Source organism: Ursus arctos, unplaced genomic scaffold, assembly GCF_023065955.2.
Source record: "Ursus arctos isolate Adak ecotype North America unplaced genomic scaffold, UrsArc2.0 scaffold_6, whole genome shotgun sequence".
Taxonomy (NCBI): domain Eukaryota; kingdom Metazoa; phylum Chordata; class Mammalia; order Carnivora; family Ursidae; genus Ursus; species Ursus arctos.
In genome coordinates this window covers 85,525,639-85,594,499 of record NW_026623078.1, presented here as the reverse complement: position 1 = coordinate 85,594,499, position 68,861 = coordinate 85,525,639, and the positions used below count along the sequence as shown (strand labels likewise).

The 68,861-nt window shown below is 56.2% G+C and overlaps 2 protein-coding genes across 4 annotated transcripts; both read right to left on the bottom strand.

Annotated features, from left to right (window-relative positions):
• Positions 1-28,749: 28,749 nt before the first annotated feature.
• On the bottom strand, positions 28,750-32,284 carry LY6E (lymphocyte antigen 6 family member E). Of its 3 annotated transcripts, none has more exons than XM_048212532.2 (5): positions 32,142-32,284; positions 31,267-31,379; positions 30,172-30,809; positions 29,690-29,809; positions 28,750-29,607 (listed from the first exon to the last, which is right to left on the bottom strand). In XM_048212532.2, exons 3-5 carry the CDS (start codon positions 30,221-30,223, stop codon positions 29,387-29,389), a joined length of 393 nt encoding a protein of 130 aa, XP_048068489.1. In that variant the 5' UTR covers positions 30,224-30,809; positions 31,267-31,379; positions 32,142-32,284; the 3' UTR covers positions 28,750-29,386. The 3 variants fall into 3 exon arrangements, with proteins under 3 accessions (XP_048068489.1, XP_026344579.1, XP_026344578.1); XM_026488794.4 differs by having other exon boundaries at positions 30,172-30,290; positions 32,142-32,278; XM_026488793.4 differs by lacking the exon at positions 31,267-31,379 and having other exon boundaries at positions 30,172-30,290; positions 32,142-32,278.
• Positions 32,285-54,847: 22,563 nt separating this feature from the next.
• LOC113247696 (lymphocyte antigen 6H-like) lies at positions 54,848-56,463 on the bottom strand. The gene is made up of 4 exons (XM_057307834.1): positions 56,286-56,463; positions 56,099-56,155; positions 55,805-55,924; positions 54,848-55,508 (listed from the first exon to the last, which is right to left on the bottom strand). The coding sequence occupies exons 2-4, from the start codon at positions 56,148-56,150 to the stop codon at positions 55,264-55,266; spliced, it is 417 nt and encodes a 138-aa protein (XP_057163817.1). The 5' UTR covers positions 56,151-56,155; positions 56,286-56,463; the 3' UTR covers positions 54,848-55,263.
• Positions 56,464-68,861: the final 12,398 nt, after the last annotated feature.

The window sequence follows — 68,861 nt, the reverse complement described above, 5'->3', positions numbered from 1 at the left end:
TGGACCGGTGGCGGTCAGGACGCCCCGCACCCTCCCGGGCCCGCCGCCGGACTCACTGCGTAGAAGGACCACAGTGTTGGACACGCAGACCCGGTCGCTGGGGTCGCACACGGTGGGCGTGCACAGCGCCTGGCTGGCCGCTTTGAAACACTGGTAACAGCTCAAGTTGACACCTGCGGGGCAGCCAGGGGGCGGCGGTGGAGAGGGCTGCTCACGCGGCCTGCGAGCCCCGCGCCGCCCGCGCCCGCCCCTACCTGGCTCTTTCTTGCCGCCAGCAAACTCCGCAGACATCAGCAAAGCGCACAGGACTGGAACCAGCCCCTCCATGGCGCCAGAGCTCAGCCTGAGGGTGGGGTGGAGCAGAGAAGGAGGAGTGCCGGAGTGCCCCATGCCCCCGGCGGCAGGCTCCCTCCCCTCCCCTCGACCCCATCTCCCCCAACCCGCGTCCGCGGTGCCCCACGATCCCGGTTCTCTCCGGATGCTACTAGCTCAGCACCCCCCCACCCCGCCCTGCGCTCTCCCTCCACCGTGCTGCAGAACCCTGGCCTTTTGAGGAGGGTCGCCTGAGGAGGCCCGTGGGGGCCTGCCAGCCCCTCTTCGGCAGCTCCTTCCCTGGGAAGGGCTTCCTGGGGTCCCTGAGGACGGCAGCCTCAGCCACCAGCCACCTCCGCCGCTGAGCAGGAGGACGGACTGCGTCTCCGTCCTGGGTCCCTCCCCTGGGTGGCTCAGCCCCAGCCTCTGCTTGCTTCCTTCTAGTCCTGTAACAGAGGGCGCCGAGCAGGGCCCCATTCTCACCGCAGGACCCTTCCAACGGGTCGGGTGTCAGAGGTCGAGGAGAGAGGTGGAGGCTGGGGGTGGGGAGGGGAGCGGGAGGAGGGATGCTCGGCCCTGGAGAACAGACTTGGACACCGCCGTCCAGGGGAAACACTGACAACCAGGCTGGGAGCGGGAATCCAGGAGTGGAGGGAAGGGAGGAGGGGAAGGGGAGGGGTGATCAGATCACAGGCTCCGAATCTTTACAATCTTCTCATTCTTCATAGAGTGCTGTGAAGGCTGGTCTGGAAGGCAGAGAAGGGAGGACGGCCTGTGAGTTCCTGGAGCATCCTGGAGCCCGGATGGCCTGCAGGGCTGCTGTGTCTGCTGACCGCTGGGCCCCATCCCCCCAGGGCCAGGGACCGTGCTGTCCTCAGGACCCTGGAAAGCCCTGGGGCCCTGCAGACGTTCTGGAGCCTGTGAGAGCCCAGCGGGGTGGACAGGCTCTTCCCTGGTGTCACACATGTGTGCCCCGGGCCGAGCGGGGGCTTTGGGGACTGAGGTCTTCGGCCTAGGACAGGCTGTCTCGCACAGGTGTCCTTCTCCCAGCTGACTCTCATTGAGACGCCCCCTCCTTGGGGACGATCTGGACCCAGTGCGGAGGGTGGCTCTTCCCATTGCCCGCACAGCCCCAGAGCCTGCCCACCCAGCGCATCTTCCCAGGCCCCAACACTCCTGCTCCCTTTGTTCCGGCCGGTTATCCTTGTTTTCAAGAGCCTTTGACCCGAACTGTGTTCTCCATGGGTCCTGGGTTCCCCGGGACCTGTTCTTCCTGGAGCCAGCTTTAAAGAAACAAAATTCACTGCCACTTGAGAAAGCCTGCTAACACTGACTCGCAGGGGTGGGTCTGGACCAGGCACAAGGACCCGCGTTCCAGAAGGCCCGGGAGGGGGAGATGGCCTCCACTCTGAATGCGGGGGGGCGGGGGCGGTTTACAGGCCTGGAGCAGCTGCAGGTCAGTGGAGGGACAGTGACCAAGAGGAGCCAGCAGGGGTGGGGGCGGTCAGGCTGAACCCCCCTCCCAGGATTCCTGCTGAAGGCAGGCCAGGTGGTCAGACCTCGCCTGGGGGGAGGGGATAAGGAAACCAATCAGACGTGGAGGGCTTCAGGGGTGGAGGGTGGGGGCTTTTGCTAAAACGATGTCACAGGAGGGTGCAGGTGGGCCCCTGGGAAGTTTCCGGAGCCTGACTAGAATTTGGTCAAGCAGGGAATCTGTCACCATACAGTCTGGCGCTGAGGAAGCTGCATGGAGGAATGCTGCCCTCTCCTCTGAGCCCCTCCCACCCTGTCTCCCCAGGCTGCCCCCCAAAGGCACAGCACCCCCTGCCCAGGGGCCCCCCGCTGGGTGTCAGGTGGTCACAGCTTTTCACACCTTGTCCTGTCAGTAAAGTCTTTCCCAGGTGGTTTTCTTCCTCTTTTCCTCCTGGCCCTTTATCCCCTGAACGCCACCCTTCTGAGCGCCCGCCAAGTAGGGCGGGTGTGGGCTTGGGTCAGAGTCTGCCTGGACCATGCAAGCCCAACTCCCTGCCCTCGGGAGTCCAGCAGGAGGCGAGGGGGCAGAAAGAGAAGGGGTGTCTGCGAGGTGGAAAGTGCTGGGGAAGGGCCGCCCCTGGCCCCCACAGTGACTGCTGTCCTCCCCTGCCCCCACCAGTGGCCACTGGGCTCTTGGGGCCTCCGTGCCCGCCCCAGACCGCCACGCAGCCCCCTCCCCACCGCGGCCCAGCCTCTCAGTAATGGCTGCCAGCAGAGAATATACCAGTCATGAGTGACATCTCCCCTCCGGTCCACTCAGGGGACCAACCAGGGCCGTCCTCCTCCCTGCCTTGTGGGGGGCAAGTCCTAGGGACTCCACCTGGCCAGGTGCAGCCCCAGTGAGCCTCAGGTCCTGCCCTCCTTCTGTTCAGCCTCTCCCGGCCTAGAGGGGCCTCGAGGCGATGGAAGAAGTCTTGGGGCCGGGGAGTCCATTCATTGTATTATATGTTTATTCATTTGTCCGTTCATGCTGCGATCGAGTTGGATGTGAATTTGGGACTGTGAAATCCATAAAGCCAAGACGGGAGGACCGAGGTGCGGGGGGGGGGGGTAGGTGTGAAAAAGGAGCCTGGGGTGGGGGCGGGTGGGTCTCTCCAGGGAGGAGTGAGGCAAGTTCCCCGGAGCAGGGCTGACTGCCTGGTGTCCTGGCCACAGCAGACAGGGATGTTCTTGGGCCACACCGTCGTCAGCACCTGTGAGCAGGGAGTGGCCAAGTCGAGGGCGGCCACCGCTTCTTGGTTGCTGGGCAAGACACCTCTGCGGGCACGGTGGACACAATTGCTGAATGTCCAGCTGCCCTCCTGGCCTCCTTTCTGATCTCATCGGGAAAGAGTTTCTGGGAAGCCGCAGTCGGTGGGGTACGTGAGGAGGGAGAAGGCTCCGAAGGGTCAGGGAAGAGCCAGATGGCCAGCCTGTGGTCAGCAGGACCTTTTAGGGGACCTCAGTTACTAGTCCCCTTGCTTCCCCGCAGGGATGTAGGGAGCACAGGGAGCCCTGTTGGGAGGGAGGGCGGGGGAGGGCCCCGTTGCCCAGACCTCTTGGCTTTCAGAAATCAAGAGCTAGAGTGAAGCCTATGTCCCTTGGGTATCCACAGGATCCGTTCGATCCTGGCTGCCTTGGCGCTCTCTCCAGGTTCACCCCCGTGTGTTCCGCTGGCCGGGCCACAGCCCCTGGGCCCTCCACGACTCTGCTTGGTTCCTGTTCAGGTTCCAGTCACAGCCGTGGGGTGCAGCCAAGCCATGCATCCAGCCCAGTCCCAGGGCAGGCGAGGGGCTTCCCGGGTCCGTTCTCCCCCAGGCCACAGTGGTGAGTGCGCGTGCTAATGGACACGTAGGGGGCAGGCTGAGGCAGCTGACAGGAGGGGGCAAGATAACCCTAGTGGGACCCCATGTCTGGAGCAGCGGTTGGGGTCAACGCACCAGGCCCCTGAAAAGGGCTTCCCAGCTGACCCTTCGTTCAGCTGTGTGCACTGCTTTCCAGTGACGGACGCTGCAGTCTGCACGCGGAGGCCCCTTCGCTGCTGTCTGAAGACGCCAGTAGACCGGCCACCAGGCACTTCCCTAAACCCATTTTAAACCATGAAGCAGTTCAGGGCCTTGGGCTAACCAACTCCTGAACGTCTTTCCCTAATAATACTTTTGTCCCCCTTGTATCCAACCTTGCCAGACTAAAGTTCTGGATGAAAATGGGGAATAATTTTTTTTAGTGCGAAGTTTTGACTACCCAACAGGATACGCAGATGCCAGCAGCCAACAGAGACCCTGAGACCAGGGGAGGCGTGGGCCCAGGGGATGCTTGCCATCTTGGTTCTCCAGACTGGTTCCGGAAAGCTTTCTCCACCCCCTAAACAAAACAAAGTAAAGCAAAACAAAGATAGAGTCTTCTGGGTGCTGCATTTCAAGTGATAGTGAGTGGACAGTGATCCTTGGGTTCACCGACAGGGCAGAGGGAGCCTGAGCTCCTGGCCGTCGTGCACAAAAACCCTCCCGATGCCGCCCAGCCCTGTGTGTGGGGGGTGTCTGATGTCATGGACGCACAACCGCTCACAGCTGGCCACCCTGAAGTACCGAGACCCAGGGCTGCACGTAACCCACCGAACTGGACGGGAGACCCCAGGACAGGAGGCCACGTCGGGGTCCTGTTATCCTCATGGAGGTCCTGACGTCACAAACTGCCTCCAGGGGGAGCTTGGGTGCCACATGGGATTGTGTGTCTTACACGTGCCCTGACTGTTGAGACGCTGCCCCAACCCCGCCAGCCTCCAGGTGAGCTTCGGGGTACCCGCTGGGGCTGTGCTGGGCCGGACCTGCCACCAGGTAAAGAAGACTCCGCCAACATTGGGAGGAAGCTCCAGGAGCAGGCCCTCTGGGCCGTGAGGATGTCTCCCTGGCTTGGAGACGGTTGGGACTCACAGTCACATCCTCGTGGCCTGGGCCCACTGCCGCCTCAGACTCCGTGCTGGCTGTGATCACAGCCCCTCAAGCCCCATCCAGTCGGGTCCACGACGGGAGAGCCTGGGATGCACACTCAGGTCCTCGAAGACCAAGGTGTGCGGCTGAGCACTCGAGCTCCTGGTCAAACCCCATGTGCGCGTGGAGCCCGACCACAGGCAGTTACGAGGGCTCCCGGCGCGGGCCTCTCGGGGCTCAGCCTGTGTGCCCCGCAGCCCTGGGGTTCGCGCTCCCGCACACTCATTCACACACCCAGCCCAGGCGCACTCTGATTCCTCACGGCAGGGCCAGGGGCACCTGGAAGACAGCTCCACCATGACCCCGCACTTTTCCACCCCCCGCCCCGCCCTGACCCCCAGGGCCTCAAAACCCGCCAGAGCCTCATCAAGGAGGCTGGCCCACAGAGGACACCGGGACAGGGCGGTCGGCAGCTTCTCTGTTTTAGCCGCAGCTCATGCCGTCCAGCAGGAGGGAAGGAGGCCCCACGCCTTGCAGTGTGGCTCTTGCTTCCATCAGCTCCGTGGGCCGCGCCACACTCTCCGCCGCTCGGCTGGGCTCCCGGCAGCTCCCGCGCGCTCCGCTCTAACGGGGGCTAGGGTGATGCTTCAGGGCTCTGGGCAGGAAGGTCACCTCAGTCCTGCACCCCGGCCTTCTTGAAATGTCTGGGGACCCCCTTGGCCCCCTCACACCTTGCTCGAGGGAATGGAAATGGTACAGCCACTCCGGAAATAGTTTGGAAGTAAAGCCAGATAGGAAAGTGCCGCATGGTCTGGCAACTGCCCTCAGAGCCGTGGGAACGTGCGTGCTCACAGCAGGTCTGTGTGTGAGCAAGAACCGGAACAGCCCAGATGTCCCCCAGCAGGTGAGCGGTTAAACCGTGGCCGTCCACACCTGGAACCCTCCTTGACGGTCAAACGGAACCAACCACTGAGACGCAGAACGTAGGGAGGTAAGGTGAGAAGGAAGCCACAACCAAAAAGATACACAGTGTACGACTCCACTTCCATCAAAGGTTTGAAATGACGAACTCTCAGAATGGAGAGCAGATTTGTGACTGGCAGAGTTGGGGAGGCAGGGGTGAGAGGCAGGGAGGTGGTGTTTGTGCTGGTGGAGATGTGCAGTATCGTGACCGCGGGGCCGGACGCAGGAGCCCGCCCCGGGGATCAGACCACAGGGCTCAACACGCACACACAAGGGAGCGCGTGGGGGGTGTGACCGGTGGGCTGTGTTGCGCCGGCGCCTTCGCTGTGCTATTAGTCTCCAGTTTTGCAAACGTAACCATTAGCAGACTCTGGGGAAAGTGTACGCAGACCACTCTGGTATTTCTCAAAACTCCGTGTGAATCTACAGTTATCTCAACAAAAAATTTTAAAATTAAATTACAAAAGGGGCGCCTGGGTGGCTCAGTCGGTTGAGCTAGCGATCTTGATTTCGGCTCAGGTCATGACCTCAGGGTCGTGGGATCCAGTCCCGCATCAGGCTCTGTGATGAGCATGGAACCGGCTCAAATTCTCTCTCTCCTGCTCCCCCTGCTTCTGCCCCCCTCCCTCTCGCACTTGCTCTCTCTCAAAAACAAACAAATAAATAAAATACTTTAAAAATCAATGTCACTCAGGATACCATCAAAACATGACATACTTAGCAATAAATTCAACAAATATGGCAAAAGAAATTCAACAAGACTTGAATGTAGGGAGAGAGGTATTTTGTTCACAGGTTGGAGGACCCAGTGTTGCTGAGGCCCCTGTATCCCAGGGGGATACAATGTTACCTGGTTTTAAGTCTGGCTGTAAGACTACAGTAATTAAGACAGTTTTCCAAAAATACATTATATGTTAATTAACTGAATTTAAATAAAAAAATTTTTAAATTTTTTAAATAAAAAAAGAAAAAAAAGAGTTTAGTTGTGGGCATCAGGACAGACACTTGGGTCAGTGGAACACAACAGCCGGCTCAGAAATAAACCCACACATGAATGGTCAGTTGATTTTTATAAAGTCATCAAGGTAATTCAATGGCGAAAGGATCGTCTTTCCAGTAAGTGGTGCTGGAATAATTGGACTTTCATATGAGAAAAGTAAGTCTCAAGCCAGATGTCTAACCATACACGTGGTTCCCTGTGCCCTGGGTGTAATTACCCGTCGTTTAACCGTGGGATGGGTCTAACTTGTAAACAGAAGAGCTTACACTTCTAGAAACAAGTACAGGAGATCATTCGTATGACTTTGCCTGGATAACGGTTTCTTAGGACACAAACAGCATGATCTGTGATGGGAAAAACATAGATTACACTGCATCAGAATAAAAACTTGTGCTTTTCGAAAGACGCTTTAAGGAAATAAAACTGAAATCCAAAGCCAGGAGGAAATATTTCTGTATGTAAAATAGTGCTTACGATTAAATAATAGGAAATCAACCCTATGATACATGGGCACAAAGTCCGAATCGACCCTTCAAAGCGTAGCCGGCACAGAGCTCAGGACAGGGTGCTGGGCGGCTCCAGCCGTAGGCAAACGTTCACTGAAAGCACGAGCAGATGCCCCACACCGTGTGCGGACAGACAGACAGCCGAGTCAGAGACAGGCCGAGCTCAGCGCTGGCGCCCAGGGGAAGGAGCTGGGATCCCGCGCATGGCCAGAGCAGGCGTGTGAAGGGGCAGCAGTCTGGGAAGATGTTTGACGGTTTCTTATAAAGTTAAACATAGTCTTAGCACGTGACCCAGTGGTCCCCTTCCTGGGTTTTTACCCTAAAGGACGGAAACAGACGTCCGAACAGACCGGGATGCGTGTGTTCACCCATGTGGTCTTCCTACACCTGCATCTCCACTGAGCTGTGTGTTAAATACAAGACGACAGCCCCCACGGAGTCTCTGAGCACCAAACCATCCGAGACTTAAGCACAGTCTCAGCTCACGGGGCAAGGGAACCTTGAGCCAGTCAATCTGGAATTTCCGGCTGGGCACCAGGGAGGTGATGTGCCTGACGGACCTGGGACCCGCCGTCCCCTAAAGGAATGCAACTTCCTGCCCTGTAACTTGTGGTTCCGGCGCACTTCTGCACAGAGAGGTCTTCCATCTCATGAAGCTCCACAGGGCTCTTCTCTGTCAGCTAGGGGGCATGCTGCCCGGTTTGTGACTTGGTGAATAAACCCAATAACATCTTTCAGATTTAGTCTGTTGAATTTTGTGCTCAAACAAACGTAAAGCAATACACTACAGATGAATGCACAGGCGTGAGTGAGTCTCAGAAGCGTCACCAGGGATGGTGGGGGGACGGAGAAAAATCCGACATACGGTGTGATTCTGATGAGGGAGCAGAAGGCAAGCTGAGGACCGAGCCCAAGCTGACAGCCCGCAACGCCCCCGCTCCCTGGTGCGGTGTGTGTTGACCTTCCTTGGGCAGTCCTGGCTGCCCCAACCTCAAAGCTAAGGGAAGGGAAAACAAGTGGTTAACCTAGATCACAGTCCTGCAAGATGTGAGTCCCCCTCAGTTTGCAAATGTCTTTGTGATTTGCAAGAAAAAAACATTGTTAGCAATAACCTCACTTTCAGAAGGCAATGTCCATCAGACTAAATGTCCTTATAAGCTGCAGTCCACTGACAGACACTTGAGGCCACAGAGTGTAAGCTTCCTCCAGGAAGCCCCCGGCTGTCTTCCTGTCAAGGCCTTGCTACTTGGTTTGACGAAAGCAAGTCCTCAGGTTTCCAGTGAGTCTCTTTTAGCAGATGAAATCCTTTAGAAGTTTCCCTCATCTTTACCTCCCTCAGCTCCCAGGTATAGAATCAGCCTCCCCCGCACAACCCCGGCGGCAGCTCCTCCTGCCCGCTGGCCCTGTCCCCGTGCTTTAATAAAACCACCATTTTGGACCAAAGACGTCTCAAGAATCCTTTCTTGGTCGTGGGCTCCGGGCCCCACCCCACCAAACCTCACCTATATTCCAAAACTCCATCTCTAGGGACCTCTTTGGGTGTGAGGATAGGCTCGTGTGTTGACTGTGGTGGTGGTTATAGGAATGTCCTTGCGGAGGGACAGACGCACAGTCTGGCACAGCTGTCTGGACCTGGGCACCTGCAGACAGGGGTGTCACCGGAGAGACGGGGAGGAAAGGGCAGAAAGGAAGGCAGAGTCCGAGGGTGGCAGAACCAGAAGGGGAGGAGGGTCTGGCGCCTCGGTGGCTCCGGTGGAAGCTGGACTTAGATCTGGTGGCCAGAGGACTGGCCCAGGCGACGGGGACGCGGGGCAGCCAAATGCATCCCTTCCCGGGCGCAGACCCTTGGAGGCTTGGTGGCAAATGGAAAGAAGGAAGTAAGAGAGGAGAGTACTTGCCGCCCCGGGGTGGGGATGGGGGACACAGACTCGGAGGCGCGGGCCCCTCCCACCGCCCGACCCACGACGGACTGCCGGACGGACCGACAGACGGACCGCGCCGCCGGGAGAGGGCAGCCTTGTTAGCAGACGTCCGGGAAAACCAACCAGGAAGCAGGATAAATATGTAACACTCGAGGGGGAAGCCGGGAGACAGGAGATGACACCTCGCATGGGACATTCGGAACCTCAAGACATAAGTCACGACAGAAAAGGCGCCACAAGTGAGGACTGATGGAACCAAGCGAGGAGAAGGAAGCGGAAGAGCAGCTTAGAGACCCGCCTGCGGGGGGGGGGGGGGGGGGGGGCGGTGCAGGTGCAAGTGGTGGGGGCGGGGCAGCGGGGGGTGTTGCTGAGGGCAGCTGGGGGCAGGGAGGGGCCCGGCACAGGTGCGGGGGAGGGGCAGCTGGGGCCCGGGAGGCGGGGGTGGGGGGTGGGGGGTGGAGGGGGGAGGCGGGGGTGGGGGTGGAGGAGGCGGGGGGGGGGGTGGAGGGGGCGGGGCGCAGGGCATCTGGGGGCGCCACGGGTTCCGGACACGGCCTGGGCAGCCGACAAGCACCCGCTCAGTGGGAATGGTGGTTTAGAGGATCCAGAAATAGTCCTTCGGCCCTTCGGCCCCCAAATCCATGTAAGAAAAAGATAGTTTGATACCAGACTTCTCAACAGCAAGCAAGACACACTGAAGCAGAAATGATGAAAAGACAAAGTCGAGAAAATAAAGTTCGAAGCAAGTATTTCCTCGTTTGTAATCAAGGACTCCTTCAAGTGTCAGTGCTATAGAAAAAGGCTTTAAAGCCTGAATTTTGGTTTCATTGAAAAGAAAAAGAAGTGGCAATACAGAAATCAGATCTCGGCTCAGACTGGAGGAGAAACAAGGCGGCAGGAGAAAGCAGAGGGAAGGAAGTTGTGAGGGTAACAGCGAAGGGTTAGCAAACCAGACCAGGACAGTAGCACCTTGCTTCTCTGAAAAACTAAAGCGAGACAAGCAAGTAACGTAATCAGCGAGAGGCGGTAGAAATACACGAAATAATAAATACCGAGAGCAAAGTGATTACTGAAACAGGAAAATCTTATAGACCGCAAGAGACTATGTCATATACCCGTAGACGAGTAAGTCCCGAGGAAAATACACAACCCAAATGTACCCAGTAGAGACAGAAGGCTTGAAGACCTCAACAGAAAATAAAAACAGGAAGAAATTACCCCAGAAAAGAAGGCTGGGCGTGGACGATTTCACCCAAAAATTCTACAAAATCTTCAAAGACCAGATGTTCCCAATGATGCATAGATGGTTTGAGAACATAATTAGAAACACAAATTATTTTAATGAAGCAAGCATAATATTGGTAACTAACCTAATAAAAATTGTAAAAAGAGAGAAAAATCACAGACTAATATCTCTTAGATATATCAGTGCAAAAATCTTAAATAAATAACTTTATCCAACAGCACGTTAAGAAAGTAATACACTATGACAAAGCTGGGTATATTCCAGGGATTCAATGATGGTCAAACATTAGGGAATTTGTTACTGTAGTTCCTCATATTAATAGATATGAAAATAAATATCATAGGAGTAACTCTACAGACTTGGCAAATACCTCTGATAAGTTAAATATCCTTTCTTGATTAAAAATATTCAAGAAAAATATAATCTCCTAAAGTCATCATCTTACATTATAAGAAGACCAGAAGCGTTCCCATCACAATGTGGCCTTCAATCAGAAGTACTCACCAAGGCATTTAGAAGCGAGGGAACAATGACAGGCATTAGAATGGAAAGATGGGGTGCCTGGGTGGCTCCCCTGGTTGAGCAGGGGGCTCTTGATTTCAGCTCAGGTCACTGGGGTCATGAGATCAAGCCCCATGTCAGGCTCCGTGTTGGGCATGGAGCCTGCTTGAGATTCTCACTCTCCTTCTGCTTCTCCCACCCTCCCCCCACCGCACCATACTCTGTCTGTCTCTCTCTCTTAAATAAATAAATAAATAAATCTGAAAAATAAAAGAAGGGTGGAAAGAAGTGAAATCAGCTCCGTCTGTAGATGGTGTGATAGTGTGCCTGGGAATGCTAGAGAATAAGTAATAAAAACAGCAAACTTGGGAAACAATCCGGATGAATCAGGGCACAGAGCAAACATACAGCTCCATAGCTATCAGAGGGCTCCCACTGTGTGAGAGGAGGAAGTAGACCGTGCAGTCAAATACTTCCCCTGGACCAGGGAGAAAAAGCCAGGCAGATCGCAATCGTTGAATTTATTTATTTAAAAGATTTTATTTATTTATTTAAAAGATTTTATTTATTTATTTGACAGAGAGACAGCCAGCGAGAGAGGGAACACAAGCAGGGGGAGTGGGAGAGGAAGAAACAGGCTCATAGCGGAGGAGCCTGATGTGGGGCTCGATCCCAGGACCCTGGGACCATGCCCTGAGCCGAAGGCAGACGCTTAACGACTGAGCCACCCAGGCGCCCCTGCAGTCGTTGTATTTAAACTATGCTGGAGAGCTGTGATTGGAGCAAGGGCTGAGTGACCCGGGAAGCAGAGGTGGGAAGCCCTCCCAGGTGGGCCGATGCACGGGCCCTTCCCTTCCCGTGGCCATTTGCCACCTCCAGGCACCGAGGGGCGGGTGTGACCCACACAGACTCGGCTCCAGGCAAAGGAAATCAGGGAGGATCTTACCACCAGTTAGAGACCTGCAAAGCTGTAAACACATTCTCCCACATGGAGTGCATGCAGAGCGGTGGGTGCAGGAGACCGTGCCCTACAAGGGACAGCTGCAAGGAAGGGTGACCCCTCCCACAGTCCTGGTTCTTAGGCAGCAAATCCCCGCAGAGGAAGAGGCCTGCTTCAAATGCACGTCTGAACTTGCTCTGAAGACAGTTGTCAGATTGGGAAGCAGCACCGGAACGTGGGAGCGGGAGGCTCACAGGCAGAGCATAAAGACACCAGTGAGTGGGCAGAATGGAATCTCCCACGTGCTCCGGGGCTAAGGAGACAGGCCCGCCAGAATGTCAGCCAGACGCCGGGGCGGGGGACAGAGACAGACAGGAGGTGCCATGCATCTTTCTCAAACTGCAGTCCAGACCCAACCAAGCTCAACTTCTGGCGGAGCTGATGTGATTAGTACTTCCCACCCGCCGACCTGGCCCAGGAGGACGTGAGGGACCCCGGCCCGTAGATGTGTGTATGTATGTAGCCTCTGCTGTTCTTCCTCATACAAAGCCCAGCACACAATAAAACGTTCGTAGAGCTCGAGAGGCAGGGAAACGTGACCAATCACAATAGGGGGGAAAGCCATACACACAGACCAACAGATGGTCCATGTAATGGAGTTAGCAGGAAAGGATTTTAAAATAGCAATGACAACTGTGTTCAATAAAATAGAGGAAAAGACGAACAGAAGAGATTTAAAGACTGGAGTTTTGACAGAGAAGGGGGCTCTAGAAAACAAATCACATGGATCTTCTGTGTGTTAGTCAGGATTCCTGAGAGAAATAGAACCAATAGAATGTTTCTATATACAGAACAAGATTTCTTGGACTGGACCGGCTTGTCTGACTATGGAGGCCGTCAAGTCCAGAGTCTTCAGGGTGGTCTGACAGACTGGAGGCTGGGAAGACCCAAGATCGCAAGTTAAGTCTGAAGACTGTTTGCAGCAGAGCTGCCTCTTGCTTGCGGGGGGGCAGGGGGGGCGGGTGTCAGTTTTCTGTGCCATCCAGATCTTCAACTGATTAGAAGAGGCCCACCCACATTACAGAGGGCAATCTGCTTTATTCGAATTTCACCCACTGAAATGTTAATCTTATCTACAAACACCCTCCCAGAAACATCCAGAATCGTGTGGGGCCACGTGTCAGGGTACTGTGGCCCGGTGAATGTGATACATAATATTAACCACTCTATTCTGGAATTGATAAATACAATCTCTGAAGAACTCATTTGGGTTCATTCGAGAGCAGAAGACAATATGAAAGGAGGTAGAGGCAGGCACAGACAGCCTGCGTGAACCTGCGGAGAGCAAAACGCTAGAAAGAACAGCTCAGAGCAGGAGCGCCTGAGCGCCTAGAGCCGAAGGGTCTAGCTCACACGAGCCTGCAGTGGCAGGAGGAGAGCGGGTCAATAAATGCTTGAAGAGACAGTGTTTTCCCGAAGTGGTGAAAGGTAAACCACAGATTCATGAAACCCAGAAAACTCCAAGCAGAATAAATGCAAAGGGTGTCACTGCCGCTAGCTGGCCGCACTCCCCAGGCTGAAGACAAACGACGCTTCTACGAGTAGCCGGGGGGAAAGAGAAACCTTACTGACCCCGGAAAAACGATGAAGACCTACAGCCGACGTTTCGCCACAACCGTGGCAGCCCGAAGAGAATGAACTGCATCTTTGGTGATGGATGACAAGATCTGGCGACCCCGAGTTCCCCCGAATTCCGCACCAACCAGAAATAGTATTCAGAGATGTAGAGAACAAAAGGTTTTTATACGCAAGCGGAGATGATTCACTGCCAGCAGACTCTGACCTCAAGAAACAAAAAAGGGAGTTTGTCAAGGTAAATAGAATGACCACACATGGGAGTATGAAGCTTCAGGAAGAAGGTCAGAGAAGCAGAAATGAGAGCTATTGGGATACGTACGAAAGGGTGTTTACGGTGTGGAACACAAGAGCAAGACACTGTGGGGCTTATAACACGTGTCGGTGAGTATTAAGGTAGTGACGTGGCGTAGACGAAGTCATCCCGTGTAAGTCCCTGAGCTCTTCCAGTGTGGTGGCCGACAAAGTCAAGGTCGACTATGGTAGGGCAAGGACGCGCACTGTCACCTCTAAGATAACCTCTGAAGAATCATATAAGAAATATATCTATGAAAGAGAAAAGGAAATATGGAAGCTATTTCATAAACCCCAAAAGAATGAAGGACAAAGAAAAGAAACACTTGGGAGGAATAAAGCTTGAGGCTGGTCTTCAGGCCGACAACACCGTGTGTGTGGACTGACCATCCCCGTGTAGACTGACCATCCCCGTGTGGACTGACCATCCCCGTGTAGAGGCAAAGACGTTCAGACCAGATAAAAAAGAATCAACTGGTTACAACCCTCTTTTAAAAGATAAGGGCAGGGGCGCCTGGGTGGCTCAGTCAGTTGAGCGGCTGACTCTTGGATTTGGCTCAGGTTGTGATTTCAAGACCGCAAGATCAAGCCCCGCGTCAGGTTCGAGATTCTCTCTCTCCCTCTGCCCCCCACCCCCACAAAAGAAGAAAAGTAGGACACAGAACAGTCAAAGGACAAAGAATGCGAACAGACGCCCCACGCGGGGAGTAACCGGAGCTGCTGTGGCAGCCACAGAAAGTGCAGGTTAAGGCGAGCGACGGGACTGGTACACGGGAGACACATCACGGTGGTACATCTAACCCTGCTCCGAAATGTTCAAGGACACTGCGGCGGCGCTGAGAGTTGGGGCGATCTGCAGTCCCACTTAGACATTTTATATAAATCTTTAAGTAACTAACAGAACTAGTGAACAAAAAACAATTAGAATACGTGAATTTGTAAAAGATGGTAAAAACTTAACATAACGGACACGTATAGAACATACCAAACTTCAGCGTCCACATTTCTTTACGTGCTGTAGAAAATCACCAAATATGTCATTCGCTCAGCTGTGCCATTAATCAAAAAAATTAAAAAAAAATATTAAAAGTATATACAAGTAAAGAAAGCATATCAGAGAGGAAGAAATGCAAACCAGAACGGCCGCTGTTAAAGGCACCGAAGATTCCAGGTGCTGTGAGGACAGGGGGCAACCTGGCTGCACACTTACTGGTGTGAGTGTAAATTGTGACGACTCCAGCAATTGGAAAAGATGTTTGGCAGAATCTTAAAGATACACACGCCCTGTGAGCCATCATTCCACTCGCAGGTGTGTATCAAACAGAAGCAAGTCCACCAAGATAAACGCCCAAGATGTTCAGCTGTATTTTCCATGAACTACCTGCCCTCCCTTAGAGCCGAATATGTAAATACACGTTGGCATAGACAGCAGAATACGACGTGGAAGTGACAGGAGTTATGGCTGCTTCACTCAAGAGCACGGCAACCTCAGCAACGGCGCGAAGCTGTGTGACCGCTTCATCTCGTCCCTGACCTGCCCCCAGCCCCCTGAAGAGTGTGGCACTGTTTGCTTTCTTTTGTTTTGTTTTTGAGAGACACTGAGTGAGCGCGAAAGCAGGGGGACAGGGAGACAGAACCTCGGGCAGACTCCCCGGTCAGCGTGGAGCCCAACATGGGGCTCGATCCCACGACCTGACATCAGGGCCTGAGCAGAAATCAAGAGTTGGATGCTCAACCCCTGGGCCACCAGCGTCCCCAGGAGTGATCTTGAGGACGGGAGCTTACTTCCCTTTCCTGCCGTGAGTCCCTGGTTCTGGGAGGAGCAGAGAGACCCTGTTCTCAAAGAATGGTGTTTGTTTTAATTTCCTGAGCGGCTCCCCAAAGTATGAGCACAAAGCGGTCGCCTTTATTCTGGCCAACTCGGGACCCTCTGTCCAAAGCAAGAAAGGGCCTGGGTCTTCAGGGGGTCCTACAGGCTGGTATTTGGGCATGAGCAGCCCTCCTGTCACCGAGTACAAAGGGTCTACCCCTTGGGCGGTGCGTCAGCCCAAGTCTCTTGGTTTGTGCAAAAAGTCTAGTGCTTGGAGCAGGTAAGGAGCCAGGGAGAGCGCGCTCAGAGCACGGTCTCCTCTTGGGGTAAGCGCAGGAAACTCTTGCGGTGCGAGGGGCAGGGAGCTGGCCCCGAGTTTGTAGCCTAGCCTACTGATGTAGGCAAGACTTTAGGGTTCGAAGCCCCCGGCCAAGAAAGAATTCTTGAGACATCTTTGGTGCAAAACGGTGGTTTATTAAAGCAGGGGGACAAGACCCGTGGGCAGAAAGAGCTGCTGCCCCGGGTTGTGAGGAGTGGCCCATTCTATACCCTCAAGTTGGGAGGGGCTTAGGGATAGCCTAAGTCTCTAAGGAATTTTGGAAGCAAGGTTTCCAGGACCTTGAGGGGGCTAGCTACTGCTGGGAAAAGGTCATTTATTATCATCTAATAAAACCTGAGTCATGAGACCCTTCATGTATATTAGTGGGCCGTGTGCTTGGGGAGGGGTGATTGCCAGCATGTATCTTGGGGGTTTAGAGATCAAGGAAATTTCTTTCTTTCTTTCTTTCTTTCTTTCTTTCTTTCTTTCTTTCTTTCTTTCTTTCTTTCTTCCTTCCTTCCTTCCTTCCTTCCCTCCTTCCTTCCTTCCTTCCTTTTTTCTTTCTTTCTTTTTTTTAAGATTTTATTTATTTATTTGACAGAGAGAGAGACAGCTAGCGAGAGAGGGAACACAAGCAGGGGGAGTGGGAGAGGAAGAAGCAGGCTCCCAGGGGAGCAGGGAGCCTGATGCAGGGCTCGATCCCAGGACCCTGGGATCACGCCCTGAGCCGAAGGCAGACGCGTAATGACTGAGCCACCCAGGTGCCCCGATAAAGGAAATTTCTAAAGGAATTTTTATATGTAAAATAGACTTACAGGATGGGGGGGGCGGGGAGGTCTGGCTTAGCAAAGGGTCAGCATCCAGGCAGCTGATCTCCTGGAGGAGGGTCACTCTGCTTGTTTCAAGGACTTGTCAGTGCCTGTAGGAAGTAAGGACAATTAATAAGTTCTCTTCTGCCTGTTTCCCGCATCACCGACCATGCCTGGTATGTCAGCGCTTCTGTGTGGGTTCAAAACAATGGTGGAACCCCGCCCAGAGCCGGAGGCCTCAGTACTACCCCCAGTGCAGGGCACCGGCCCTCCCCTGCCCCGCGACCCTCCCCACCACACAACAGGGCAGGTGGGGCTTCAGTCTGTGTAACATGAAGCAGACATCCTGTCACCTCCGCCTCGTTTACGGCAAGACGGCTAGACTTAGGTCTCAGGTCCCCCCTGCTGTCACCTGGAAGGGACCACAGCAGCAGGTGCAGGACCACGGGCCGCCTCGGAGTCTGTCCCGCATGAGGGCACTGCCACTTCCTCTCTGCGGAAGTCAGCTGTCCCCATCCTACGAAGAGCCCCAAGTGGCTGCATGCCAGGGCCAGGCGTTTGAGAGACTGCAGTGCTGGGGAGCAGCCCAGGGCAGCCCAGGCTGAGCGTGGAGAGCTAACCAACCTCCAGTCCCCAGCCTCCAGGGGGCCTCTGGCTGCCCTACGGGCAATATTAGTCATGGCGTGGGGATGGACGGCAGCCTGCGTCCTGGTCAAACTAACCTCTCTGGGCCAACCTCTGACCTCTCTGCTTCCAGAACCCCAGACGGTGATGATGTAAGAAATATTGGGGTTCAGGAGTGAACAGTCAAGAAAGAATTCTGGAGACATCTTTGGTGCAAAAAAGTGGTTTTATTAAAGCACAGGGGCAGTACCCGTGGGCAGAAAGAGAAGCGCTGGGGACATGAGGAGTGGCCCATTATATACTCTCAAGTTGGGAGGGGGTTAGGGACAGCACAAGCCTCCCAGGTATTCTGCAAGCAGGGTTTCCAGGACCCGGAGGGGGCAGCTATTGTCAGGAGAAGGTCGTGTATTACTGTTTCATAAAAACTCGGTCATGAGACCCCTCAGATGTATATCGGTGGGTCCCATGCGTGGGGGTGATTGCCAACATGTACCTTGGGGGGCAGAGATGAAGGAAGTTTTCGAAGGAATTTTTATATGTTAAAGTAGACTTAAGGGTCCTGGGGGTCGGGCTAAGATTGCCTCTTGCCCTTTACGAAGTGTCAACATCGAGAGAGCTGAGCTCCTGGAGGAAGGTCACTCTGCCTGTTTCAAGGACCTGTCGGTGGGCTGTAGGGAGTAAGGACGTTTAATTTTTCTTCCGCCTTTGTCTCCCACATCACTCCGCCTTGAACAACTGTGACCCTTAAATCTTTAAGGTTGTCGAAGGTGGAAGGTCTCATCCTCTGTAACTTCTTCCTGCTGAGTAGGGACGTAGAGAGCTCCCTACCCGTGGGTCAGCACTGGTCAGTTGGGGCTTATATACATATCGGAGTCATGAAAGGCAGAGGCAGCTGAATCCGAGGGAGACTGCGTGTGGGCACCCTCCCCAGTGGAAAGGGTCATCTGTGGGCTGAAGTTATGGCTGGGAAGGAGTCTCAGCACCAGGTGGACAGATGTGGGAGAAGACAGCAGAACACAGTTCGAATAACAAAAACAAAAAGAAACCCAAGTAAGAGTCCTTTTTTTTTTTTTTTTTAAGATTTTGTTTATTTATTTGGGAGAGACAGCAGAGGGAGCATGAGCAGGGGGAGAGGGAGAGGGAGAAGCAGACTCCGCGCTGAGCAGGGAGCCCGACAAGGGACTCCTTCCCGGGACCCTGAGATCATGGCCTGAGCCAAAGGCAGACGCTCAACGGACCCAGCCACCCAGGCGCCCCGAGAGTCCTTGGATAGTTGACAAAAATCCTTCTCCGGTCCAGGAGTTTAACCAATCGTTAAAGGAAAGACGGGGGTCTTCTAAAGTGCCAGCTGAGTATTGACGTCAGGGAGAAACGCAGAAATAATGTAGTGCGAATCCGGGACGTACGTGGCGCTGTTTTTATGACGGTGCCGGTTCCGCCTTGGGCTGCACTTGAAGCGTCTGAAGTCTTTCTATTTTGTCAACTGCTGTAGCCGTCTGTGTTATTTCAGTACTTAGCAGGGAAGTGCTACCCTGAGTGTCACTCAGGGCTTCGACCGGGTACTTCCACAGAGCTTCCACGTGCCAGACAACGTCCCCGGTCCCAAAGAGGAACAGAGATGGATGCTGGGTGGTCGTACCAGTGAGACACAGAACGTGCCCACTCTTGTTTTCAGTTGGGCAGGTTGGCTGGTTGGTAATGGTTTTAATAATGGGTCCGAGCGTCCAGGCAACATCCAGCGTCCAGCGGCCTATCCGGCCTGGGAAACCGCGGCCCCAAGTTAGAGCCGCACAACCCCTGGTCCCGTGAGGAGCCGGTCTTCTGCCTCTTCTCTCAGGAGAAGGGCGTCCCCCGGGTCGTCCTCCAGCGCAATCACAAAGAAAGGGGGGTCATCCGTTATGGCCACAAGTCTGCCGTTAACCCCACGGACCGGGGTATACGCTGGCTTTTAAGCAGCCATTTTGTCATCCCAGCCACACAAAATTGGTCAAGGTGATCGCTGGGTTATACAATTGTTGGGAATCAATCCCGTTTCTTTTAGTTGTTCAAATAATCACGTGTCCATGGGGTCTTGTTATTATCCCCATAGACTCACAGGCAAGACTGTCCGTACCTGAATGTGGTAATTTCTCGGAAGTTTCTCAAGTTGTCTAGCTTAAGCAAACAGCAAATATTCAAAGACAGCCAGAACGAGGAGCTAATATCTGCAAAGGTCTGTTACTGAAACCTTATTTTTCTCACTAAAATCACTGTTATTCCCAGAGATGGCCAAATAAGACGAATCCGTTTGTAAAACAAGTTCAGTTTTCACAAACTTGGCCTGGTTATTTACATAAGCTCGGCAGGAATAGTGATCGATCTATAGATCTTTCATAATCTGCTTTGCTGGAACTTTGATAAGGAATCTCCAGGTTGAGCTTTTAGTAGCCTCTCCAGGCCAGAAGCCAAGCCAGTACTCGCCAGCAGACATGCCTGTGATCCCTGTAGATTCCTCTCTACCAGGTCCCCAAAGTAGCCTGAGGTTCCTGCACCTGCCAAGAAGTGACATTCTTTACTCACCTGGGGAGGCTGCTGGAACTCCTTAACAGGTATCAGGCCAACATTTCCAAGGGGCTTTATGGCTCCAGGTTTCATCAAGTCAACCTTAGGTCCTTAAAGCTGTCTGGTCATATCTGAGTCTATGCGTGTCTCTCTCCAATACGACATTCCAGGCCAAGCCTTGGTAAAATGACCACTATTCCCAATGGTGTCCTGTTACAGGAGAACAGATTCTTAGTGAACTTATGCAAAGGACTATGATTGCCAGGGAAGAAAGAATACTCACTGAGACCTTTTGAATTTCAGAGGGTTCAGACAGAGAGAAAAATTAAATGCATGAATTTTTTTTAAAGATTTTATTTATTTGAGAGAGAGAGAGAGTCCAAGCAGTGGGGAGGGGCAGAGAGAGAGAGAGAGAGAGAGAGAAGCAGACTCCCTGCTGAGCAGGGAGCCCGATGCGGGGCTCGATCCCAGGACCCTGGAGTCATGACCTGAGCCCCGAGGGTAGATGCTCGACTGACTGAGCCCCCCAGGCGCCCCTAAATGCATGGATTTGTTCACAAACACATATTTATCATGTCTCGGCAAGTCACAGATGGCTTAGGAGAAAGTTTCCTTAATCTGGGAGAGCAAACCCTGGCGAACGCAGTGCTTCTCGGATGCGTGACCTCACAGCACAACACAGCGTGCCATGCAAACGCGCCTAACTAGTCAGAGACTGTTTACAGTTTTAAATCTCAGGGAAGTTCGGTAAAACCTTAGAAAGTTTTAAAGCACGTGCCTAAATAGGGTTACGGATATTAAAGAGATAAAGACAAACCACGGAAACTGGTTTTTCTGGGCAAAGAAGAGAGGAAACAACTTTGTTTATGTTTTCTTACCAAGAGCAGACCAACAGTCCAAGAAAACTGTCTCTTGAACACAGAGAAAACAGACCTTCAGTCTTATAGCAGCGTACTTTAAAGGCCGTTCATTTCAACCTTAGTCCGTCCTGACCACGCATACAATTCCTTTCCAAAGATTGCCCTTCACAAACCTTCTACCACTTTCCTTCAACACGAATGTACTCCGTTCCTTAGATCTTTCTTACGCGAACCAGTTTCCTCCCTTATTCCCATCAGTTTTAATTACGTTTGGCAGGATTTTAACTCTTGGAAACCTTAGTGTCCAGTGAAGACTAAGTACTAACCAATTGTGAACTGTCGCACCAGAATTCTTTAGACAGCAATTTTATGAATCTATTGCTTAATAGATGCACTTACAAAGCATGCTTTCCAACAGACCCAAATATCCTTAGTTTCTTCGCAATAAGAAGTCGAAAGTGCAAACCCAGGCTCAGAAGCACTTTGTCTTATTTGGGAAAGACCTAGATGTCCAATGAATTCAATCCCAATTTATCATCAAGTAAAACTTCAAAGCTTCAGGTTACCAAAGACTTTGAAAGCTATCTTAACAATTACCCATGAAAACCTTGAGACGGACAAAATTAACGATGATTTTAAGTCATCTTTTTGCGAACAAGTTGCAACAGAGATCAAGAGCTTATCTGACCTTGAGCAGACCTTGGTAGAATAACAGTGAAGGAGAGCCAGAAGAAAGGCAGGCAGGGACAAGGGCCCCTGTCCCAAGTGGAAAACTACCCTTAAAGGGAAAAACACCCCATCCTGGTATTCTAGGCTTTACTCAGTTTACTCAGTGCCTCAGCTTTAAGTCTTCCTACTGGGAGGGCTTTTACAACTTGTATGTGACAGAAAGGAAGGGAATGGCCTTGGGTGTCCTAAGGCAGGCCCAGGGGTGGGGGCGGGGTCAGCTCCACAGCCAGCGGGATGTCTGAACAAAGAGCCTGGTCTGGTGCCCCCCGCCCCCCCCCCCCCCCCCCCCCCCCGCTGGCCTGCATGTCTCAGGGCAGTGGCAGCCACAGCCCTCTTGATCCCCAAGGCTGCGAAACCCCACCCTGGAATTAGCCCTCCCCCCCTCCCCCCAACGCTACCTGACTGTAGACTAGCACGTGGACATAAACCTGATTGGGTGACGGGCGCAGGGAGGGTAATCAACGACACGGCCCACTTAAAAGTCCATGAGTTCATCCCCATTGTCAGGTTCTACCTGGGCCGTGGGCGGGGTTAGCCCAGAGGGCGCTCTTTGCTCCTTGAGGTTGAGGGGGCAGGAGGAGCCCTGGTGCCAGAGGCTGCGAGAAGCCAGTTAGGCGGGCTGCACCCACGTGGTGCAGAAAAAGGAGGAGGGGCAGGGGTGCAGAAGAGGCCAGGTGCCACCGGAAGGCCGAGAAAGGTTTCTTGGTTCTAAACCTCCTTGGCTCAGACAGACGAACAGACACCACGTTTTTCTGTTTTCCCCTCGAAGTGGACACAGGAGTCCATGTCGGGCTGGAGAAGACAGGAAACTTCCCCGAACAGAGTTTCAGCGGCTGCTTGGGAATACTCCTCGAAGTCCCCGTCCCCAGGTTGACTCCCGCGGCTGGCTCTAATTATAGCCATTAAGCCTGGGAGATGAGGGCGAAGCCCCCGCGTCCGTTAGGAGGCAGAGCAGTGCGAGAGTCAGCGTCGCCTTCGCCAGGGATGACCTGCGTCTCCTCCAGCAGCCCGGGTCCTGTCGGGAGGAGGCCTATTTAGATAATTACCATCCTACGTGTCAGGAGGGAGTTGACTGGCCTGGTTACTGACCAAACACGTTCTGCAAGAGGCCCCTTAGGTCAGGGTCCTGACTCAGAGCCCGGAAGGCCTGGACCTAGAGTATCTCCATCCCCGTGCCCTGTTTCCTGCAGAGGAGACCTAACCGATAGAGCCACGGAGGCCGTGCAGTGTTAAAGGAACTCAGTCCTTTCCTACACTTTGCAATCCAAATTGTTTCCAGTGGGTTAAAGGCACCCCAAGGGAGACTCCTTGGGAACTGAAGAAGAGAGAGGTCCATTACCAAGAAAATCCCCTCCCCCACCGACTCCCGGGTGGCGTCCCAGGCAGGATACGTCGGAGGTTCCAGGCGTCAAAGCATCTTGAGGAGTCTCTCGAACGAAATTGCTATGATCACTGTCCTGCCATTAAAGGCCCCTGGAGGAGGGATGTTAGCGTCCCCCCCTTCCCCACCACATTCTAGACTGCAATTGGGTGCTGGCGAACAGACCAAGATACGGTGCCTTGAAGGCCGAGCCGTGTCATGCCTTGCCATGAAGAACTGCTTTCAATCCATGGAAAACACTAGAAAAGTTTTACAAGGGGAAACTACCCAATTTTGTAGATTGAGTAGTTAGAGGACCTTGATGGAAAACAGTGACGATAGAAATCCATCACGATCTGGGTGACACTCCAGCACATGTGGTCTTTACAGCCCACCCCCGAGGAGACCACCCCTGCTGGGTTCTAGTTCTATCAGGTACCGGTTTCTGCCGGCTCCCAGTGGAGGTCCCTTGGCCAGAGGCGGCGAGAGCAAGGACGGGTAGGATCACATTAGACTGATGAGGAGGGAACCTCACAGGGGAGTCTTAAGATCACAGCCAGGCTAGTCACCGGGGTGGCTGTCTGTGCCCAAGACAGACAACTTTGTATAAGAACAGGAATAAAGAGAGGGCACCATTCGGGCCAGGGTACTAACTTCCAGTGAAAAGGCAGGCTTTCTCCTCCCCTCCTGGTACAGTGGCCACGGGCTGGAGGATTGTGGCCCTGAGCAATTGGCATGAAAGGTTTTCAATAAGACCCCACTCTTTGGGATTCCTGGGTGGCTCAGTCGGTTAAGCATCTGCTTTTGGCTCAGGTCATGATCCCAGCGTCCGGGATCAAGCTCCGCATTAGGCTCCCACTGGGAGCCAGCTTCTCCCTCTTCCTCTGCTCCTGCCCCTGCTTCCGCTTGCTTTCTTTTTCTTTCTTTCTTTCTTTCTTTCTTTCTTTCTTTCTTTCTTTCTTTCTTTCTTTCTTTCTTCCTTCCTTCCTTCCTTCCTTCCTTCCTTCCTTCCTTCCTTCTTTTAAATTTTACTTATTTATTTGACAGAGAGAGACAGCGAGAGAGGGAACACAAGCAAGGGGAGTGAGAGAAGAAGAAGCAGGCTCCCAGCGGAAGAGCCTGATGTGGGGCTCGATCCCAGGACTCCGGGATCACGACCTGAGCCGAAGGCAGACGCTTTATGGCTGGGCCACCCAGGCTCCTCATGCTTCTTCTTTCTCTTGGGCTCTCTCCCACTGTCTGTCAAATAAATAAATAAATAATTTAAAAAAGAGAAGATTTATTAAAGAAAAAAAAAAAAAGACCATACTCCTTTCAAAGTGAAATGAGAGTAAAGGAAGAGAAAAAAAAGCATTCGTCAAGTCTGCACCAAGGCTTAGCGTTCAGATGGAAAGACCGAGGCCCCACATTGCACGTCAAACAATGTGGTAAATATTGGGGTTCAGGAGTGAACAGTCAAGAAAGAATTCTGGAGACATCTTTGGTGCAAAAAGGTGGTTTTATTAAAGCACGGGGGCAGGACCCGTGGACAGAAAGAGAAGCAGAAGCACGGGGGTCAGGAGGAGTGGCCCATTATATACTCTTAAGTTGGGAGGGGGTTAGGGACAGCACAAGCCTCCCAGGTATTCTGCAAGCAGGGTTTCCAGGATCCGGAGGGGGCAGCTATTGTCAGGAGAAGGTCGTGTATTACTGTTTCATAAAAACTCGGTCATGAGACCCCTCAGATGTATATCGGTGGGTCCCATGCGTGGGGGTGATTGCCAACATGTACCTCGGGGGGCAGAGATGAAGGAAGTTTTCGAAGGAATTTTTATATGTTAAAGTAGACTTAAGGGTCCTGGGGGTCTGGCTAAGATTGCCTCTTGCCCTTTACGAAGTGTCAACATCGAGAGAGCTGAGCTCCTGGAGGAAGGTCACTCTGCCTATTTCAAGGACCTGTCGGTGGGCTGTAGGAAGTAAGGACATTTAATTTTTCTTCTGCATTTCTGTCCCTCATCAGCTGAGGCCCTGGGTCAGCTACTTTTGGTCTGGCCCATGGAATCCAGGCGTGCTGGGGAAGGCTGCGTGTCATTCTCTTGCAGGGTCCAGCTCTGCTCTACTCCCCGGAGAACTCTTGGAGGAGGAGGTCAGTTTATCCTCTGCTGGGGGAGGGAATGAAAGGGGTCCCTCCCTGACTGTGAGAGTCAGGCAAAGGCAGGCTCAGCCAAATTCCCAGCAGAGAACAGATGTGGCACATCCAAACCAGAACAGGAGAGCGTGGCCTACCTCGCTCTCTGGAGAGGGGGGGCAGGACTTAGGGAAGCCCCGCAGCGCCCCCTCCAGGCCCAGCGGCAGGGACACCTGCTATGTACTGCCCAGGCTGGGAAGGCGGCCAGAGGGGCACTTGCCGCAGCTGCTTGCCAGTGACAGGACTGTCCCAGGAGACCCTGCAGGAGGGAGCCCGTGGGATCAATACCCCACTCTGATCTTCTCCTCTTACTCTCTGCTGGGCTCCCAGTGGCCCTCCCCCAGCCTTAGAACCCCTGGTGGGCGTGGGGGCTGAGCAGGTGGTGTCTGCTGCCAGCCACATCCCGCCCGCCCCCCCCCAAGCTTGCCCCACCCCGCAGCTCCTCCTCCCTCTGTGCCTTTCTCTGTCCCCCTGAATCCATTTCTTATGCCTTTTCCTTAGAGGCTCCCATCTACCCACTTCACCTCAAGATGAGCACAGCTAAGGGGACTCCAGAAAAAACTCACAAGGTGACAGGCTGGGGCCCCAAGTGAGGAGAAAGGGTATTTGCGAAAGACCCACCATGGGGACACGAGGCAGGCTCTTTCCACGTGAGGCATTCCCACAGGCTGGGGCACAGCAGAGCAACAGCCTCAAGGCTGGCCTGCTGACGTGGCCCCTCAGAGTGACCGTCCTGGGCCGGTTGGGGGGGTGACTGGCGGGGTCTCTGCAGGCCTGAGCCCTGGCCAGAGCCACCTTGTTCTCCCTTGGTCTTTTGTGTCCCCATCACCAGCTCTGTTCTTCTCCCCACTCATCAGAGCTCCATTCCACCGGAACCCGTGGCAGAGCAGGCTGGGGGACCTTAGAAATCATGGGAGAGCAGGAGCAGGACAATGTGGGGAGACGAGGCGCAGGGCCCTGCCTCGCCTGGTCTGGAGCCGGCCAGGGCCACCACTGCAGGAGCACAGCGAGGAGACCAGAGCTCGGCAGGGTTCCTCCACCTCCCAGGCCTGCAGGTGCAGGCAGCAGGCCCAGCAGCCTGGGAGGGGCAGGCGAGGGGGCAGGGGCTGGACACACCCATTCCCTCCCCAGAGAGAGGGGGGGATGCGGAGATGGGGGGGCATCACCCGGGCACCTGGCGCTGAGACCAGGGAGTGTGGGGTCCTGACCACAGTGTGCCTGGCCCCTCACTGCAGCCAGCAGGGCTCCTTCCGCCAGCCCCGCCCCTCCCCACCCTACCTGCCTTCCCCCAGCCTGCAGGAAATGGAAACTTAGAGCTCTGGGCTCCTCCTCCCACCCCTCCGCCCCTTCTCACCCAGCCCCACCCCGCCTCCCCCTGCTCTGGCAGGCTGCCTCCCCCCTCCCCAGGAAGGGGCAGCAGGAAGCAGGGTGGCCAGCAGCCTCCGAGCCCAGCCCCGCAAGAACTTGGCCCTCCCACCCAGAGCAGGAGTGCTGGGCCTGAGGGTCACCGACCCAGCCTCAGGGGGCCTTCTGAAAACAGGATAAGCATTACCATCTCTAGGATAAGCATTACAGTCTCTGAGCGTAAGTGTAGGAGGGGTTAAGAACAGAGGAATACCACCGGGGAAGCAGTAGGTGCCAGGGATGGAGGCCGAGGTGCCTATTAGCAGGAGAGGGGCATAGGGTCCACAGGGGTCCTGCCACTGCCCCAAGCATCAAATCCAAGTTCCTGACCAGGGCTCTCAAGTTTCAGGTCCACTTGTGTGGCTTCCTCTGCCCACCCAGCCACGGCCCGACAGTCTCACCTCGCCGGTCTGAGCCACGCTAGCAAGGTCACCTGATCTATGTTGAGTGAACAACATAGTGAACGCATTCTGCCTGGGGACTCAGAGCCCCGCGGGGAATCCTCGTCTGTGACGACAGCTGCCTGTCTCTGGGGGACATTCTGATTTCTAGCTCCTTGAATTCTTTTTCTTTTTTAAAAATTTTTTTTTATTTTTTAAGCGATCTCTATACCCAACATGGGGCTCGAACTCCCAGCTCTGAGATCGAGAGTCACACGCTCCACTGACGGAGCCAGCCAAGTGCCCCTTCTTTTGTTTTTAATGTTGGTCTGACCCTTTCAGGCGAATCACATGCTCACTGAATCTCAATCTGGCTGCTCTGATGTGCTTCCGGATCCTTCCACAAGGCGCTGGTTGGGCCTGGGTCTCCTTCCTCTTGTCTCCCTACTGGGGCAGATCCCTCCTGCCCCGCTTATTTGGGGGCTGTCCCTTCCTTGGGCACAATCCCTGCATTGTCACCTGGCTATGTGTGTTGGCTGGCTGTCCCCCTTTGGTGGCCGTGACGATGAGAACCTTACATTTCTGTGGTTCCGTGGCCATCCCTGATCTTAAGGTTTCCCTGGAGACGGGCCAGGATCCTGAGCCCCACACTGACAGCTGTCCCACCCTGCTGGACCGTGTTCTGTGGTCTGGCCGGCCCAGGACAACCTGGGTGATCGGGCATGTGTGAGGCAGGGAGGCGGGAGGGGCTGCATTTTGCAAAGGCTCCGTCCTGTTTCTCTGCTTGGTCACAGTGATTCATGCCCTGTAATTCCCCTTGCCTTTGCGTAAACCGAAGCTTGTTTTCCGCTCCAAGGGGGAGGCAAGACAATTCATCATTCTGAGTTCCTCCTAGGCCCCAAACACTTGGTAACACCTCAAAGAATGGGATCCCAAACACGTTCCAGGAGCTTCCAACAAACCTGGGACGACGCCGGCATCAACACTCCCAGCCACAGTGAATCACAGACTAACACCCGTTGTTCACCTGACGCTCGCCTTCGATGGGACTCTGCCCTGGATTCCTGAAGGAGCAGTAGCCCGGACCCCTTTCCAATAGGAACCCCTAGCCCCAAGTGCCGGGGAGTCTCCCAGACGCCCCATCTGCTATACTCTCCCTTGCGCTCGTCAGTAAACTCCGCTCTCATTCCCTCCTGGCTCCCGTCTAACTTCTAGCCAGCACGAAGCCACCGACCGTCTCAGCTGGTCTTTCGGGCCCCCTCTGCATCCTCAGACCTGGCCTGCTGGCATCGAGTGGACGCTGATCTGTCCCACCTTCCGGGAGCGCCCTGAGGAGGGCCGCCTCGGCAGAGTGCCGGACTCCACGCCCTCCTTCCCGGCTCCGTATTTTCTCGCCGCCCCCCAGCCCAGATCAAAGCAGCCCTGGGCTGCGAACAGGGCCTTCCCCAGCAGCAGCGGACCCTGCTGATGGCTTCCCTGGTCACCACTGACACAATGTGGCTTGCAGAGTGGAAGCGGGCGCAGGTGTCTCGCTCACCAGGCCCCTGCCAGCCCAGCCAGGTTTTCCTGCGCCCTCCTGGACCCGAGGGGCCCCCGGCAGCCCACCCTCAAGTCCCAGGGACTGGGCGGGGGTGTCCGTGTGCACCCTCCTGCAGGCTCCCCGCCTTCTCCCCTGTCCGAACCCATCCAGCCCTCTGCAGGGCGCTGCCTTCCTCCACAGCAGACTGCCCCTCACCCTGTCCTGCCCTGCCCGAGGAGGACATTCCCACGTGGCCTGGCCTGGCCCGGGAAGAAGTGGAGGACAGGGGTGGAGGTTCCCTTCTAGGCCTCGAGGGCAGCGAGCTGTGGACTCGGGGGCACCCCTCTCCCCGCCGTGGGCCTCAAGGTGGGGCTGTACCACAGGAGGTCCCCCCATGTTAGGCCCCTGCTGGGAGAGGGACACCCAGACACGCCGCCATGGGCAGCCACACCCAGAGCACGAAGGGTCGAGAACATGTGTTTATTTGAGGCACCAAAGCAGCAGGCAGACTCCAACGTGGGGGTGGAGAGAGGGGGTGGGGGCTGATTCCTGGGTCCAGCGGCCTAAACCCAGACGCACCGGAACTCCGTCTTCCAAAAGGCCCCCTTACAGTGCGTGAACGTGGGACGCAGACAAGCCAGAGAGAAACAGCTTTGTGGCTGGGGCTCGGGGTGCTCAGCCGCTGCTAACGTCGGGCTCCTGACCCCCCCCCCACCCGGCCACACAGCTGTGCTTCTGCCCCCCCGTGAAACAGCACGCTGGTCCTCCTCGGACGCCATGGCACAAAGCACATCTCCCACCCCACCTGGGGACAGACGGAGCAGGGCCGCGGGCGCACGTGCCCCTCCCAGTGTGTCCCCAGGACTCAGATCCGAGTCCGGGACCCTCAGCCTCCGGCCCTCAGCCCTCAGCCCTTCCCAGGTTCCCTGAGGAAGGTTACATTACCGCCTGAGAAGGGAGGGCAGCTGGCGCCTCTTAGGGGGGTGGGGGTGCAGGGGGCAGGCCTGACCGTGGGCTCGAGCAGGGTGAGGGGTCAGAGGAAGAGGCTTCCACGTCGTGTCGGGGTCTGGGAGGGGCCGGGCCTTCCTTCCTGAGCTGGGGGGTCAGGGCCCGAGCCGCGGCAGGGCCGACAGCAGGCTGAGCAGGAGCCCGAGGCCCAGCAGGGCGGCGCTGGCGCGCAGCCCCCGGCCGGCAGTGCTGACGTTGCACAGGAAGCTCTGGCAGCAGTACGTGCCGATGGACGCCACGCCGAGGTTCACGCTGGGGCTGGGGCAGATCGGGGAGCAGCCCTTGTTCAGGGTATGGCCGAAGTCCACCAGTTTCCCTGCACGGGAAAACAAGGCCGTGAGGGCAGGGGCAGGGGGCAGAGGCCCGGGCAGGGGGCAGAGGCGGCCGCCGGCGCTCACCGATGCCGGCGGAGGCGGATACGGTCACGCAGTAGTTGTCGGAGTCCGAGCAGACAGTCGGCTTCAGGCAGTAGAAGTTGCTGTTCTGATTCGTGCACGAGAAGCACACCAGGGAGTGGGCTGCAGGAGAAGGGGACACGCCGCAGGGGACGTCTGTCTCGGGCCCTGGGACGCCTTCCAGCCATGTCCCCTTGCAGTCCCGAGCCAACACCCAACCACTTCCCAGTCACCGAGCGGTTATCACACTCCAGACCCTGGCCCTGGAGGGGGAGCTCCAGGGACGTCCAAATGCACAGTGGTGAGCGTGTCCGGAGCAGAACCGAGGCCCTGGTTTGCTGCGGACAGGACCGTTCGGCCGTCCAGAGCAGGTCAGGTGGGAACAGGTCTGAAGGCCCCTGGGCACCGCTTGGGAGAGAAGGCAGCAGGAGGGACCGGGAGAGAACACAGCTCGCCCGAAGGCCAGGGCCCCAGGGGCACCTCACCTTGCTCCACACCCAACAGGGCTGCCAGCAGCACCGGCAGGAAGACCTTCATTCTGGAGGAGACGGGTGTCCTGTCTGGGGTCTCACAAAGCCAAAGACACTGGTCGGTCCTATTGGTCCTGTTTAGAGAACAACGCGGTGGGGGACCAGGCTGCCCACTGGGAGGAGGGGCCAGAGCCACGCTGCTCCCATTTGCTAGATGGTGGGGGGGGGGGCGGCTGCCCTCTGGCAGCAACACAGCCAGCACACAGAGGGTCTTCCTGCTCCATTCCCGACCTAGCCCTCGCTAGGTGCACACTCCTTCTTGCGGAGACCCCTCCCCCAGCCTGTGGTGCTTGCTGCTGGGGGCCACGCGAGGGAGCTCATGAAAGATCTCAGGATCGCACAGAAAGGAAAGCCCCTGCTGGTGGTCCTGGGGGTGGGGGGACGGTGCCCAGGAATATTAGCTGGCCTGCATCCAGAACTTTCCATGAGCCAGCTCCATTCCTGACATGAGGACTCGGGGTCTGGGCTGGGTTCTGAGCACCCAGCCCAGCAGCTTCTGTGCTGTGGAGACGAGGGGGTATTTCCCATTCTGTATGTTATTCAATGCTGACGACAACGAGCCTATAAATATCTGCTATTCCCCCATTTCGTGCCTGAAAAAGAGGTTCAGCGAGTCTCAGCAGTAGGTGTGAATCTACGGGGGCTGCCTCGTGCCCTACACTAGGACCCTCTCCTGGGCAGAGACAGTGGCAGTGGGTGGAGAAAGCACACCGAGGGGAGCAGCGGGGGTTCTGGTCTGTTCTGCAGGAGGCATGGTGTGGGAGGAGCAGTCTGGTGCCTTCAGGGGGGACAGCCATGGTGGGGGAAGGGCATTCTGGGCCTGGGGAGCCAGGGCCCAGGCACTGGGAAGAGGAATGCCAGGGAGAGAACAGGCTTCCCCTGCCCAGTTCTGGGCCTGGGCTAAGATCTTGGGGTGGGGGGTGGGAGGGCAGCAGCTGCAGGTGCCCAAGGACAGTGCCGAGCCCAGCTCTGGACCCACATAGTTTAGGGAGAAAGGAGCCTCAGTTTCCTCTTCCATAAAGTGAGATCTGGGCCTGGAGAAGCTCTGACCTGTTCTCAAGGAAGCTCTGGAATGCACAGCCACCAGTCACAGCCGGCGTCCCCACGGTCCCCTGCTAGGCACCCAACCAAACAGGACCCACTAGGCTGGGTCGAGGCACTGGCTAGAGTGGATGGACATATGCAGGGTCAGCAAAGGGAGCCCTGAGGGGAAAAGTGGTCCTGGGGACAGTGCCATCTGGGACCCAGACTGCGCACTCCTCCCCCAGGCTCAGGGGTCTGAGTCCCGACAAAGCCAGGCATCCAGTGACTGGGGGCCCCTAGAGAGGTAGGAGCTAGTCCTTGCGCCGGAAGATGGGAAGGAGCCAGGTGGCTCAGCAGGGTGGAGGGAGTGGGGGGCGTTGGGGGTGCAGGCTCCTAGGCATCTCATACGCTTGCATAATCTTTGGCAAACAAGGAGCTTTCTCCCCCTTCCCCGGGTAGGCTCCAGTCCCCAGGGTGGTCCAGCAGGGAGGGCACTTAATTCTTCCCATCCTGCCGGCCCCCCGAGACCCCAGCTCTCTTCTCAAGTCAGGAAGGCTGCCCCTCGCCAGTCCCCACGGGAGAGGTGAAGGGGAGCCTAGAGTCGGGAATGGGCCCCATGCCTGCGCGGTTCTGGATCACCCAGCCAGGGAGGGCGCCTGGCGTTCGTCTGCGCCCGCTCCAGCCCCGATCTTGGGAAACACTCGGAAGGGCTGGGAGGGCTGGGGGATGGGAGTGGAGGCTCAGCACCCAGGCGCCGGGCCCTCCCGTAAGCCCCGACTCCCAGACTCCTCCAGACCCTCCCTCGTGTCCTCCGGCACTCTGCTCCCCCCCACCCCCGCCATGCCCGGCGCCAAGGGGGTCGTCCCCGCTCCCCCTCCCCGGTCCGGGCCCCGCCGACTCACGCGGGGCAGACGCAGGTCCACGGCCTCTCCGAGCTACGCAAGCCTGGCGCCCAAGCGCACCACAGCCCCGGACTCCCGGCAGCCGCGGCGCGCGGGGGACGGCAGGCGGAGTCGGCGCTCCCGCGGGCGGGGGGAGCAGGGGCGAGCTGGGGCGCAGGGGCGGCCTCGGGGCGCAGGGGCGGGCAGGGCGGAGTCGGCGTCCCCGCGGGCGGGGGGAGCTGGGGAGGGGGTGCAGGGGCGGGCGGGGCGGAGTCGGCGTTCCTGGGGGCGGGGGGAGCAGGGGCGAGCTGGGGGCCCAGGGGCGGGAGGCGCAGAGTTGGGGCTCCCGCAGACGCGGGGCGCAGGGGCGGAGTCGGGGCTCCCGCGGGCTGGCGCGGGGGGCGGGGTCGGCGTACCTGGGGGCGGGGACAGAGGCCGAGTTCCCAGACCCGGGCGGGGCTGGTAGGCCCCCACGCCGGGCCCGGAGCCCAGCCCCAGGGAGGTGTCGCTGGCCCGTGCGGCCGGTCCTTCTTGTCCCCACGCGGGGCGCGTGTCATCTCGGGGCAGCCCGGCGACGCGTGGCAAGCGTGTGGGGGCGGTGACGGGGGCCCACCGGTAGCCGGCAGCGCTCGGGAAGGGCTCGCGTCCCTTCTGCCGAGCGCGGTGGGAGCGTTTCAGACACCGGGGCCGGGCCGGCTTGGGGAGGGGGGGAGGCGGGGACCTTGCATCTAGCACGCCGCCCCCTCTGCCCCGGCCTCCCTGGGGTCCTAGGCTCCTGGCCTCGCCTCCTGCGGGTGGGGGAGAGAGGTCGCAGGGGGCATTGGTTGTGGGCCACGGGGACCCCCAGCGGGCCACCCATCTTTGCTGGTTCTGGATCCCTTTTTGCTCTGGGCGCAGGGGCTGCCTCTTCTGTGGCTGCCCCCACTTGGACCAAGACACTCAGCCAAGATACTCCCAGGTCGCCAGCTCACCGGGGAGCTAGGGGATCCTTTCACAAAGCCAGCCTGATGTGACCCTCCCAGCGCAGAACCTAGAGGCTCATTAGGATAAAGCCAGCATCCTCAACCTAACAGCAAAGCCTTTCCTGCGTTCTGTCTCTCAATAGGTGTTTCCTGGCTGGACCTGCACCATCCACTCTGGGCAGGGAGGCCGGGCTCTGGCGGGCCAGGGTGGCCTGGCAGGACTCCACGCCCCTGCATCCTGCTTCTCATTGGCCAGGATGGGAGACCAATTGCAGCCTAGCGGGAGCTGGAGATGATGGGAGCTGGAGATGATGGGTTGGCCGGCTGGCCCAGCCGCTGGGCCCTTCCTCCCCGTCTCCTTTGCTGCTTCCTCCTCTTCCTGTGGGGACTGGAGCACCCGAGTCTCAGCCCCCTGCGTGTTTTGGAAATACACTTCACAGTTTCGTGTGTGCTTCCTGTGAGGAGCCGTGGAGCCTGACCTTTTCTCTCAGCCTTTCTGGTGGCGCCTGCGGTGAGGGGGCCCCAGGGGAAGAGGCTTCCGAACTAGGACAGCTGGGGAGGGCAGACAAGGGGGAGGGAGCTGAGGCAGAACGGCAGTGTGGCTAGGAGGGAGCTGCATGGGAAGAGCCCCCCCCCCCCCAGTGGACCAGTCCCATGGGAAAGGTCTAGGGGTACGTGAGGCACCATGTGAGTGTGCGGGGAGTGAGTGAGTGTGTGGTGGTGTGTATGAGTGTGCACATAAGCATGTGTGTGTCTTCGCAGTTTGGGGATCAGGGTCGGACATTGCGTGGTTCTCTAACACCCTGATGTTGTGGGATGGATCAACCTGGGAAGGCTTCGGGGACTCTGTCCTTGGAGGCTGAAGGTGGGGCTCTGCGCATGTCCCAAGAGGTCCACAGCCAAGGAGAGGTGATATCTGTGGGGCTCTACACTTCTGGCGGTGACGGCCCTGCTGTCCCCGGGAACGTGCCATTGGCCATAGCCCTTGGTTACCCCTTCTGGATCTTACCTCTGGAGGGCAGGGTGGGTGTCTGCGTGGGGCGTCCTCAGCCTTTCCCCAGGCAGCGTCTTGCTGGTATCTTCGTCTAAGCTTTGGGCTTAGCCTGGAAGGGGGGAGAGTGAATCTCCTTTGGCACGTGGAGCCCCTTGCTCTGATGAGGTTCAGGTGAGGTTCAGTGGGGTGGAGTCCGGAGCTGACAACCGAGAAAGAATTCTTGAGACGTCTTTGGTGCAGAATGGTGGTTTATTAAAGCAGGGGGACAGGACCCGTGGGCAGAAAGAGCTGCTGCCCCGGGTTGTGAGGAGTGGCCCATTATATACCCTCAAGTTGGGAGGGGGTTAGGGATAGCCTAAGTCTCTAAGGAATTTTGGAAGCAAGGTTTCCAGGACCTTGAGGGGGCTAGCTACTGTTGGGAAAAGGTCATTTATTATCATCTAATAAAACCTGAGTCATGAGACCCTTCAGATGTGTATCGGTGGGCGATATGCTTGGGGGCTGACTGCCAACACGTATCTTGGGGGGTTAGAGATAAAGGAAGTTTCCAAAGGAGTTTTTATACGTTAAAGTAGACTTACAGGATCTTGGTGGAGGGGAGGGGGTCAGGCTAGGACTGCCTTTTGCCCTTAGCAAAGTATTAACATGGAGGCAGCTGAGTTCCTAGAGGAATGTCACCCTGCCTGTTTCAAGGACTTGTCAATGGGCTGTAGGTAGTAAGGACTGTTTCTTTGTCCTTTAGGGCAGCCAGGAGTGCCTGAGGGATGTCACATACATCCCATGGGGGGGGGCGGTGTTTGCAGGGTGTCAGCTTCTGCTTTGTCCTCAGCTTGCCTTCCGTTCCCTCATCAGCTCACGTGCCCAGAAGGGATTTGGATGAGCTTTGGTCCCCGTGAGAGGCATACATTGTCTCTTGGCAGCGTCCGTCTGTTTGGGTTCGGGCTCCTTGCTCGTGGATCCGTCCAGCAGGTCAGCCCGCAGGGACAGTGCCCAGCACCCAGACCACCTCTGGCCCGTGGTGGGCGCTCGGCAAGTATTTGTGGGAGAAAGCGTAAGTGGGCTCTGGCCCATTCAAGACAGGACCCTGTGACTCGGAGGGCTCTTGTGATTTTGAACAACCAGCTCACAACATGTCCCCAAGGCCACTGCCACAGAGCAGGCATGAGACGCAAATGTCCTTTGAAAATGTATGTGAACATTTACGGCCAAGCTGGGAGTTTGTGCAATGCTTGACGACATAATCTGTGGGGTGCTTCTGGAAACTGCGGCGGGGAGGCTAGCCCCTCCGTGCGCCTCCCGCTAACATGAGCGGTCCTCCAACCCGCATCTTCGTAGATGTAGCTTCTGGTGAGGGTTTCCCGCCACGGATTCTTAGAAGAACGACGGGATCTTGAGTTCCTTTCTGTGAGGTGTTTCATGGTGCAGAAAGGATTTCGGGCAGGTCCGGTCGGGCGAGTCTGAGAGGGCGGATGTTGTGGCTGCCTTAGACGGCCGTGCCCTCGGACCCGTTCCTCCTGAAGGAGGCCCCGCGTCCAGGGGCTCGGCATATCCAGGAGTTACCAGCCACCTGTGTTCCCTGGGACCAAAGCCATGCCAGAGGGCCTCCTGTATCGGGCCACCCGCCCATGGTGGACCCTCTCATGCTCCCTCCTTCAACCCTGAACTCTGGGAACCTCCTTCGCGTGTCCTGGACACCTCCTGGGACGGCCGGGTACGTGTCCACCTGGTGGAGGGTCTACTTGTGTCTGCAGACACCCTGCCTCTGCTTCTGCTCCCCTTGGGCTTGCCAGATTCCTTGGGTTTTACAAACTACCAGCTGATTGCCTGGGTCATGCCCCCCCCACCCCCCGCCCGCCGGCCCAGAATGTTTTTTCTTTCCCTGCTCCAGTTTGCCTCACCACTTCTTGGGCAGACCCTGTCCTGAGGAAGGTCCCTGGGTAGATGGAGGAGGGTGCAGCCTTGGTGAAATGTCCCCCTACATGGGCACTGTATGAGCCCCCCCCCCAGCAAAAGGGCTGCGAATAAGGACCAAGTGAGGCAGGGAGCCCAGCGGCAGGACGGAGACCAGGTGGCGTCTGCACAATGACCCACCTGCCAGTCACTCACAGGTCTCTCTCCAGCACGGTTCCTGCAGCCCCCCGCTGAGCCCGAGGGAAGCGTTTGCTCTTGGTCGCCGCCCTGGGGTGGCAGCGCTTCCCAGCCTGGTGGGGGAGCAGGAGAGGGGAGCGCAGCTGTCGGAGGCTGAGGGGGGTGCCCCTCCCCCAGGGTGTATGCTGACCTTTACTCTGGCAGCTCTCCCCCTACTCATGCTTCCTGGGGAAATTTCTCCTGGCAGAGACGGCTGGAGTTTGGGTTGCCAGTCCTTTGAGTTTGGGGGGCACATGTGCCACTGGATGCCTACCAGTTCTGTCCAGGGTCTGGACCCAGGTGTGTGCATGGTCAGGCTGGTCCGGAACGGGGAGAGATGGGTGCCTGCTGCCCTCACCGCCTTCAGAAAGGGGATCCATGGCCTGGAGGAGCTAATAATAGGAAGCCCCCTCAGGCACCTGAGCTCACAGGAAGCTGGCACAGGGTGCTGAGGCTGGAGAGGGGGCCGCGGGGTGCAGGTAGGGCAATGGCCCTTGCCTGGCATTCTGCTTTCTCACCATGCCACCTAACAGCGTCTGCCTGTGGGTGGCGCTCACGAGCTGCTGGCAAGTGCTCTTGGCCTCCTTGGGCCCCAGCAGCAGAGTCTCCGTGGCTCCTCGCCCTCCCACCTGGAGCTGCCCCCTCCCCCGTGGCTGGGAGACTCTACTGCAGGTCTCTGCTTAGGGGTCCTGTGGGGCAGTGTGCTGACCCCAGCCCTCCTTTCCTGCTGCCCTGTCTCTTGGGGCAGGGAGCCTGGAGCCAGCCACTCTGAGGCTCTAGCTGGGAGGAGGCAAGGCCTCGTCTGGCAGTGTGGGCTCAGTGTGCAAGGAGAGTAGCCCAAGAGGCCACGCTGTGGGGCTCTGTACCCCCGCCTTACCTCTCTGGGCGCAGCTCCACGTCTCCAGGTGGGACCTCGGCATGCTCCCCTCAGGCTGGCCGTTCTGCTCCCAGAGAACCAAAGTGCTCCTGTGATTTCGAGCACCTGCTGCAGCTGCAGGCTGGCTCACCATGTCACGTGGGCTCCCACCTCAGGCCCTTTGCACAGCTGTTCCCAACCCTGGAACAGGAAGTCCACTCCAGACCTCCTTGGGCTGCACCCCCGCTTCTCTGCTTGAGTACCCATTCAGAGAGATCCCTCTGCTCCTGCCCTGGTCCTAACTGGCCCTTCTCCTTGACACGGAATACTGCCTGGCAAGTATTCAATGCTCAGTGAATAATCAGCCGAATACATTTGAATGGAAATACAGCTTGAGAGCTGTTGTTGTGGGACAGAAAGCCACACTTAGAATTTAGAAGCTAAAAAAAAAAGGTGTGATGTTTACAAGGATGGCACTGCAGGGGGTGTTGGTCTGCAGGAGGGAGGGGTGCAGGAGGGAGGGGTGCAGGGGGGAGGGAGGACTGCAGGAGGGGGTCTGCGGGGGGGGACTGCGGGAGGAAGGGAGGGCTATAGGAGAGGGTCTGTGGGAGGGAGGACTGAGGATGGAAGGCTGTGGGAGGGAGGACAGGGAGAGCTGCAGGAGGGGGCTGCAGGAAGGGGTCCCAGGGCCATAGTCCTGAGCTCCTTCACGCGCAAGACTGCAGGCTTCCTACAGACGCAACCTAAGAGCCCCCTCAAATGGCCTGGTGGCCAGCTGGGTGGAGGTCCTGCGACAGTCAGTGGGACTCAAAGTCAGCAGACTCAGGCTCTGCGATGACCCGCTGGAATCCGTAACAGCACTCCTTGCAGAGCACACGAAGACCCCTGACCTACGTGACGGTGTCCCCGTAGAACTAGAACGTTCTGGATCTAGCACCCAGAGCTGGGTGCCTGGAGCCTGACATTTATTCTTGGTTGATGGGGACACGGAGGGCAGGGGCCCCTTGCAGCCGTGCCCACGGGCCTCTCCACCGAGCGCACCTGGAAGAGACAGCACCACCTGTTGGCGGAAGGTCCTGCGTTGGTCTCGACTAGGCAGTGACCAACCAGACCCCACCTCCCGCCAAGTGCTCAGCCCTCTGGTGGGGTTCTGTTACCCCTGTGGGGGCCTCCTCCACACTCATGGTGGCCTTGGGAGGCACCCTCTCCCTCCAGCCTTATGGCCGGGCCGTGTCCCTGTCCCTGGTGCTGTCTGGCAGCTGGGCTCCCAGGAGGCCATAAGCATGGGTCAGAACACTAGCTCAGAGGACAGCCCACCTCGCACACTGCTACCCTTCTAGCCAGCTTCACACTCCTCCCACCCCTCCTCCCTTCCAGATGTGAGCCCAGCAGGACCCAGGGCAGGAGGCAGGGGCTTGAGCCTTTCTCCCTTCACCAACCTTCACACGGGCTGGCCTGCCCAGATCACAGGGACCTCCTCCGGCACTGCTCCTGCCCCAGCCCCTCACCCTGCCCCTCCATCTCCCTTCGCAGGACCCTTCCCTCTTCCTGACCACTCCCTGTTTCTCTTTGGTCTCCCTAGATTGAGCGGTGCACCTGCTGCAGGCCGTGAGGCTGGGGCCAGTGCACCCCAGAGGCTGTGGTCAGTCTGGTCCGGCTGGATCTCCATTTTCCTGGACACTCTATGGATTCATGCTCATGGTGCCAGGACAGACCAGCTTCATCTTTTCCCTGCCGTCCCTGCCCTGGGCCCTGGTCAGGATCCTTCATGCTGGCCCAGGAGGTCTCCCAGACTTGAGTCTCGGGGTTCCTCCCCTCTCACAAGCAAATCTGCTTCAGGATTCATAAGGTGTCCCGGGGGGCGGGGAAGAGCCCTCCATGGGGACACCTGCTGCTGTCCTGCTGGGGATCGGGACCTGGATCCTGACAGGGTGCTTGTGCCAGTGCCCTGTGAATCCTCCCTGAAGCTCTGCCTGCTGGGGCCTGGGGCCCAGCTAGGGGGGAGCAGGAGTGGGGCACTGAGTGTCTCCAACAGAGCAGTCAGCACACCAGGTCGGGCCCTTTGGCACCCCAGCGGAGAGGCAGAAACCAGCCATCTGTGGCCCCTGGGGGCCCGGATGGCTGGAGGCTGGACGTGCCTCGCTCCAGACTTTGACTTCAACATGATTCTAAACAGCCGCAGACCTGCCAGCGGGTTGCCCATCAGTGGAGGCTTTCTTGGGGCAGAGATGGCCTGGCTTGGGCACCCCTCCGTGCCCTGTCCTTGTCTGAGCTCGCTGTCCTGAGATCTCTCTGTTAGCAGGGGCAGCGGCTATGAGCCCCAGGACGCCTTGCTCGCCTTTTGCAGACTAGCTTTGTTGTAAAATTTCTACTAGGAAATGCAAACAAGTCACCGTTAGGCATAACAAATGGGAAAGGAGGTGAGTGAGGCTGTCCTCAGAATGCAGACCTGAGGCCGTAGGGATAGAGTAAAGCCCCTCCAAGAGAGCCGTGTTCCTGGAAGCCCAGGTGTGCCCCCTCTGCCCCTCTCCTCGCACCCTTGTTCCTTGGTGTGGTCACAGGGCTCACTGGATGGCTCGCTACACCCTGCTGCCACCCTTGCCCTCAACTCCTCAGGCTGACTCCTTGCCTGGAAGAAAAGGGAAGGGGGGGGCAGGGAGGGGTAGGGAGGGGCGGTTGCAAGAGGTGTCAGTCTGGGTGCTCTGGAAGCAGATCCTAAGGGAGAGGGAGAGATTCAGGAGAGGGATGCTTGGGGACTCTGTGAAGAATAAGGGAGGAGGGAGCAGGTGAGATGGGAGAGACTTCGGGTCCCTCTGTGAGGAGGGCAGGAGGGAGGCCTGGGGGAGGAGCCCGGCGCTGGGGGGCAGCTGGGGAGTGCCACCAGCAGAACTGGTAGGTGTGGGGCAGGGTCCTGGGAGCTCAGCCCCTGAGGCAGCTGGACGGGGATGGAGGGGCACTGGTGTGAAGGGCTAGCTGCCAGAGACGCTGTCACTCAGGCTCTCTCTCTCGAAGGGACTTCCCTGGACGCCACGAAGGGAAAGGGAAGATGGGAAGCATTTGAAAACTGGCTTTGTCATGGCAACGTTTAATCTATCGTGTGCCTCGTGGATCTTCAAGGGTTCACACATCTCATGACTCTGGGTCTGGCGAGGGACGAGGTTTTCCCTGAGCTCCCCAACACCCCCAGAACCAGGCCTTAGCCTGGACCCCGGGAGAATTCTCTACGGGCCCGAGGGAGGATTCAGGCTGGGGTGAGGCTCAGCCACAGTCCTGCCCCTTCTTGGCAGCGTCACGAGCCTCTCCCACCCTCCCCGAGGCTCATATGCCTTAGTGAGCACGCTTTTCCACATTTTGACCCAGATCCACTGTAAAACTTTACGTTATGACCAGTATCTATAAATCCTTACTGCATGGGGGGCACTCAGTATTTTCTATTCTATCCAGTTCCCTCTCACTCCATTCTTTTTTTTTTTTTTTTAAGATTTTTATTTATTTGAGGGCGTCTGGGTGGCTCAGTTGGTTAAGCGTCTGCTTTCTGCTCAGGTCATGATCCCGATCCCAGGATCCTGGGATCCAGCCCCACGTCAGGCTCTCTGTCGGCTTCTCTGCTCAGTGGGCCGCCTGCTTCTCTCTCTTCCTCTGCCATGCCCCTGCTTGTGGTCTCTGTCAAATAAACAAATTCTTTAAAAAATATGTTTATTTGGGAGAGCATGTGCACACAGGCTGGTAGCAAGCAGACGGAGAGGGAGAAGCAGACGCCCCACTGTGCAGGGAGCCCGATATGGGCTTTGATTCCAGGACCCCACGATCATGACCTGAGCCCAAGGAGATGCTTAACCAACGGAGCCACCCAGGCGCCCCTATTTTTTATTAAAAAAAATCTAATCAGAAACCACTATACTGACTTCACCACCATTCTGGAAGGCACCACAAAAGCCCCTAGTTAACGACGTTTATTTTTCAGAGGGCGTATTAGGGCTTTCTTACAGAAAATAGTTACCTAAGTAAGGAAACCATTATGCTCGAAAAAGAAATGGAATGTTGAATGCAGATGAACTTGGTTTCAGCTGTGGTAGCGGCATCTGTCCCCCCTTCCCCCGTGAAGTGGGGGTGGCCTCATTGTTCCCCCAGAGCCTGATGTGGGGGTCTTCGCAGGTGCCGCCCACTCCTGGGGACCTCCCCGTGTTCTCCACGGCGCCCGCCAGCACAGTGCCCGTGTGTGCACGTGTGTGCACGTGTGCGAGAGAGGGCTGCAGCAGGCAGCCCCGGGGGCTGGTCCCGGTGCCTCAGCCCTCCAAGCTTGGGCACCCAGCTGTGAATCGGACGATGGGGCGGAAGGAGAGCTGAGGACAAAGCAAAAGCTGAGCTGACACCCAGCCAGGGCTCCCCTGCCCCCCCACTCCTGGGTGAGGTGTGCACGACATTCCTCCCGGAAGCTCCCACAGCCTTCTTGTTAAGGCCTTGCTCGAGGGAAAAACAACCTTCACGTTACAGTGGCACGGCCTGCGGTGTCCGGCATCCCGTATCGGTATCTGGTATCCGGTGAGTCCTCTTTAGCAGATGAAAGTTCTTTTGAAAATCCCCCTTTTTCCCTACCTGCGGCTCCCAGGTGTAGAATCAGCCTCCCTCACAACCTGGGGCAGCAGCTCTTCCTGCCCCCGGGTCCTGTCCCCCTGCTTTAAATAAACCACTATTTTGCACCAAAGACTCTCAAGAATTCTTTCTTGGTCGCCGGCTCCGAACTCCACCCCACTGAACCTCCCCAGATTCCCAAACCCCATCACCGACCCGGCGCACAGCAGGGGCAGCCCGGTTCTGGGCGTCCGGACAGAGGAGTAGGCCTGGGCGAGGGCAGCTGGCAGCAGGGCGCTGGGTCACCTCTTCAAGAGATAGAAATACTCCAGGGGCAACATGAAACTCGCAAGGACGAGTGTTCTCCAGCCACGCTCAGAGATGGGAGGCTGCACCAAGGGGGGGAGGTGCACCCCTCCCCGTAGGGACCGCAGGGAGTCCACAGATCGCCTGTCTCCTCTGGCCTGACTCTTCCAGCGGCTCCTGGTACCTGCTGTTCATGCAGGGCTATGCGCAGGCGCCCCGCGGGGTTTGCTGCCGGCCTGGGGCCCCTAGGCCCAGCCCCAGCGCAACTGCTGTCCCCCTCCCCCCGGGCTGCCTCTGCCCCTGTCCTCCTCACACCACCCCTCCAGAAAGCTCCCCCTGCCCACCTGCCCCAGGCCAGGACAGCTCTTGGCCTGAGCTGACCCCCCAGCTGTCCCACGGTCTCTGGATGGACACTGGTCAGTGCTTCACCAGGGCTCTGGGTGCCTATTGGAGGGGAGGTGGTTTTGATGTAGTTTGGGCAAGTAAGTGAGGTTTGGTGAGGTTGGACTCTGGAGCCGATGGCCAAGAAAGAATTCTTGAGAGGTTTTTGGTGCAAAAAGGTGGTTTTATTAAACCCCAGGGACAGGACCTGTGGGCAGGAAGATCTGCTGTCTGGGGGTTGTGGGGGGGGGACATAAGAAAAAGGGAGGTTTCAGAGGGATTTTCATATGCTCAAGAAGACTGACCGGATACCAGAGGCCTTGCCATTGTCAAGGTTGTTTTTCTCTCTAGCAAGGACTTAGTGACGAGGGAACGGAAGGCAAGCTGAGGACAAAGCAGAAGCTGACACCCTGCAACCCCACCCCCTCCCATGGGATGTATGTGACCTTCCTCAGTGCTCCTGGCTGCCCTGAAGGACAAAGAGAGTTAACCTATGGAGACCACAATCCTGCGAGACTTGAGTCTCCCTCAGTTTACAAATGTCTTAGCAGTCTACAAGAACAAAGCATTTCTTTTTTTTTTTTTTTAAGATTTTATTTATTTATTTGACAGAAAGAGAGACAGCCAGTGAGAGAGGGAACACAAGCAGGGGGAGTGGAAGAGGAAGAAGCAGGCTCCCAGTGGAGGAGACTGATGCGGGGCTTGATCCCAGTACCCTGGGATCACGCCCTGAGCCGAAGGCAAACGCTTAAAGACTGAGCCACTCAGGCGCCCCAGAACAAAGCACCTCTATCAGTAACCTAGCTTCCAGAAGGGAGTGTAAATACAATTAAACGTCCTTATAATCTGCAGCCTCCAGGAAGTTCCCAGCTGTCTTCATGCTAATGCCTTACTAGAGGGGCCTTCACTTGACAGTAACAAGGCCTCTGGTATCCTGTGCATCTTCTTTAAGATACAAAAATCCTTTAGAAAATTCCCATTCCCTTACCTCCCCCAACCCCATAGTATAGAATCAGCCCCCTCACAACCCGGGGCAGCAGCTCTTTCTGCCCATGGGTCCTGTCCCTGGGGTTTAATAAACCACCATTTTGCACCAAAGACATCTCAAGAATTCCTTCTTGGTCCTCGGCTCCGGACTCCACCCACTGAACCTCACCAATATTTCAAAACCACATCATTTGGCGCCCAACGTGGGGCTTTGAGTCTTTACAGCCGGACTCTGAGCTTCGGTGCAAAATTGGTGAGTACTTTCTCTCCTCTTCCTTTACTCTCATTTCAGGGGCTCTTCAAGGAGTACGGTCTTATTGGAACACTTTCACGTCGCTAGGTCAGGCTACAGTCCTCTAGACCATGGCTACTTTATGGGGAGGAGAAAGCCAGCCTTTTGGCTGGAAGTTAGTACCCTGGACGGGATGGTAATAAGACCCGGAAACTTGATGCCCTCTCTTTACTGCTGTCCTTTTACAAAGTCGTCTGTCTTGGGCACGGGACAGCCACCTAAGTGACTAGCACGGCTGCCAATCTTAAGACTCCCGTGTGAGGTTTCCTCCTGATGGATCTAATGTGATCCCCTCCACATCCCTGGTCTAGCTGCTTGTGGCCGCAGGACCTCCTCTCAGAGCCGGCCGAAACCAGTACCCGATGGAATTACAGCCCAACCGGGACCATTTCTCAGGGAAGTTGGCTGTAAGGACCACCTGCGTTGGAATGTCGCTTAGACCATGATGGTTTACTGTCTTTACTGTTTTCTGTCAATATTCTCTGCTAACTATTAAAGCTACAAAATTCAGTAATTTCCCCTTATAAAAATACTCTAGTGTTTTCCGTGGGTTAAAAACAGCTGGTTCTTCAAGGCAAGGTAAAATAAGGCGTGACCTTCACGGCATGACCTTCAAGGCATGGTATTTCAGTCCATTCACCAGGCAACCATCTGTAGCTTAGGATGTGGTGGGGAAGGGGAGGGACGCCGGCACCCTCCAGGGCCTTTTACGGCAGGAATGCCTTCACGGGAAGGCAGGCTTGTGATCAACAGCGATTTTTGTTGAGGGACGTCTCTGGTAGCTTTTGACACACGGGAACCTCTGACATATCCCGCATGGGACGCCACCCGGGAGTCGGGGGGGATTTTGATAATGGACCTTCTTTACTTTTCTAGGAACATGGGATCTTCTTCTTCTGTTCCCAAGGATTCTCCCTTGGGATGCCTTTTAACCCATTGGAATCAATTTGGACTGCAAGATTTAAGAAAGAAAAAGCTGATCTTCTTCTGTAATGTTTCATGGCCTCAATACTCCTTAGGAGATGAGGGAAAATGGCCCATTAATGGGACATTAAGCTTCGTACAATCCATCAGTTAGATCTATTGTGCAAGGAAAAGGGCGAATGGACTGAAGTCCCACATGTCCAAGCTTTTATGGCCTTAAATCAGGATCTAGGCCTGAGGGCCTCTTGCAGAATGTGTCTAACCCTCAAGCAGGTTAACAACCCCCCCCCCTTGGATATATTGGATGATGACTGTCTAAATAGGCCAATTCCTCTTAATAAATCTGAGATATTGGAGGAAATGGAGGCCATTCCAAAGAAAGAGGACACTGGCTCTGTTGCTACCCCTCCTCCTTATAAATCCCAAGACCCCTCAGCTCCCAGCCCAGTGGACGTACTAGGAGCGGGACTCCCTCTCTTCCAGGAGCTCCGTCTAAGTATGGGATGCTTCGTCTTAGGGAATTGCTAATGGGGAAGTGGGCACAATTAGGGTCCGTGTCCCATTCTCCACTGCAGACCTGGCTCAGATAACACAACAGTTAGGATGATATTCTGAAAACCCCTCTCAATTTATTGAGGGCTTTCGAGCAGTATCTATTATGTTTGATTTGAGCTGGCAGGATATATATACACCATCTTAAGTCGTTGTTGCACCCTGAGGAAAAGAAACGAATCTGGGAGGGAGCGCAAGAGTTCGCTGATGAACTGGCCGTGAGAGGTAGGGGACGTCACCCAGCTGGGGGTGCTGCTGTCCCTAGCACCCAACCACACTGGAACTATCAGGAGGACAGTCCAGGGAGAGAAAAACAAAACCATATGATTACTTGTTTAATAGAAGGAATGAAAAAAGGATTCTGTAAGCCTGTAAACTTTGATAAACTTCAGGAAGTTACGCAAGGAACTGATGAGAACCCGGCTCTGTTTCAGGGCCGATTGGTAGAAGCCACCCGTAAATCTACAAATTTGGACCCAACTCACCCGAGGGAGTAATTACACTAAATATGCATTTTATAAGCCAGTTGGCACCTGACATCCGCCGAAAACTAACTAAAATGACTTTGGGTGCTCAGACTCCGATCCCGCACCTACTAGAAGTAGCGACCGGGTCTTTAATAACAGAGGCACGGCCTTAAGGCAAGAGAAGGACCGGAAAGCCACATTACAGGGTAAGACCCAGGCTAAAATAACAGCTGCCGCTATTGCGGATTCCCCATGAGACCGGACCAACCAGGGGCACAAGAAAAGGCCGGTATCAGACACAGAACTAGGCAAGTCCCCGTGCTATGGATGTGGCCAGATCGGACATTGGAGCAGAGAATGTCCAAACAAGCACTCTCCAGTAGGGCCATGTCCTGTCTGTAAAGAACAGGACACTGGAAGAGAGACTGTCCTCATCTCCAGAGAGAGGAGAGGACAGGAGCTCACTTCCGTGCCCGAGAGTTGAAGCTGGAGGAACTGGCATGACGGGGCCCTGGGGCTGGTCCGGCTCCCTTTGACATCAAGATGACTGAGCCCCGGGTTACCCTGGAGGTGGGAGGTAAGTTAATCAATTTTCTTATTGATACGGGAGCCACTTACTCGGTTCTTATTCAGCACTCCGGCCCTACTTGTCTTTCTAACCTTAAAATTGTTGGCATAGAAGGGGAAACTAAAATGTGCCGTCAGAAAATGCCCTTAACCTGTATATATAAAAGTCAGTTGGTCACTCATATTTTTCTCGTCCTTCCATCTTGTCCCACTCCATTACTGAGGCGGGACTTAATGTGTAAACGGGGAAGCCGGTTTGCTCTTACTGTAGAGGGGATGGTCTGAAATCTCCTTAATGTCTGGAGAGCAAAACCACACCTACTATCTCTTCCAAAGTCTGGGAGGAAGTAAATTCACAAGTCTGGGATTGTGATGTCCCAGGACGGGCTCTTATAGCCCAACCAGTTAAAGTGACCTTAAAAGACCCAACAAAGATACCTCATAAAAAACAATACCCTCTAAAACCTGAGGCCAAAGCTGGGTTACAAGCACTTATTGGTAAGTTTCTCAGACATGGTATTTTAAAGCCTTGTCACTCTCCTTTTAACACCCCAATTTTACCAGCAAAAGGGCCAAATGGGGACTATTGGATGGCACAAGACTTAAGACCTATAAATGAGGCAGTGATGCCTATTCGTCCAAGAGCGCCAAGTCCATGTACTGTTCTCACCAGGTCCCTGGTGACACCACTGCTTTACGGTATTGACTTAAAGGAAGCCTTCTCTTGCACCCCACTAAGTGGGGAAATGCAGCCACTCTTTGCCTTTGAATGGGCCTCACCTTCAAGCCCACAGGCTGCTCGATTAACCGGGACAGTGTTGCCGCAGGGACTTAGAAACAGGGCTCACCTATTTGGAGCTGCACGTAGCAGAGATGTCCGTGGTCTGTCCTTGTCTCAAAGGACAATAATTCAATATGTAGTGACATTCTAATGTGTAGTCCCACAAAGGAGACATCCCATAAAAATTCTAGAACTTGACTTAATTTCTTGGCAGAGAGAGGCTATCACGTCTCCCCTAAAAAGGCACAAATATCTAAACAAAAAGTACAATATTTAGGATATGAACTGACACCAGGTCACCGTATTCTATCCACTGATAGAAAAAAGGCTATACTCGACTACAGACTAAACAACTCCTCCCCTTTTCAGGTATGGGAGGTGTTTGCCGCCTGTGGATGCCCGGATTTGAACTCTTAGCCAAACCATTGTATGATTCAGTTAAAGGCCCTGATGAGGAAACTTTGCTCTGGACTAATGCTCCGCAGACGGCCTTTCAAACATTAAAAGCTAAATTTTTGTCAGCTCCAGCTCTGGGGTTACCAAATTTAGAAAAACCTTTTACTCTCTATGTAGCAGAAAAACAGAGCCAAGCCTTGGGAGTTCTCACCCCAAAATTAGGAAATGAAGCAAGACCAGTGGGCTATTTTTCAAAGTCACTCGACAGTGTAGCCCCGGGTGGCCGTCTTGTCCTCGAGCGGTGGCTGCCACGGCCTTCCTCGTAGAAGCCTCCAAGCTCACGATGGGACGGTCCCTAACAGTAATGACTTTGCATCGGTCCAGTGTCTTAGAGACCAAGGGTCGCCAGTGGATGACGGGAGGCCGCCGTACTGAATAGCAGGCTACGCTTCTAGATACCCTGAAGTAACGCTAAAAACTTGTCAAACTCGAAACCCGGCTACTCTTGTGCCTGGACCTGACCATCGTGCTTCTACAGAGCATAAGTGTTCCGAGATCATCGACCTTGTCTCTTCGAGCAGGCCAGATCGAACAGATTCCCGCATTACAAATGCGGACGATGACTGGTTTACTGACAGCAGGAGCTCCATGGGTAAGGGGGAAAACAGGCTGGATACGCTAGAGTCCGCGTGATGGAAACAATTGAGGCAAAACCCCTTCCAGTAAATACTTCTGCCCCAAAGCTGAAATAATAGCACTCCTCCGTGCTCTTCAATTGGCAAAAGGTCTAAAAATTAACATTTACACTGATTCCAAATATACCTTTCTGACACTACATGCCCGCGGAGCTATTTGGAAGGAGAGGGGACTATTATCAAGTCATAACTCCGCAATGAAATATGGGCCTGAAATCCTTACCCTTCCTGAAGCCGTACCCCTGCCCAAGGAGGGGGCGGCGATCCACCTCAAAGGACATCAAAAGGACATGACCTTAGAATCTAAAGGAAACAAAGAGGCAGCAAAGAGTAAACAGATATTAAGCCTCATTCCAGTCTTAACTCCAATGGAGTCCATAACTCCCGTCTATTCAGACCGAGAGACTCGCCCAGCTCAGGAGTGAGGATATCCTAAAAATACCCAGGGTTGGCTAGTGAACAATGAGAGAAAAATCTTTATACCCAAAAATAGCCAAGGGAAAGTAATTCAGGTCCTACACCAGACTACTCATTTGGGCAAAGACGCTTTAAAACGCTTAATTAAAAATATATTTGATACAGTAAATTTAACAGCCACAATAAAACAGGTCTGCCAATCCTGCATTGTCTGTGCCCGAGTAAATCCCCCCCCCGCCCCCGCCCAAAACCAGTCCAAAGACGTGGATCCTATCCAGGAGAGGACTGGCAGCTTGATGTCACACCAATGCCACTTGCAAAGGCTATAAGTTTCTATTACTGTCTGTTGCTACGTCCACCGGATGGATCGAGGCCTTTCCACATAAAACTGAAAGAGCAGTAGAAGTAACTAAAATTTTATTGAGAGAAATTATTCCTAGATTTGGTCTTCCTCGATCTCTTCAAAGTGACAATGGTCCTTCTTTTACTGCTCAAACAGGTCAACAAATAGCCCAAGCTTTAAAAATTAAATATTTCTTGCATTCAGCCTGGCATCCACGACCCTCCGGGAAAGAAAAGGCTAACCATACCTTACAACGCCACCTTGCTAAACTTGGTTTAGAAACCCAGGACAATTGGGTTACCCTCTTACCAGTAGGACTTCTCAGGACAAGAATTGCTTCAAAACAACCTGTAGGACTCCGCTCGTTTGAGTTACTGTCTGGAAAGCCGCTTCTTACTGTACATCTGTAACTAGCTGAAGGTTGTCACGCCTTATTAAATTATTCACTTGAGGCCGGTTTAATTCATGAATTACTCAATGAAGATACTAACCATATATTTCCCAAACCTGACTTACCTATAACTGAAAATCCACCCCGTGTAAACCCTGGAGACATGGTTTATTTAAGAGACTGGAAGTCAAACACGTCAGGAGACTCAAATCCAAAGTGGAAGGGCCCCTACCGGGTCGTACCGCGTACTCCCACTGCGGTAAAACTGGGATGCCCTCCATGGGCTCCTGGATCCAGAATAAGCCTGTGCCTCCTTCACAGGAAACCACTAAGCAAACGAACGTGGCTTCTTACTCCTGTGAACCCACAGAAGATCTCAAACTCCTCTTCGAACGACGATGAAGGTTGTATATCTTCTCTTTATTTTCTCCTCGCCGATCTTTATGGACGATTCCTTTCTGCAACGGGCTCAGCATGATGATGAACTAAAAAATCAAACGGGTTGCTGGATATGCGGACTCTTACCCATGTCAGGTACGTCTGGGTTACTCTGGCGGGTTTCCCGTCTACAGGGCACCGACCGGCATTCTCTACATGCTTTATTTCAGAAATAATATATGGAGATAGTACATTTCGGGATAAATCTATCACCAATCAAAAAGTTTCTTCCTGGCCCATGATCAATGGAACATGGAATTTACCGGGACATAACCAAACTTTTTCATACCCTCAAACCATTAAAATCTTAACTGATTTTATAGACCCACAGATTAATGTCCTCCGGCCAGTGCCTAGGCTACAGAGCCCTCCTTACCGGTATACAGAGGAGGGCATATATCAAATTTGGGGTATGTGTGTGTGGCTCACACCCACCATCAGACGACTCAGTCAAGAGGCAATTTTATGCTGGGAACAAAGAAATCACACCCGTGATACTTGGGCAGATAACACGCGTCGTCTGGGATGCCTGCCACTAGAAGCCTCTTCCCAGGTCATGGTCCTCCAGGCTACTGACCGGCGCGCCACTGACTGGCCGAGGCGGCCCGGGCTGAGGCGGCTAGCTCCCAACGAACCCACTGCACATGTGGAGCTAACCTATGGCCCTGGGTCCCTCCAGGGAGGACAGGTCGTCGCACCCTAGGTTTTGCCTGGGTTCATGGGCGTGTTACCAAAACCACCCCCACTCCGGCTCATCTCCCCAGTTGAAAACGAAGACGGGCACGGCTGTTTCTCAATGGTACGACCACCTAGCGTCCGTTTTTCTTCCATGCGTCGGGCTGGAAAGTGTCATCTGGCAGGTAGCAGCCCTTAATCACTATACCACGAAGGCTTTCAGTGAGTCACCAGACAGCATCTCCTCACTCAATACTGAAGTTGCCCACACGTGCAGAGCGCCTCCACAAAACAGGGTGGCCTTCGACGTCCTGACAGCAGCACAGGGTGGCACGTGTGCCGTCACCGAACAGAATGCTGTGTGTACATCCCAGATTGCCACAAACATGTCACAGGACTATTAAAAGACACGGATACCCAAACTGGGGCTCGACAAAGCCCCTCTCTCTCACTCAGGGAGTGGTTAAGCTCCCGGCTCGGAGAAGGACTGTGGTCAACTATTAAGGGTCTCTTTATCGGATTTCTCATCCTTATAGCCGTACTGATCTTAATATGTTGTCTTCTTCAATATCTCTCCACTGCGTGCCGAGGCTCCCTCGCGTCCACGGCCTCACACGGACGGTGACCCTCACCACCCGCACAGACACTTCCTCACTGTCAGCGGCAGATTCGGCTGCCTCCGCCCTTCATAGCTTTCCTACACATTCCCCAACTGACCAGTGCTGACCCACAGGTAGGGAGCTCTCTACGCCCTGCTGAGCACAAAGAAGTTACAGAGGATGAGACCTTCCACCTTCCACAACCTTAAAGATTTAAGGGTCACAATGGCTCAGGGAGGGACATGATGGGGGAACGGAAGGCAAGCTGGGGACAAAGCAGAAACTGACACCCCGCAACCCCCCTCCCATGGGATGTATGTGACCTTCCTCAGTGCTCCTGGCTGCCCTAAAGGACAAAGAGAGTTAACCTATGGAGACCACAATCCTGCAAGACTTGTCTCCCTCAGTTTACAAATGTCTTGGCGGTCTACAAGAACAAAGCACCTCTATCAGTAACCTAGCTTCCAGAAGGAAATGTAGATGCAATTAAACGTCCTTATAATCTGCAGCCTCCAGGAAGTTCCCAGCTGTCTTCATGCTAATGCCTTACTAGAGGGAAAAACAACCTTCACTTGACAGTAACAAGGCCTCTGGTATCCTGTGCATCTTCTTTAAGATACAAAAATCCTTTAGAAAACTTCCCATTCCCTTACCTCCCCCAACCCCATAGTATAGAATCAGCCCCCTCACAACCCGGGGCAGCAGCTCTTTCTGCCCACGGGTCCTGTCCCCGAGCTTTAATAAACCACCATTTTGCACCAAAGACACCTCAAGAATTCCTTCTTGGTCCTCGGCTCCGGACTCCACCCACTGAACCTCACCGATATTCCACAACCACATCATTAGCATGAAGAAAGTTGGGAGTTTCCTGGAGGAATGTCACAGGTGGGGGGGCTGTGGGGTGTCAGCTTTTGCTTTGTCCTCAGCTTGCCTTCTGCTCCCTCATCAGTGGGGAGGGTGGGGGAGGGGGCTTCACGAGTCCACCCCACCCCCTCTCTCTCCGGCCCCCACCTCCAGCCTTGGAAACGCAGGCAGGAAGGGCAGGCTCTGGCCAGGCCCCTCAGACCTTGGGCGCTGAGTCCCTGCATTGTTTTCCGCAGCGGCTTTCCCGTTCTGGCAGATTTTATCTACGTCAGCTGCGGTGGAAATGGCCAAGGGGGTTGGGGAAGGCTTCAGTCGGGCGTTCTGGGGTGCCCGGTGCCTTGACCTGCTGCCTTCCGGGCCAGATGAGCCCACCGTTTCAGGGCCCCTCACCTTCCCTCTGCTACTCAGCCTGGGCCAGGGCCTCCGGGGAACAGGACACTGGAAGGCCACCAGGGCCTTGCCCTCCCCCAAAGCTCACCCATGCAGCTCTGCTGGTGTTGCGCCCCCTCCCTGGGCACACACAACACACATAGCTCGCACACGACACGCACTCACACTCTGTGCTCGACCCCATGCACACACCACACCCACTCGTGCACTCTGCTCCCTCGACACCTTGCACGCCAGGAGGCCTCCCGAACAAGTGTGACCAGCCGCTGGGCCAGGGAGGCAAGTGAGGCCACCCACCCGTTGCACAGAAGGGGGAGTGCCCGAGGGGCTCGCCTTCCTAACCGTGCAGTAGGACCGGGCAGGACAGACGCTGAGGCCACACAGACAGACCCACTTGAATTCAAGTGCAAGGCCGCTGTTGTTGGAGACCGTGCCCACGGGCCTCCCTCACACAGGAACTGCCCAGGGTGGGCTGTAGGGGTGGGGTGGGGGCAACGGGTTGGACCTGGGCCTCCTGCAGCCCCCGGGACCTTTCCAGCTCACAAACAGGTGGGTAACCCTTAGGAAGTGTCCACGGTCAAGAGGACGAATAGTTATGATTAATGAAGTTCTTAGAACGAGGTGGCGTGAAGACCCTGGAAGTCTGCCTTAGGCCTTGGCCGCCGGAAACGGCCGGAAAGGTGGAGGCACCGGCCCGGGGTGAGGACCGCGGATGTCGTGCTGCCCCCAGGACTAGGCTCTGGACCCCAGGGTAGCCCCGTGTGTGCAGCGGGGGACTCGGCCCAGGGTCTGCAGGCCGACCTGAGAGTCCGCATCAAGGCTGACCTCCTGGTGCTGACCCTGGTTATGTAAGAAGTTAACACTGGGTGGGGTGGAGTGAAGGGACGTAGGAACTCTGTTCTATTTTTGGAACTTCTTTGTAAGTGCGAACCTATTTCAGGACGAAAAGCTGAAGCGTTTGAAAAGCAGCATGGAGTAGTCTCTGTGGGAGGTAAGAGTGTGGGGGGGTGTGGGCCACTTCCCCCCCCCCAGGGCTGCAGGGGGTGTGGGGGGTCCCAGCAGCCGATCGGAGAAGGATGAACTCTGCCCCTGACCCTTTTGGGTGAGGGCTGGGATGGTATGAAGAACACATTTCTGACGGATCAAAATGCAAATTGAAAATGGAGAACTTAGCAATTGGAAGAAGAAACATAAGAAAATCTCTTCATATATTAACAGAGAATATGTTTGGGTAACCCACTGATATTTAAGAATATTAACAGTGAAAACAGTTTGCCTGCTATCATGATATAACAATCAAAACGAAAAGACACGTGTGAGATACTCTCAGAAATTAGTAACACTTATCAGGTGGAGCAATGAAGAAGCCCAGGGGGAGGAGGTCGCCGTGAGCTGAGCACGCGGGCCGGGGGCTCTGGCTGCGCCTACCGCCGCGGCAGGGGACAGGGCCCGGCTGCGTCCCTTGGCCTGTGCCGGCCCACGTGGAAGGCCCTGGTCACCGCAGAGTGGATTCACTGCGGCAGGCCAGGGGGTGGGCCCTTGCCCAAGGTCACCGGGGGACAGCAGGGTGAGGTCAGGAGGTGGGAGATGGCCCACAAAGCACCCCCTGCCCCCCCCGGAGTCCCCCCCACTGCATGGCACGGTCGGTATGTCGCTCTGGGGGTGTGGAGTCGGGGTGTATGGTTGTGGCTGGCACCATGGGGGGGGGTGAGTTGGGAGATGCTGGAAGGAGGGGCGTTGGGGAAGAGGCATCACATTTCCAGACCGCAGAGACCCTGCTCTGCCCCCAAGACCTGTCCCTGTGGGGCTGGTTTCCCCTTCCCCAGGCCCTGTACTTCCTTCAGCAGCCCCTAGCCTTGTTTGGGGGTGAGGCTGGGTCTGCCAGTCTTTTCCGCTCGGAAGCAAAGGGGCCAGAGGGAGACGTCACTTGGTCGGCTCCGGGGGGGCACAGAGGTCACATGTGGGCCAGGGTGGCACTTCTGGTTCCTTGTCTTTGGCACAGACTGGCATGAGGCTCCCTGTGCCTCAGTTTCCCTGCTTGTGAAGGGAAGGCTCTGCCCTGGTCTCCAGGCCCTGCAGACCCGAGACTGACAATCCCGTGGAGTTCCCAGAGCCGCACTGGGGGTTTGCTGGACCGGGCGGGGAGGGAGGGGGCTTTTCTTCCGGGAAGAGGTGACTGGGGGGACCTAGGGAGGAGATGAAGCTCTGGGCTTTCCATCCCATGCGGAGGAGCTGGTCCTGTGGGCTGCGGGGGTGGGGGGGCTCTGAGCTCTGGGGTCACCTTTGGGGGCAGGAGCTCGAGGGGAAGAATGTGTGAAAGAGGAAATGTGTAAAAGAGGAATCGTGTGAAAGAGGACATGTGTGAAAGAGGAAATGTGTGAAAGAGGAAAGGAAGCAGCCAAGACCCCCTCTTCCATCATCACCACCACCTACCTCTGCTGAAGCCCCCCCCCCCACCAGCGCATCAGCCACCGGAGGCCCTGGGCAGAGGCTCCGTATGGAGGCTTCCCGCAAGAGCTGGGGGGGAAGGTAGCGTGCGTTGGAGGAAACGCTTCATGGGGACAAGGGGGAACCCCCACCCAGCTGAGCAGAGCTAACCCCTCCAGAAGTGACCACTGCTCCTAGCCCCTGGGACCATGGTCACTCGCCTGGCTGAGGGAAAACCAAGCGGTAGTTCCGTGTCCCTCCCAGGCAGGCCCCAGGGCCACCCACCCTCCCCTAGGGGGCCGAATGGCAAGCAGAGAACAGGAAGATATGGAAAGGGTTTATTTTCTCCTTGCGCTGGCTGGCACATGGGGAGCAGGACCCCGGGCTGGGCTGTGGGCTTTGCTCTCCTACAGGCCCGTCTGGTCAGAGCGCAGCAGTGTCTGCAGCTTGGGGCGGTGGTTCGCTGATGGTGTTTGCAAAACGGGCTGGGCTTGTTGGCAGAGCGGGGTACTGGGGGCCTGAGGCTGGGGCTGGCCAGGTGGGTTGGGCGGGAGTGGCCGAGGGTCTGCAGAGTCTGTGCGTGGGGATGCATGTGTGTGGACGGTGTGTGTGTGTGTGTGTGTGTGTGTGTGTGTGCGCGTGTGCGTGTGCAAGGGTGGGACAGCGAGCTTGCTTCACGTGCCTGCTGCGTGACTCTGTTCAGGACGACGCCCTGCTTTCTGTGCTGGAGTCAGGGCTGCTCACAGCAGGGCCCAGAGGAAGATGAGCCCTAGGCTGAGCAGGAGCCCCCCGCCAGGGCCCAGGGGCAGTGTGCCCCCATTACAGAGGTCCCTTTCACAGCACCTCAAACCCTGCACTTCAAGCTTCGTTAGGCCCAGCAGGCCCAGATTGCCGGGGCCGCTGCTCTGGGAAAGCTGCTGCAGTATGCGGGAGACTTCCTCACAGGAGGGGGCACACCCCTTCTGCTGGTACTTCACCCGATTTCCTGTGGGCAAGAAGGGAGGAGCCTGGCATGAGAGGCCCCCGTCCGCTCTCAGCCTCCTGGGGTCTTCCCTGGTCACCCGCTCCCTGGGGGCACTTGGCCATCCATCCCTCTGCTGGAGTCCCATCCCGCCCCCTCCCTGAAAAGGCCTCTGGAGGACGCCCCGCTCCATGTGGATGGGGAAGTTGAGGCAGGCTGGAGAGTGGCCCCTGCCAAACCCACACTCCTCTGAGAGGCTGGGGGAGCCTCAGAGCAGAGCTCCTTGAACTGCCCCCTCCCTCCGAGTGCTGGGCACTCACCGTCGTCCAAGGTCAAGGTTATGTCACTAGTGTAGCAGACGCCCTGCATCAGACACTGGGAGGGCTGGCACGGGCTGCTGTTCTCCACTTCAGCACAGCTGTAGCACTGAAGGCTCAGGGCTGGCCAGCGGGCCCGCAGGAAGGATGCAGTTAGACCCCTTCAGGCCAGAGCCACAGCTCGAGGGCCCCTTCCCACCCTCTGGGTGCCTGGAGGACCGACCCCTCCCATGTGCACACACGGCCCCTCACAGGGGATTCCCGGCCATGCCCCCCAGCACGGCCCTGGCTGCTCACCACACTCCGAGCACAGCAGGACGGCCAGCAAGAAGGGATGGATGTGTCTCATGGCTCCTGGAGAGGACACGATGTGGGAGGTGCCTGCGGGGTGCCCCAGGTTCAGGCTGCTGCCTCCCTTCCCCAGACCCTGGCCCTCCTTGGCTGAGCCCTCGCCAGGCAGCCGGCTCCCTCCTGCCTCACTCACCTGCTAGCGTCAGGTCCCCTCCGGTGCGCTGGCAAGGAGCTGCTTCTCCTGAGGCCCACGAAATCCTCCCCCAGCATCCTGTGCCCCACCAGGAGGAAGCTGGGGCCGGGCTCTCCTGCCGCCCTCCTCTTCCGGAGTAGCTGTCACCCCCCAGGCGGGATCCTGAGTCCCAGGCCAGGAGGGGGCCTCACCTAGTCAACCAACAGTGGCTTTGGGGAAATTCCAGGAGAAAGTTGGGTGCCCCCCCCCCCCCGTTTCTGGCTCCACTTCCAGAGGTCTCTCTGAGGCCATGGGGCCCTCCCCAGCTGTAAAGCTGAGACCTCTCCATCTGTCTCTCTTCCCGCCCTGGCCCCCACCCCCCAGGTCCATAAGCCTGTCCTATCCTCTGTGCATTCTCCCCAAAAAGTACCCCTCAAAATCACAAAAGCAGAAAAAATTTTTTTGAATGTTAAATACATTGTTGTTTTTTTTTTTTTTCTGCTGCCCTTGATAGACTCGTAGTAATGGGTGTCGAGCAGCTCCTTTCTACGTACTCTTGTTCTTGGGTGGATTTACAATTTTTATAATCTTAGACACCCCACGGACGTAGCAGTAGCTTATCGGACTAGCAAACTCAGGATAAAGATGTGTGCTCACGTCAGACTTCAGGCCGACAACTCAGGAGACAACTGTTTTGATTAAACCAACGATATTACACTAGTCTTATTTTACCAAAGGTTTACCTAAATCACAGAAACTTGAACAGTATTTGGTTAGTTTCTATATTTATAAGAGTGTTAGGGACATTTTATGTGAACACTTATTTCTGTGTAAGCAAATTAGAACAGAACAGTCTTCTCTATGGGATTTTATAAATTAATTTGCTCCTATTATGCAGAGGTCAGGGCAAGGTCATATACAGACACAGCCCAGGGCACGCACAAACGTCCAGGCAGGTACACATAGGGCGTAGCTTTATTCCAAAACCCCAGCCAGCCGCAAGTCATACACAATTCTCTCGTTTACATAAAAGACTTGGTTCTGTCCTTTGCCCCACTTTCTATTTTGATGTGAATTGTGTTTCTGCGGATGAGACAACCGGAGATCACCTGCCCAGACCCGGGACTGCGTTCTGGTGGGGGCGCTCGGGAGAGGCCGAGCAGCCGTGGGGGGGGGCTCATCTGAGTGGATGAAACAGTGTTTCCGAATCAGCCTCCGAGGTTGCTGTTTCGGTCCCTGAGGCCCTGGGAGCCCCCAGTGGTGGCGGGCAGCCTCGGGTGTGAGTGGCCCCAGAACGGGGGGAGGGAGGGAGGAGGTGGGGGTTTGAAGGACACTCAAGGACGGGCAGGGAGGCTGCGGGCAGTAAAAGCCAGCGTGGAACAGAGAGGTCTCGGAGGAACCAGTTTGGGGCGGGTCTTCAGTTTCCTAAAGGGTCCCTGAAGGTCCAAATTCTCCTTAGTCCAATCTTGCCAACAAGGAGCAAGCGGCCAGAGCCAGCGGCATGGGCGTGGTGGCGCGCGGCACTGCCGGGAAGCCTGCAGAAACCGTCTTGGGGAGGGGAGCTTGGGGGTGACAACAGAGTTCCGATGCGCCTCTGCGAAGAAGGAGCAGCCCGCACGCAAGGGACTGTTTCCACCAAGTCAGACCTCGGTGCGATCGGGCGCCGAAAGGGTGGCGCCGGGTGGGGGCTGAACTGTGCCCCTCCCGCCCTGCCCGCTTCCCCTGTTGACACCGTGACCTTCAGTACTGGGGCCCCCTTACCCACCGGGCGCGCTGCGGAGCCCCAGGGGACGCCCGGGCGCGGATGGAGCTGGAGGGCGGCTGTGCTACGTTTTTCCCTGTATGTACGACCCATGGGGAAGTCTGACTTACGAGCAGGCGCACAAAGAGGCTAAGCCCCATCACGAATATAAAAGAGAAGGAAGGGGGGGCGCCAAGTGTGCCGTAGTGCACGTGCGGGGACCTGCGGGACCTGCGCTCTCTCTCACAGCCCGTGGTCTGTGGTCGGTGAGGATGGGAGGCGAGGGCCACCGCCCACCGCAGTGACGGGGCTGGGCAGTGAAACCGCACAGAAGGGGACCGGTATGTCCCAGCTGGGGGCAGTGGTCCCTGCCAGAGGACATTTGTCCATGTCTGGAGACCTTTGTGGTTGTCAGTCTGGGGGAGAGAGGGGTTTTGCCGGCATCAGGTGGGTGGAGGCTGGATCCTGCCCCAGCTGCCGGCGGGGCCGCTGTGCCAGAGGTCCCAGTGGCCCACCCACTTGGCAGTCCCAGGCTTGCACTGAGCATCGTGCAGCTGAGACCATACTGGCAGCTCGCCCCAGCAGCTGCCCTTGAGGGAGCCCTGTGAGTTGGCAACACCGAGGCTGGCTTCCTCCTACAGGCCTGTGCCCTGCCTGGAAACACCTCCCGGAGTCGCCTGTCTGGGCTCTGGGCCCAGGGAGACGCAGAAGGGCTAGAAAGGCCTTCCTCTGTTCCTTCGGCGGGTTTCCAAGCCTCTACAAGGAACACAGGCTGGGTGTGTAACCCAAAGAAATAAGAATTTCATTAAAGATAATATATTTTTAAAAGCCCTGTCGGGGTCCTTGCAGTCAGCACGAGGCAGCTGCCGGGCTCCCAGGCGCACCTGCAGGTTTGAGGATGGGCCTGGGAGGCGTGGGAGAAAAGGGCTGGGTTGGGGAGGGTGCACGGGAAAGGCACCCAATCTGAAGTGTTCAGATGGCACAGTCTCGATGCATCCAAGAGGCAGTGCAGACGGGGAATGAGGTGAACACCCATGTGCTCCACGACTTCCAGGGAGCCCCACAACGTTCCTGGTGGACCCTGTCCTACCATGTCCCAGCCGAGGCCACTGGTGTCCCGAGCGGTGATGTAGACCCAGTGCCCAGGGCTGGAGCTTGCGCTCAGAGCTGCTGTCTGCCCCAGAGCCCAGAGCTGAAAGAGGCCGGCCCCCTCCTCCCGCTGCTCGGCATTGCTTTATTCGCGCTTTGCAGCCGGGGCTGTGCCCTTGGTTGTGTCGGCTGATCCCGCTCTGATGCTCACATGATCCCAGATTTGGTGCTCAGAGCCCTTAGAGCTGGCCTCTGTGTTCTGCTGTGTCTGCGGTGTGCAGGGAGCACATCCCGGCTTTCTGGAGTAAGGAATGTTCCAGGCTCATCCTGTTCTTTCCCGGATCCAGCCCTGGAGCAGCTGTTTCTCCCCGGAGCCCTGGTTCTTCTAGGTGGAGAGCCGTTCTAGGGTCAAACTGTAGATGTGCTTGCCACTGCTGCGTGTCACTGCCCCCAGACTCTCTCAGGGCCCAGAGCCAGGAGACACACGCCGACGCTGTCACTCATGCCTGGACACCTGTGGCACTTCTGTGCCTGTGCTCACGGGAACCATGGGTTCACACCAGTATCTTCAGGTGATCCAACAGCCCTGGCTGCCTCCTGGCTGCCCCTTTCACACATGGCTCCCCTTGCCCACAGTGGCTCAGTCCCCTTGCCGGTTGTCAGTCTCCCATCTCCCCTCTTCTGGGTTGAACTGTGTTCCCCAAAAGATACATCCAAGTCCTAACCCCCAGTGAATTTGACCTTATCTGGAGTTGGGTCACGGAAGACGTAATTGGCTAGGGAGAGATGTTCTGGGGGACAGTCCTTCTTAGAGGACCGGCGTGCAGGGAGAGGAGTGCCAAGCGACCGCAGGGGCCGAGACGGGAGAGTGCTGGCCACAAGCCAAGGACTGCCAAGGACGGCAGGCCAGCACCAGAAGCACGGGAGGCAAGGCGAGTCTTCCCTGTAGGTTGCAGAAGGAGCACAGTCCTACCGACCTTGGCTTTGGACTTTCAGCCTCCAGGGCTGAGACTGAACACAGCTCTACAGCACGAATCCTCCCCCTTCAAGGTTGTTTGACGCCGCCTCAGCTCCCACCCTGCCCAGGCCCCTCCCTGCAGGCTGCCTCCTGCCCCACTGTGCGGAGTTTCCGCCAGCTGAGCACTACCCCCACCCTACCCCCCACCTGGAGTCCCTGAAGACAGAGAATGGGGTCGCTGTATAAGCCGGGTGTGTATCCCGATGACGGCAGGATGGAAGACAGCAGCTTCACTAACTGAGCAAGAATGATCCGGTCTGGGCTCTTGATTCACTGGGATCCCTCCCTCCGCGTGTTCCTGAGCCTGACAGGCCCGGGGCAATGGGGAGTGGGAAGCCCTGTAGGACAAGGTTAACTAGGGCTCCGGAAGTGCAAGGCCCGCATACGGCGGACCCCCCCCCCCAGACCCCTGCACTGCCCGACCTGCAGCCTCGAGTTCCCAGGCCCCCACAGGTGAGCTCCACAAGATGGGGTCCCGGGAGCGTGTCAGTGTGCACACTCGCAGGAGAGCCAAGGCAGAAGCCAGTGGCTCCCCATGCCCCACTGGCTGGGGGGGGAGGGTACCCCAAACCCTGGAAGAGGCTTCTCCATCCTCAGCTCCAAACCTGGCACCAGCTCGGTGGCAGGCCAGCTGCTGGGGGCAGAGAGGAGGGGCTGGGTGGCAGAAAGAGACGTCTGAGATAAGGGGAGAGCAGCGTTCCGTGAGACCCCTGCGTGCAGGGCGGGGTGAGGGACCAAGCTGTGGGCAGGACTGCGCTGTCCTCCTGGGACTTCTAATGCAAATGTGCAAGAAGGGAGAGGGAGGGTCTCTTTCAAGCCTGGTAGTGAGAATATAAATGGATTTGGCAACAAGTAAAGGAAGCTCGACAAATCTCCTTTCCATAGCCCCAATAATTGCAATCAGGGCTGTGACCTTCCGCAGGTCGCCTCTGCGCGCCCCATTCATGCTTCCCTTGCTCTCTTAGCGCCCATTCCTAACAGGCTGTGCCAGCTGCTTGCCGGGCACCAGCGAAAAAAGGACTTTCTTTGCCTCGGTGAAACTTGGGTTATGACACACGGTAAGAAGGAACGTGTTTGCTGTTAGGGGGGCTGGACAGGAAGGTCAGCGTGGAGCAGGGGCTTCGCAGCCGGAGTCTGGAGCATGGTGGGGGTGAAGCTGTAATTTTAAACTTAATTGTGTAATTTCAAGCTGGAGAAAGGGATATTTGAGCAAAGACAGAAAAAGGAGAGAGAGCAGTTGGTGTGAAGTGTGCCTGGAATGTTCTAGAAACAGCTGAGGGGGGTGAGGTAGGGGGAAGAGGGGTGCAGGCCAGGATCTGGCCGAGGTGACTGTGAGCCAGAGCAGAGGTCGGTCCCAGGTGCTCTGAGGGCAGAACCCACAGGATTTCTTTGTGAACGACTGAGAAACTCAGTGAGGGAGGAATAGGCCGTCCCTGGGGAAATTCAGAGTTGTACAAACAATGGACGATTTTGTGCCTGTTAAATGATGTGAGGGGTCATTCCCACTGATGGGGTGTAGTCTCTGTCCTACTCCGTGGGGAGAGTACGCGCGCGCGCACGCACGCGCGTGTATCTGCGATGGTGAGACTCTGCAGGCTTGTTTCCCTCTCCATCTTCCTTCTTTTATCTTAAGGTTTTTATTTTTATGTCATCTGCACACAGGTTGTGGGGTTTGAACTCACAACCCTGAGATCAAGGGTCGCTGGCCCCGGGGACTGAGGCAGGGTGTGGGGGGAGGGGCCTGTGAGGTTACGTTTCTGAGTCCTCCTGATTTCCAGCATGGTTTGGGGTCTTTCACTCTGTCAGAGGTGACTGAGCCCCCTCCCCCAGGATGAGCACTGCGAGGTGGGGGAGGGCACGTCCTCTCCAGACTCCCAGCTGTGCACAGCCTGAGAGGGGAGAAGCCAGCTGTCCCACAGGACTCCTCTTGGGAGGGGAAGTTATCCTGGAAGGCTGCGAGGGCGACAGGCCTCCAAAGCCAGGGTCAGGAAATTGTACTTGACCTGGAGAACACTGGGAGCCTTGCGACAAAAAATGAACAAACCCTTACGGATCTTTAGAAGTAAGAAAGAGGGGCGCCTGGGTGGCTCAGTCGTTAAGCGTCTGCCTTCGGCTCAGGGCGTGATCCCGGCGTTCTGGGATCGAGCCCCGCATCAGGCTCTTCCGCTGGGAGCCTGCTTCTTCCTCTCCCACTCCCCCTGCTTGTGTTCCCTCTCTCGCTGGCTGTCTCTCTCTCTGTCAAATAAATAAAATCTTAAAAAATAAATAAATAAAAATAAAAGTAAGAAAGAGTTTTATTTGAGCCCAAGTCAGGAAAGCTGCTGGGGGAATGTGCTGTTCACAGGGAAGAAAGTGTGATGGCGGGAAACACAGGCAAAAGAAAAATTATTAAATGTCTTTACTTCCTACAGCCCACCGACAGGTCCTTGAAACAGGCAGAGTGACCTTCTTCCAGGAGCTCAACTCTCTCGATGTTGACACTTTGCTAAGGGCAACGGGCAATCATAGCCCGACCCCCAGGACCCTTAAGTCTACTTTAACATACAAAAATTCTTTTGCAAACTTCCTTCATCTCTGCCCCCCAAGATACATGTTGGCAATCACCCCCACGCATGGGACCCACCGATATACATCTGAGGGGTCTCATGACCGAGTTTTTATGAAACAGTAATACATGACCTTCTCCTGACAATAGCTGCCCCCTCCGGGTCCTGGAAACCCTGCTTGCAGAATACCTGGGAGGCTTGTGCTGTCCCTAACCCCCTCCCAACTTGAGAGTATATAATGGGCCACTCCTCCTGACCCCCGTGCTTCTGCTTCTCTTTCTGCCCACGGGTCCTGCCCCCGTGCTTTAATAAAACCACCTTTTTGCACCAAAGATGTCTCCAGAATTTTCTTAGGCCGTGGGCTGTGGACTTCACCAACATTCCAAAACTACGTCTAGTGCTCCAGAGAACGAGCAGTTTTTACAGGGTTTTATGCTTTTTTTACATCTTGTAAAAGCTCTAAAGTTGATAGAATAGCATATAGGCAGGAATCATATGTTTAATGGCAAGGAACGCGGAGAGCAGAATTGGTCCACACGTTGAGGGCAAGACGGTTTTCCTTTACATGACTCATCTACGAAGCAGGTGCGTGATGTGTGCTTGGTGGGCCCTAGATCAGGCTTTTGGCTTAAACAGAGTTTCTGTAGGGTCATACTGACTTGGAAAGTAACCTGAAGGGGCTTCCTTATATCTCAGGCCTTTAGAGAGCTTCTTCGGTCAGAGCCCCAGGCTCGGGCAGTGGCAAGACCCCTGTGGACCCCACGCCCCTCTCCTGCTAATAGGCACCTCGGCCTCCATCCCTGGCACTTACTGCTTCCCAGGTGGTATTCCTCTGTTCTTACCCCTCCTACACCTACACTCAGAGACAGTAATGCTTATCCCGTTTTCAGAAGGCCCCCTGAGGCTGGGTCGGTGACTCTCGGGCCCAGCACTCCTGCTCTGGGTGGGAGGGCCAAGTTCTTGCGGGGCTGGGCTCAGAGGTTGCTGGCCACCCTGCTTCCTGCTGCCCCTTCCTGGGGAGGGGGGAGGCTGGGGGCGGGGAGGGTGCAGGCAGCCTGCCAGAGCAGGGGGAGGCAGGGTGGGGCTGGGTGTGAAGGGGCGGAGGGGTGGGAGGAGGAGCCCAGAGCTCTAAGTTTCCATTTCCTGCAGGCTGGGGGAAGGCAGGTAGGGTGGGGAGGGGCGGGGCTGGCGGAAGGAGCCCTGCTGGGGCAGTGTGCTCCAGACTCTCCTCCTGCCCTGGCACCTGCCCAGGCTGCAGTGAGGGGCCAGGCACATTGTGGTCAGGCCCCCACACTCCCTGGTCTCAGCGCCAGGTGCCCGGGTGACGCCCCCCATCTCCGCATCCCCCCAGGGAGGGGCTCTCTCTCTGGGGAGGGAATGAGTGTGTCCAGCCCCTGCCCCCTCATCTGCCCCTCCCAGGCTGCTGGGCCTGCTGCCTGCACCTGCAGGCCTGGGAGGTGGAGGGACCGTGCCGAGCTGTGGCCTCCTCGCTGTGCTCCTGCAGTGGTGGCCCTGGCCGGCTCCAGACCAGGCGAGGCAGGGCCCTGCGCCTCGTCTCCCCAGTCCTTGCCATCTTTTAATGAGCCAGAGAAAAAGATCACCTACTAAGGGGTGACACTAGAATGATCCCTGAATTCTTGACAGCAACTGCGAAGCGGAAGAAAGGAGATGACAACCTAGCGTTCTCCGTGCAGCGAAAGTTCCAAAATAAAGTTGAGAGAAAACCGTCGTCAGAGAAACAGAACCCAGTTCCTTGCTGCATGCTTGCACTAAGAGAAAGTGTAGGAGGTGTTCCTCAGCCGAAGTTAAGGACATCCTTTGGAAGTGACGGATCCAGGAATGAGGAAAATACTGGTGAATAAGCGGTAAACCTACATGGACACTGATTTCGTAACAAGATTAGTAAGTGTGTCTTGAGGGAGACAAATTTATAGAGGGAGAATTGAAACCCACAACACAGAGCTAAGCACAGAGCGGAGCACAGCTGCACAGCCTGCGGGGGGGTGGGGGTGTGGGGGGTGGAGCACAGCTGCACAGCCTGCGGGGGGTGGGGGTGTGGGGGGTGGAGCACAGCTGCACAGCCTGCGGGGGTGGGGGTGTGGGGGGGTGGAGCACAGCTGCACAGCCTGCGGGGGTGGGGGTGTGGGGGGTGGAGCACAGCTGCACAGCCTGCGGGGGGGGGGGGGGGGTGTGGGGGGTGGAGCACAGCTGCACAGCCTGCAGGGGGTGGGGGTGTGGGGGGTGGAGCACAGCTGCACAGCCTGCGGCGGGGGTGGGGGGTGGGGGTGTGGGGGGTGGAGCACAGCTGCACAGCCTGCGGGGGGTGGGGGGTGGGGGGTGGAGCACAGCTGCACAGCCTGCGGGGGTGGGGGTGTGGGGGGGTGGAGCACAGCTGCACAGCCTGCGGGGGTGGGGGTGTGGGGGGTGGAGCACAGCTGCACAGCCTGCGGGGGGGGGTGGGGGGGGTGGGGGTGTGGGGGGTGGAGCACAGCTGCACAGCCTGCAGGGGGTGGGGGTGTGGGGGGTGGAGCACAGCTGCACAGCCTGCGGGGGGTGGGGGGTGGGGGGTGGAGCACAGCTGCACAGCCTGCGGGGGTGGGGGTGTGGGGGGGTGGAGCACAGCTGCACAGCCTGCGGGGGTGGGGGTGTGGGGGGTGGAGCACAGCTGCACAGCCTGCGGGGGGGGGGGGGGGGTGGGGGTGTGGGGGGTGGAGCACAGCTGCACAGCCTGCAGGGGGTGGGGGTGTGGGGGGTGGAGCACAGCTGCACAGCCTGCGGGGGGGGGGGGTGGGGGGTGGGGGTGTGGGGGGTGGAGCACAGCTGCACAGCCTGCGGGGGGTGGGGGTGTGGGGGGTGGAGCACAGCTGCACAGCCTGCGGGGGTGGGGGTGTGGGGGGTGGAGCACAGCTGCACAGCCTGCGGGGGTGGGGGTGTGGGGGGTGGAGCACAGCTGCACAGCCTGCGGGGGTGGGGGTGTGGGGGGTGGAGCACAGCTGCACAGCCTGCGGGGGGTGGGGGTGTGGGGGGTGGAGCACAGCTGCACAGCCTGCGGGGGGTGGGGGTGTGGGGGGTGGAGCACAGCTGCACAGCCTGCGGGGGGTGGGGGTGTGGGGGGTGGAGCACAGCTGCACAGCCTGCGGGGGTGGGGCGAGGCCCCTGCAGCTGGTGGCGCCCCCGCCAGTCGGTGTGGTCTCCGGAGCAGCACTGCACGCCTCCGAAGGGAGTCTCCACTCTTCCAAACTAGTAAAGGGAATGACAGACAATGCACAACGTCGCCAAGAAAAGGTCACGAAGAGAGAAAGGGAACATGGGGGCACCGGGTAGGTCATAGAGAGGCATAGTGATATGTATGGTAGAGTAAAACCCAAGTACGTCTCTGTAATTTATTAAATGTAAATGGATTTAATGCTCCAATTAAAGATTAAAGTTTGTCTGAATAGTTTTTAAAAACCCAATATATGCTGTTCCCAGAGATCCACCTGAACCGTAAGACGAGGTAAAGGTTGAGGCAAAACCGTGGAACACGGCAAGCCGTGAAATCTTCAAAAAAATTCAATCTTACCCAGTTACAGTATCAACAGACAAAACAAATCATACAAAGTAGTCACTCCAATCACCACTGTAAACCGTTAACACAAATAAAGAAAATTCTGTATTTGGAAATAAAGAAATATTTTATTTTATTTTATTTTATTTTTTTTTTTAAAGATTTTTATTTATTTATTCGACAGGATAGAGACAGCCAGCGAGAGAGGGAACACAAGCAGGGGGAGTGGGAGAGGAAGAAGCAGGCTCATAGCGGAGGAGCCTGATGTGGGGCTCGATCCCAGAACGCCGGGATCACGCCCTGAGCCGAAGGCAGACGCTTAACCGCTGTGCCACCCAGGCGCCCCGGAAATAAAGAAATATTTTAATTAGTAGCTCATGGGTCACAGAAGAAATCGAAATGGGACTCCGACAGCACACTAACTGAACGATCACAGACACGCAGACCACTAACCACGCTCGGGGGCTGTGCGGTCTCCTCTCCATACACCAAAAACAAGAAAAGATTCAACATTAATGAAGGAAGTGAACATCAAAGGAGTTATAGAAAGAATGCCAAAATAAATCCCCAAGAAGTAGAAGAAAAAGGAAAACTAGTAACAGAGCCGACCTTAACCACAGAGAAGCCACGCTGCAGTGGACAGGGCCGCCGAACAGGGACTGATTTGGAAACACTAATGGCGTGTGTAACTGTGGTGAGACTGGTCGGGATCAAAAGGGGAACCAGCGGTCCCAGCTCCAGGAAAATCTGGAAAGTCGTGCTGTCATCTGAATGGCCCTGTGTCCTTCGAGCTCCTGCCTGGGAACCTCAGGCTGGCTGGGATCTGAGTCCTGAGAGCGACGCCTTCATGAATGGGACGAGTGTCCTGACAAAAGAGGCTCCTTGGGGCCCTAAGCCCTTCGGCCAGGTGCTGACGCCGGGAGGAGGCGGCTCTGCGCCAACACGTGGCCCTCGCGACCTCACGTCCTGGCCTGGCTGAGCCCCGGGCCCTGGCGTTCCTGGCGGCAGCCCCAACAAAGGAGGACAGCACTGAAAGGTTTCAAACGGAACGGCAAAGATTTTACTAACACGTTTAACATAAAAAATTAGAAAATTCAACTGAGTGACGTAAATTATTCTTCAGAAGCTAATAAAACCATTACAAGAAACAATAGAACACAAAAAAGCTCTCTCTCTCGCTTTTTTTAAGGTTTTACTTTGGCAGAGCTGTGCACTCACAGGAGGCCTCCCGCAGCGGCCCAGCCTCGGGGAGGGCTCGCGGGCCGGCCCGGGACCGGGGCTCGGGCGCTGGTGCAGCCCGGGCCTCGCTCCGCGTCGCGCGGCGCTAGGAGCCCTGCGCCCCCGCCCCCTCGAGCGTGCGGAGCGCTCCCACCGCGCCCGGCAGGACTAAGCCCCCTTCTTGCATCGCCACCAGCCCCGCAGCTGCTCAGCGGCTTGCCGCCCTGCAAACGGGTCACTTTGAGAATGGTGCTTGGTGCGCTTTCTGGCTTTTTGCTTTCCTGCCTGTTCTATGGAGATGTGACGACGTGCAGACTGCTGGCGTCAGGTGCGCAGCGTGCTGGCCTAAGTCCCGTTCGCAGTAAACCGATGGCCGCAGCAGGTTCTCAGACAGGTACACGAATGCCTTCTCGCCACGAGAAGCCAGGATCCACTCCCTTGTCGGCTTGCAGGGGCGCCAGAGAGCAGCAGCAGCCGCCTCGAGCCACCTGACAGGTCAGCACCTGCTCTGTACCGCGCGAAGTCTGTCCTTTGGACTCCCCTCCTCCGTCTCCCCCCCCCCCACCTGCGGAAACCACGGATCTGATTTCTCTCTCTTTTTAAATCTTCTTTCTTTCTTTCTTTCTTTCTTTCTTTCTTTCTTTCTTCCTTCCTTCCTTCCTTCCTTCCTTCCTTCCTTCCTTCCTTTCTTTCTTTCTTTCTTTCTTTCTTTCTTTCTTTCAAGACTTTATTTGAGAGAGCGCGCCCATGAGCAGGGGGAGGGACGGGGGAGGGGCAGAGGGAGAGGGAGAAGCAGGCTCCCTGCTCAACAGGCAGCCAGATTCGGGATTCGGGACTCAATCGCAGGACCTGGGATCATGACCTGAGCCGGAGGCAGACGCTTCACCGCTTCACCGACTGAGCCACCCAGGCGCCCAGATCTGATCTCTTTTTCCGCTAGTTTGGTTTTTCTTTGTTCTTCCTCTTTTTTAGTTTCCACATGTAAGTGAGATCCTCTGGTATTTGGCAGCATTTCTCTGTCCGACTTCTCTCCCAGGTCCGTCACGTTTCCGGAATGGCAGGATTTCCTTCTTCTCCCGGTGGAGTAACATTCCACTGTGTATACACCACACGCCCTTCTTCCACTCAGCCCGCGGTGGACACTTACGTTGCTTCCATGTCTTGGCTATTGTGAATGACACTGCTGTGAACGTGGGTGCAGGACAATGTTCTTTGAATGCGGCCACACAGTCTGCGGCTTTCCCACGCAGCATTAGGTCCTGGAGAACCCCCTGATGTGGGTTCGTCACACCAGCTATAACTCCCACTGGGTGCGGGGCATCTGGACCCCCTCCACTTTGGGGGAGCTACAGACAAAGCTGCCATCGAGCGGTCATGCCCCCTGTTTACCTCCTCCTGTGTCACGGGATAAACTTGTCCCCAAATCCACATGTCGGAG

Excerpts from the sequence above, each read along its gene's own strand:
- LY6E (XM_048212532.2), bottom strand. The coding sequence starts at position 30,223 with ATGAAGGTCTTCCTGCCGGTGCTGCTGGCAGCCCTGTTGGGTGTGGAG. Across the intron at positions 29,810-30,171 it reads CCTGTTGGGTGTGGAGCAAG|CCCACTCCCTGGTGTGCTTC; the intron begins GTGAGGTGCCCC and ends CTTCTCCTGCAG. Across the intron at positions 29,608-29,689 it reads ATCCGCCTCCGCCGGCATCG|GGAAACTGGTGGACTTCGGC; the intron begins GTGAGCGCCGGC and ends TTTCCCGTGCAG.
- LOC113247696 (XM_057307834.1), bottom strand. The coding sequence starts at position 56,150 with ATGAGACACATCCATCCCTTCTTGCTGGCCGTCCTGCTGTGCTCGGAG. Across the intron at positions 55,925-56,098 it reads CCTGCTGTGCTCGGAGTGTG|CCCTGAGCCTTCAGTGCTAC; the intron begins GTGAGCAGCCAG and ends CCCGCTGGCCAG. Across the intron at positions 55,509-55,804 it reads AACCTTGACCTTGGACGACG|GAAATCGGGTGAAGTACCAG; the intron begins GTGAGTGCCCAG and ends TCTTGCCCACAG.